We start from the raw sequence: 72,089 nt of genomic DNA, 5'->3' as shown, positions 1-72,089 counted from the left end.
CCTTAATGATAAAAAGGTTTTGATTCAATGTTGATTGAAAGACTTGCATTGTGGACTAAAAGATCATGATTTTACCTTGAATTTGTTGATCCCTAATAGGAGTCAAAGTTATTTAACCATGTAGGATTCAGGAGCTTGACTGTGTTGACCGTGAGGCTTGAGCCTTATATATTCTTTCTTGTGTGTGTTTAGTTCCTGATGTAACATTAATCTTAGTTTTGACTTTAGACTCTTAGTAGTGTGTCATAATGCATTGCACGTGCATGTTGAAATGACGAAGGCCATGTTCATTAGGTAACCTCCAGACGAAATTTGAACATCCGTTCCCTTCTTGCTTACCCATGTTGTAGCTTGACTATATTTTTTGTAAACTCCACAAAAATTACCCCTTGGCCCCAATTTAATTACTTTTCCCAAGTCTACCTTGGGGGAGCTATTTTATGCGGTATTTTTGTGTGATTTTGTTTCAAGTTGCAATTGATGTGAAATATTTGAAAGAAAGAAAAAAAAAGTGAGAAAAGGAGGAAATAAGCATGGAGGCTTGTTGAGGAATTTGAAAAAAAAAAGAAAAGAGAAACAAAGAGCAAAGAACAACAAGAAAACAAAAAGAAAGAGTTGAAATCAGAGAAAAAAAAAGGAAGTGTCTTTGTTCTTAAAAAAAATGAATGAAACAATTGTTGGATTGAAAAGGAAAAGTAAGAAAAAAATAATAATAAAAAGAGGTTTGAAGTTGAGAAAGTAGGTGAAAGATATGATGGATACGTTTACATTATAGTCGGGTTTGTGTTTTGTTGATCGAATTTGGTGAATCGAGGTGTGACTCATTGCATTTGATAGCTCCCCGGTTAGACTATTATAGCTCACATTCCCTAAATTATTTTCCTACCCATTCTTATTCCCGGCCTACGTTACAAGCTTGAAAAAGTCCTTCCGATCTTTGTGCATAGCATTGTGTTCATGTGAATTGAGTCTTTTGTCAAAATGCTGGAGTATATGTTGCATTTCGAGTCGACATTGACTAGGTTGAGCGATATTATAACCCTCTAAACACGCGAGTGCTGTGAGATGGGGGGGGATTGCATTGTTGGTGGGGATGGTGAGAGATCGAGCTAATTTTTAGCTTGCCACATAAAAAGTGTGTTGAGTGACCACCAATGTGAGATATTCTAGTCATCGATTCTTGAATTATACATGGTTGGTCTTATTTGACGATTAATTAGGTGGATCGACGGTTTGAGTAATTTGATTGGTTGGCTAGGATGCATGCTTGTTTGATTTCGATTTTGAGTCCGTGTTCTATATTTGCATTATGGGGTGAAGTATGTTGTTTGGTTGTTGATTAATTTTGATTGTCTTGCTTGAGGACAAGCAAGAAATTATCTTGGGGGAATTTGATAGGTCCTATTTTGCACATGTTTTAGGTGGGTATCTAAGCTCATTTGAATAAAAAATTAGAGATCTTTGGTGCATATTTGCATTATTTGCTTAAGTTGTGCTCTACTACTCTTCGTTTGTGTGTTTTGATGAATTTCAGGTGATTTATATGCAAATGGAGTATGGTTGGCTAATATTGAGTATAATAATCATGGAGTATGAAAACATATTGCTTAAGAATATCAAATCATGTGTTCGAGACGAACTTGAGTGAAAATGAAGCAAAACGTTGATGAAATACTTGACAAATATGACACCTGTTCACTATTATGCTCATAACTTTTGGTATACAAATGATAATGGAGTGATTCAAATTGCATTGGAAAGTAGACTTGAAAACCTTTCCAACAATATATTACACATCTCAAACGAAGCTCCGGATATGAAGTTATGACTGATTTAAGATGAGTGATACGCGCAGCAGAGCAGGCACGTCCATGCCCAGAACCAGGCACGTCCGTGCCTGGAAGACAGACTCAACAGCAATTTGCTACGCAGTGAGGCACGTCCGTGCCTCCGTATTAGGCACGTCTGTGCCTCCTGGAATCCTAGTGCGCCAAAGCTTGGAGTTAAATCTTATCTTTTTAGGTTTATTTATATACTCTTTTAGGCTTTGTTTTAATTCATTCATTAATTAATTAAGCATTATGCAGGTTTTAAAAAATGGCAACTAGTGGGGCCTGACTAGGATAGTGAATACGGATCGCGTTCCATTTTGTATTTTTGTAAATCTAAATGTGGACTGTGTGACGTTAAGTATTTTTGTACTTAAATTATTTAGATTAGTCCTAGTTTTTTCTAGTAGTTGCATAATTGGTGGTGATGTCTCGAAGACGACATTTCTAAGAAGATGCAATAAAGGCCCTTGAAGATTTTAAGATTATTCAAGTTTCAAGGGGTCATGCTAGTTGCCAAATGCATCTTTTTTTATGCTTTATATATTTATGCTTATGCTTATATATAATCGCGATGTTAGATGCATGTTTAGGATTTCGAATGTTGAATGATTAGTTTAGTTCACTTAAATCAACCAACATAGAAACCCTAAGTCCCAAAGAATATTGATTTAAATTTGCCATTCCAAAATAACACTTATGGAACTAATGAGAATAGTAATGGGCTATGCCAAAGAAAGACATTACTACTTTCCTAGGGAAGTAAGTTATGTTGATGTGATTGCCGAAGCAAGGCATCAGATACACGTTAGTTTTGGTTAAACTCAACGATATCAGTAAGGAGTCCTTAGATGTCGTGGCAATGGAGATAAACGTCAAGAAAGCATTAGATGCGACATTTTATTGAACCAAGAGTAGCTTAGAGCTATTAACAATTGGATTTCTTATCTTAAAATATTAAGTGTTAAGACAAGCCAAAGCATGCTTAATCACTTTTTGATTTCTGGGGTCTTGGAATCGTTTTATTCTCGCCTAAAAGGGACAATTTTAAATGTGTGGATAAAACGCTTAATAAAATTGAAAGTTTGCATGTATGCTTTAAATTTCAAACTTATTGGTTTTATGAATAATTTTTCATTGAAAATTCTTTCAATTGTAGAAATATGTCTCTAACTAACACCAACAACAACCAGTTTTCACTCCGTTCTATTCTCGATAAAGAGAAGTTGAATGGGACAAACTTCCTTGATTGGCAAAGGAACTTGCATATAGTTCTCATGCAAGAGCAAAAGGAATACGTCCTTGATGAGGAAATTCCCGACGCTCCTAATTAGGAGGTCACTCAGGCTGCCCTAAACCGATGGCACGCTGCTAATCGGGATGTCAAATGCATCATGTTGGCCACAATGTCCTTGGATCTCCAAAAGACCTTCTCTGGAAAGGAGACGACTTTTGAGATCATTTTTGAACTTCAGAGTATGTTCCAAGAGCAGGCCCGAACTGAGCGGTTTACCCATAGACAGATACTTGAGAGCAAGCTCAAGAAAGGAGATCCAGTCAGCCCACATGTACTTAAAATGATTGGATTATTTGAGAACATGGAAAGACTTGATGCTGGGTATTCAACTGAGATGGCAATTGACATTATTCTCCACTTGCTTCACAAAGGCTATGATTAGTTCAAGATGAACTATAATATGCACATCATTGTGAAAACCCTCACCGAGCTTCATGGAATGTTGAAGCAAGATGAGAAAACGCTCAAGGATGAGGGGAAGCATGATATGCTTATGGTCAAGAAGGGCAAACCATTCAAGCGCTCAGGCAAGAAGAAAGGCTTCAAGGGGAAGGGTAAGAAGACCTTTCCGCCTAAGCCAAAAGCTACCAAGGGCAACAAGGAAAAGAAGGTAGCCTCTTCTCAATCCGATTCCGAATGTTTCTAATGTAAGAAGAAGGGACATTGGAAATGGGATTGCCTCCAGTTCAAGAAGGATAAGAAGAACGACACCGTTGCTTCTGGATCAGGTATATATGTTATAGACCTTAACTTTACTAGCAAAGCTTCATGGGTATTAGATACCGGATGTGGATCACACCTTTATTCCAATGCTCAGGGACTAAGGAAAAGTAGAAGGCTAGTGAAGGGAGAAGTGGAACTCCGGGTCGGCAATGGAGCTAGGATTGCGGCCGTATCCGTTGGGACACTTATTTTGTCTTTTCCCTTTGGGCTTGTATTAGAACTTGAAAATTGTTATCATGTTCTAAACATTAACAAAAACATTATTTCAATTTCGGCGTTGGACGCCAAGGGTTTTGAATTTCGGATAAAAGACAATAGTTTTTCATTTTATCTTGATAATGTTTTATATGGTACGTCACATTCAGAAAATGGTCTTTATGTGCTTTCTCTAGACAAACAGGTTTATAATGTTAATGATACCACCAAAAGAGCTAAGACCGTTGAGTCGAATCAAACCTACTTGTGGCATTGTCGTCTTGGCCACATTAACATCAAACGTATCAAGAAACTTCTTCATGAAGAGATTCTTGATCCATTCGACTTAGAGTTGTTTGAAAACTGTGAAGGATACTTACTTGGCAAGATGATAAAACAACCATTCTCCAAGTTGGGAGAAAGGGCTAGTGACTTATTAGGTCTTATATACACGGATGTATGTGGACCAATGAGCACAACCGCAAGAAATGGTTACCGCCATTTTATCACATTCATGGACAACTTTAGTAGATATGGCTATGTCTTCCTTTTGTCGCACAAATCTAAATCTTTTGATAAATTCAAAGAATTTCAAAGTGAAGAGGAAAATCAGCTTGGCAAGAAAATCAAAGCACTTCGATCGGATCAAGGTGGCGAGTATTTCAGCTACGAATTTGACGATCATCTAAAAGAACATGGAGTTCTCTCAGAACTGACATCTCCAGGAACTCCACAATGGAATGGAACGTCCGAGAGGAGAAATCGAACTCTTTTAGACATGGTTCGATTAATGATGGGTCTTAGCGATCCTCCTATCTCCTTCTAGGGACACGCACTTCTAACCGCGGCACTTACTCTGAATCGCGCTCCGTCAAAGGCTGTCAAAAAGACTCCATATGAATTATGGACGAAGAAACCTCCACGGTTGTCTTTTCTAAAGATCTGGGGTAGTGAAGCATATGTCAAAAGACTCATATCTGACAAGCTTGCACCAAAATCTGACAAATGTTTCTTTGTGGGATATCCAAAAGAAACAAAGGGGTATTATTTCTACAACCAATCTGAGAACAAAGTATTTGTTGCTTGAGATGGTGTCTTTTTGGAAAAGAAGCATCTTTCCAAAATGACAAGTGGGAGAAAAATCGAACTTGATGAAGTTCGAGAAGGTAAGCAACAAAGTCAACTTGAAAAAATTGACAATCAAAGTGCTTTAGAAGCAGCTGTTGACAATGGTCAATGTTCAAGATGACAAAGCAAATGTTCAAATGTTCAAGATGACAAAGCAAATGCTGTTGACAATGGTCGTAAAGGCGAAGATCTCAACCAGGCAGTACCTCGGTGTTGTCTTAACCGAGAATCGAGACATCCTAGTTATGGATGAAGATGAGCCAGCGACATACAAACAAGCACTAGTGGAAAAAACGTCAATTGCAGCGCGCCCAAACCCCACCTTTTGCAACGTTTTTGTGCGTTGCATATGTGGGCGATGCAATTACTAGATATTATTTGCAGCGCGCGTAAAACGCTGTAAAAAATGATTATTTGCAGCGTGCCTAACCTTGGGCGCTACAAAAAAGTAGGATTATTTGCAACGCGCACAAGCTGGGTGCGTTGCACATAGTCCACTATTTGCAACATACCTTACCTAGGCGCGCTGCAAATAATTGGATTATTTGCAGCACACTCTACCTACGCGCGCTGCAAATAATAATTTTTTTTGTCTTTCTCCCTCTATTTAAATAGAAATAACATAAACAAAAGTAACACAAAACAAATAGAAACAACTTTGATGATTTTATTAAACAAAGCCAAAAATCAAGGTCATTACAAATACCCCTAGTAAATCATGAGGTACCTCTAAACAAATATGAAAACCATTAAAATTACAACTCTACTTTGCTAAAGCCTATGACCAACTTAATTTCCTGATCTTTTGACAACCAAGATTGAAAAGCGTTGACATTCTTCAGCGAGCTTGAGGTGTGCACCTGGAGAGACAGTAAGCATCACATATTTTCAGCAAGAAGTTCAGTTTCATCAGGCAGCAAGGACTCCTTTGGTTTATATGTTGCATTTCCCATTGATGTCCGAATTTTAGGATTTGTAGCATCAGGTGGAATAGGCACGTCAATTTCAACATGGTTGGCGTAGCTCATGATAGATAACAAAAAAAAAAAAAAAAACTGGATTGTCCTGAATTCTAACTTGCAAATAAAACGTTTCATATCAATATTTAATTTAGTATAAAGAAATGGCAAAATAGATTTCCAGAGATGTACCTTTGGTCCTTGAACTGACTCTTCACTTTGATCATGATCTCAACATGACTTTTTGAATACTTTTCCACTTGAGCTTCAATCCAAATAAGTGGCTTCACCTAATAGTCGAAAAATGCTTTATCTTAGAATTTATACTTATTATCAGACTGAACAGAAACCACAAAAAGGAACTTGAAGTTCCAAAGAGTTCAAAATCTACATCTCATGTAAGAGAACTTCTAAAGAATGACCAATTACGGAATTGACTCATAAATACCATTACAAAAGAAAGCAAGAAAAAAAAAACCTGAGTGTTTAGTCGGCATGCCATCAAGTCAAAGGACCCATCAGGAGGTATGAAGGATGTTGTTCTGTCATTCTCAAATCTTGCCAATCACACACATCAGAAACTTATAATAGAGTGACTCAAAAAACCAAAGGACATGATCATAACTTCACAATTGAGGTAAAGTTGATAAGGGTAAAGTTGATAAGGACATGATCATCTTCAACAAAAGCTCAAAAGCCGCTTCTATGGAGGACAGGAGAGAGAAAACTGGTGAAGGAAGAGGTTGAAGTCTTGACGGCGAGGAGGAGATGGATGGCAAGGAGGAAGTGACCAGCGAAGGGTTGAACCTTGGATCGGAGGAGTTGGTGAAGAAGTTTGGTTGGGTTTTCTTGTTATTATCGAGAAGATGGAAAAATGAAGTGCTAAGTGATAGGATTAGAGGATAGAACAGTGCGGATGATATTCTTATTAGTTAGGTCATTTCTATATTATTTGCAGCGCCTTAAATGAGAACGTTGCTATTAACCATTATTTGCAGCGTTCTCAACTTAGGGGCGTTTCAATAAACGTAACTTATAGCAGCATGCTGACTTGGGAACGCTGCAAATAAAACTAAAAAAATTTCAGAATTTTTTTTACGGCGTTCTTAGAGAAAAAACGCTGCTATTAACTCATTCAATAGTCGACTAAGGGTATTTTGCAGTGTTCTATAACTAGGTGCGCTGCAAATAGTGTGTTGCAAATGACGTTTTTTCAACTAATGAAGCTATGACGAGCCCCGACTCTGCAAAATGGAAAGAAGCCATGAAATCCAAGATGGACTTCACGTTTGAAAATCAAGTCTGGGACTTGGTTGATTTGCCCGAGGGTTACACACCTATCGGTTGCAAATGGATTTTCAAGTTGAAAACCGAAAAAGATGGAAATGTATATGTATACAAAGCTAAATTGGTGGCAAAAGGTTATAGGCAAATTCAAGGCGTGATTATGATGAAACCTTTTCGCCAGTCGCCATGCTTAAGTTCGTCCGGATTATCCTAGCAATTGCCGCATATTATAATTATGAAATATGGCAAATGGACGTCAAAACCACCTTCCTTAATGACATTTTGGAAGAAACTGTGTACATGACACAACCGGAAGGTTTTGTAGATCCAAACAATGTTGGGAAGGTATGCAAGCTTAAGAAGTCTATTTATGGATTAAAGTAGGCAACCAGAAGTTGGAATCTGCGATTTGATGAAGCCATTAGTGAGTTTAGTTTTATCAAGAATCCAAATGAGTCTTGTGTTTACAAGAAGGACAGTGGGAATGACATCCTATCCTTGTCTTATATGTGGATGACATATTGCTCACTGGACACTGTTAGATATTTAGAGTGTTGATGGTTGCGCGCTCGCGCACCATGAAGAGCGCCCGCGCAAGTTAAGCGCGGTCGTGCAGAGAGCGCGCCTAAACCGCGTACCTATCTGGAATTTGGCAAAATGGAAGGAAGAGATGGCGTAGCCGCGCGACATTTGGCGCGCCCGCGCCACTGGTCGCGCCTAAACCGCGCCCCATTCTGCCTTCATGTGGAAATTTCGCATTTCTGATGAGGAGCCCCCGCTCCTAAAGTAGGAGCGCCCACTCCACCTGCTGGCGCCCCCGCGCCTCCCTGTTTTGCGGTTTTTTCCTGACGATTGAGTCTATTATTATTAGACTTGGGTTTTTTCGAACAAGGAAAGTGATATAACATTTTCTCAAAAATTTATCCCAAAGTATTCTCTATAATTTCTCTCAATTTTCATGCAAAAGAAATACTCGTGATTTTTAGCCTTCTTTGTGAATAATTCATCTTTATTTCGATTCTTTGTGCTAAGAACGAAAGGGTTGTCAATTGTATCTCAAAGAGAATTTTCGGAATAACCCAAGCACCGTGTGGGGGAAATTAATCTCTTTAGGAAAGTGTATGCACGCCTTTGACAGTGTATCAAGGTTGTAGTCTCAAGGGACATCGTAATTCTCATGTTCATGCGTGGTTGTTTCGGCTTGGAGTTAAGGCAAGTTTGATAATCTTCACATTAGTGTAACCTTAGTGATTTTCTGTAATTACTTAGATATATTAATACTTGATTGTAATACTTGTGAAGTATTTGTTTAATTACATTACTTTGTTTTGTAATCATACATTTTAGGTTTTGTTTCCCACACGAAATTAAGAGTTTTCTAGTTTGATTTCACTGTAAAACCTAACAGAAACAACATTCCAATGTAGGAGTCTGTAAAGGCTAGGCTTGGAAAGTGTTTTTCAATGAAGGACTTGGGAGAGGCACGGCCTTGCTCAGATGGATTTTAGAAATCATCTGCTTATTGACAGTCGAACTCAGAAATCGAGAATTACTTCTGGACGTAATAAGGATGACGATGAATCTTACCTTATAGTTCACGAAGAGACATTAAGTGACATAGGACACAGGCTATACACAAACGGCACACTTGTCCGAAAGGACAAGTGGGAGATTGAAAGGAATGGTGTCCTTTGAACAAGTGTATTATTCTGGTAGAGGGTTCGGATTGAATTAGAAAGCTAATTATTAAGTGAGTTAAAGTGATCAGAATGCCTAGCAAGATGCCGCTTCAAGCAAGGTGTACTGGGCCTCGCTGGCATCAGCAACAGCAATACACAACGCATCAGCCCGTATTGCATGCGAGGCTTGCTGGCTGGGCTGTGCGTGTGTGCGGGCTGGCTGGCAAGCCCAGCTGAGCACCAAGCTGCCAGCAAGGCTTGCCTTGGTGCCCAAGGCTGGGCGCCAGGCTGCACCACATGGTTGGTGCCGACCATTTTCTTGGGGAGCAAGGGAAGGTGGTCCTTCCCTTTGTGGTCCTCACCTACTCCCTTGCTCTCCTTGCGCCACTTGTCGTTTGATGATTGTTTTGGATTTTTAATTTAATTTGTAATTATTGGGAATTCTTGGGGACATTTTCCTATAAATACCCGTCATTGGGTATTAAGAATTCACTTGAGTTGGTGAACTTTAAGGGATCTCCAAAAGCGAGAAAACCTTTGTTTGTAAAATCTAAGTTGTTTTGGTCTAACCCCGACTAAGCTTCGAGGTAGGGACCGGTTACGGTTCGGTAATGACTAATGAGGTTCTTGCACTTGCGGAACTTGAAGCTTTCAAGTTCGAGCTCAACGGTTAAGCGAAGCACGTATCTAGGGTGAGCATTATTTCTCTCTCTTCTCTTATGTTTATGTTTATTTGCATGCTTCTATTTATGTTGTAATTATTATGCATGCAATCTGGTTATCGGGTTTTGTTTCCGCGCGGTGTCGGACACCGCAAAACCCAACAACATTAGGTTTAATGCAACAGTTCATTTAACCTAATGCAACGGTCCTATGCTATCAACCATGGATCGTTGCATTAGAGCCTAATGCAACGGTTTATAAAACCTAATGCAACGGTTCTTTAGAAATCCTACGGACCGTTGCAACAGACCTAATGCAATGGTCTTTTAGTTCTAGTGCAACACTTATTACTTTCTATAGAGTCGTTGCAACACTTATTACTTTGTATCTCAAAAACAGACAAAGTCATACAACCTACAATATATTAGTGGGAAGTCGAGATACAATCTGGCCCCCACTCCTCTAACTATAGCAAATCCTATCCTAATGAAAATATGAGCAGCAGCTTGAGCCCCAACTCGTTGAGAACTTCTGAACTCGCTTCAGCAACGCAACAGCCTCCTTGTTTAATTCCCCAAGTGAAGAAAAGGAGAAGGGAAGGAATCCATATACAATTGCTTGACAACTAGATTCATATTTGACCTGCTTTCGATGAGCACATCAACCACAACCTGTCCAGGAACAAAGTCAGATAGCCCAGACTATGTCAAAGGAGAAGACCCTGTCAAATCAACACAGACATCACGACCACGATCCCAGGAATAAAGTAATATATCTGCAAGTCTAAGGGCCTCGTCGTTCCCTCCAGACAACCCAATGTCAACCTCCTTTCTCGCTGAAATCCTAGACCTATAGCAAACATCAACAAAGAGTATCCCAAACAACATTATGCAGATGTTTAGTACCCACAATACCAGCACACGACACCACGTGATCACCGAAAATATCCCCAGTAAAAACCCTTAAACAAGCAGAGCATGACGTCGAGACATTGAACAATGGAATACCCAACCAGTAGCACAACACACATCGGTAAGTCTTTGCGTTCATTGTCTGACCCAACCCCGATATAGGAACCGCCCGAAGCCAACCAGAGGTATGATCTCCCTGCTGCGATTTCCACAATGCTTATTGTCGAGGAGATAAGAAAATGTGGATTCTACAGAAGTGGTAACCTTTGTGAAATATATATGTATATATATATATATATATATATATATATATATATATATATATATATATATATATATATATATATATATATATGCCAATTTCTTCATGAGTTTAGGGGTAGCGACCTCGCTAGGATTACTCAAAATGTCAGACTCCACCGTTCGATTAAACAGACTCAACACATCCTTAAAGGATCGACCAAGACCAACAATGCCAACATGTCGCAGAAGCTTTGTCTGCAACCTAGCAGACTGTAACCGAGAAGCAAGAAATGCATAATGATGGACATCACCAGCGGAATAAACACAAAACCCTGCAAATTAAAATGGTAAGGTGGAAAGCCGCCACTGCCAATCGCCAAACTCAGGCCCCGAAGCAGTAATAATACGCTCCAAGGAAGATCGAAGAGCCTCGTCGAAAATGCGCTGAGCCGCCTCAAAAGTACTTGGAGGACAAGTACGCAAAGAAAAGTAGAGTTTAGAAACTCTGGTTCATGCCCTAAGCAACAACAGCTCGCACTAAGGATCATCGAGCTTAGCAACCCTATCCATAAGCGCAATGGTCTTGGTCACCCTTTGCATCACAAGTTCACCACTAAAACCAAAATCCGAACTAGTGAGACCACTTAGCAACTTAACACCACGCAAAGGTTGAGCAATATTAGGCGGAAAGACAACTACAAGCCTGCTTCAAGGGTCTTCTAAAGGCCAGAAAACTTTAGTTTTTCCCATGTTAAGATGCAACCCAAATCGAGGCCCTTCCTCCATAATCAACTGCAGAACCTTCCCCACCACCAAAGTGTCCCCAATAATAGTGTCGTCATCCAAATACCACGCCTGAAGACATACCTCAAAAGCATCTCTGATTTTACATACCATGGGTTGTAAAACCAAAGAAAAAAGTAGAGGACCATGGGGATCACCCTCTGTACCCCTTAAGACGACCATAAGGTGTGGTCCCCATAATACTATATGGCTGGATTAGAATAGAAGAATTCAACCTATCGCGAAATGGCCGGACAACGACAACGAACTTCACGTAACATTACCGTACGATCAATTAGATTGAAAGCATTTTGAATCCACCAACAACATTGAAAGACCAACATTAGAACCACGATCCTCAATCAATCAATTCACAGCATGAAGAATTATCTCACCACCTGAAGAAACCCCAACACCAAACTGAAGACTATCAAAGTAATTTCCCAAAGACTGACCAACCATTACACTACAAAAAAATAGATATTTAGCAACAAATCTTATTCGTTGCTAGGTTGTACTTTTCTGTCGCTACCTATAGGTAGCGACTGATTTTGAAACGAAATTATTCCGTTGACAAAATTGTTGTCGCTAAATGAGACTAGCGACGTTGTATTTGTTTTCCGTTGCTAAACTTAGCAACGGATTTTTATTTCTGTCGCTGGTTTTAGCAATAGATTTATTTTATCTGCCGCTGGTAATAGCAACGGGAAAAAAAAAATCTGTCGCTCATATCAGCAACGGAAAAAATTATCCTTCTCTAAATTTAGCAAGGGAAAAAAAATCTGTCTCTAAATTTAGTAATGGAAAAAATCATTTTGTGTCTAAAAGTAGATGATATTCGATTCGACCTCACTCGGGTCAACCCGACTTGGCTTGCATGTAAGGCTCCTTGAATCCGCAATCTCAAGAATTGCAATAGGTAGGAGTCAAACCCGTGACCTCAAAGTCACATAGTGAAACTCTTACCAATTATACCAAATATTATTTTTTTACCTCTACGCACATAATTTATAATAAGTGAAAGAAATACTACCTCCATTAACAACTATCTGCAACATAACCAAAAAAAGGGGCTAACTATTATTTGCAACAAACTTATTTCTTTCCTATTTTAGTAACATTTTTCTGTCAAAATGACCAAAATACCCTCACTTAAAAATTATTAGTACATAATACTACACATAATTACAACTCATTATAACCCTAATTTGAATTAATTATTTAAATCTTCCCACCTAAATAATCAGATTATCTTTCTCTCCTTCATCTTTCTCTCTCCTCCTTGATTTTTCTCTCTCCTTCTTCCACCACCACTGCTTCCTCCAATCGCTACCTTTTCACACCTTCAGCCACCCAAACCGAGCACCCTTTTACACCAATTCCCCTGCCTCAAGCCACCATTGCCGCCCACCAACAGCAGTCGTGCAATTCCGGCCTTGTCAATCACCAATTCGCACCATAGCAACCCCTTAATCTCTCACCTCACTGCACCTCATCTTCTTTATCTCTTACCTCCCATTATCAAATTCTACACCATCCTTTAAGTGGATTCAAGATCTGGTTGTTTGTGGGTGGTTTGCGTGATTCGTGGGTGGATTTATAGGTTCGTGGGGGTGGTTTGTGGGTGGGTTTGGTGGTTCGTGGGTTTGGTGGATTTCGGTGGTAGTTCTGGGTTTGGAGATTCTAGGTGTGGTTTTGGTGGTTCGTGGTGGTTCAATTCGTGGGTTTTGGTGGGCGGTGGTTGTGGGTTCTGGTTTTGATGGTTGTGCATTTTAGTGGTTTTGGTGGTGGTTGTGGTTTCTGGTTCTAGTTTGGGTGGTGGTGGTGGTTGTGGGTTCGTGGGTTTTGGTGGTGGTTAGTTGTGGGTGTCGGTGGTTTTGGTGATTCTGGGTTTTGGGTTTGCTTGGTTCGTTGGTGGTTTGTTGGGTTCGTGGTTGGGTTTCGGTGGTGAAGGCTGGGTTCGTGGTTGGGTTTCGGTGGTTTTGGTGGTGTTTTGGGTTTTGAGTGTCGATGGATTTGGTGGTTCTGGTAGTTGGTGGCGGTGGTTTTGGTTTTGGGTTTCGGTGGTGATATGCTTTTGTTTGATTGTTTTTTTTAGGTAGGATTAATATTTAACCAAGTGCCCTTATTTTTCAATAATCATGCCTTAAAAGTTTTGCCTAGGCCTCTGCGAAAAGTACATTTGTTGCAAATAACCGTTGATGGAGGTAGTATTAAAGACGGAATTTAAAATCCGTCTCTAGTTTAGAGACGGAATTTAAAATCCGTCTCTAGTTTAGAGACGGATTTTAGTTTACATATTCGTCTCTAAAGTAATATTTTACATAATTCGTTTCAAAAATAATTTAGAGACGGGATTAAAAATCCGTTGCTGATATAGCAACGAAAAAAAAAAATCAGTCTCTAAATTAAGCACCGGAAAAAAAAAATCCGTTTCTAATTTAGCAACGGAAATAAAAATCCGTTTCTAATTTAGAGACGAATTTTCAATTCCATTTCTAATTTAGAGACAGATTTTTTAATTCCGTCTCTAATTTAGAAATGGATTTTTTAATTTCGTTTCTAAATTAATTTAGAGACGGAATTTCGTCTCTAATTTAGAAACGGATTGAATTATGTCGCTAGAATTCTGTTTCTATATGGACATTTTTTTTGTAGTGTAATAGTACCGACCTTCAAAACCAAATGCCGCCAAATAGTACCCACAACTATAGGACGAATACCACCACCAGGCTTGACAAGTTAATCGCAGCTTAAATTGCGCTGTACCGATGTCGATCTGTTTCTCGAATTTTCGCTAAACAAAACCCTAGATTTTTTTATTTTGAAATTATCTTGAAAATTCTGACTTGAGACAACCCTTCTTTATCTATTTATAACACGCATTTAATGGGTCTAACGGCACAAAGTTATCTTTTCAAAGTGAGTCTATCATTTGCAACGGATTCGAAAATTTGCATTTATCTTCTGATTTTTAATAATTTTCCGTTATTTATCTTAGCTTATCTTTTTGAATAATTAAGCTTGCCTCGTAGAAGTCACTAGAACATCTAATAGTCAAGTTAGGGGCAAACTGTTATGCCTAAATTTTCATCACAGGTTCACTTGTTCGCAGGTTGTTAGATTACAGGTTATAGGTTACCATGTGATCAGCTATCCAGCCCCAGGTTCTAAGCGAAGTCAAGTAAAGACTTTTTCAAGGAATATTCCAAGGGTATCTTAAATTGAACAAGTCAAAGAGTAGTTGCCAAGGATATTGGAACCATGAACATCAGCTAACTGTTGATGAAGACTAGTTCAAACTGCAACGGATAAGTCCTCAAGGATATGGGCGAGGAAGTAGGAACTACCTCAACCCACTATCCCCAGATTCCATGGAATCCGGAATGGAGCCGTTGAAGCTTTTCGCATTAATCCTTGTGCTATAAATAGGAGAATAAGTATTGTACAAAGGCATCACAAATATCCCAGCCTTATTATTCATAGAAACTAAGTATTCTTTAGCAATCCTAAGCATCATTATTATCAAATTGTAAACCTAAGTTGTATCCATTTTAACCTGACAACCTAGTGGATCGGTAGACTCATAGCCACCCGCAGTTTTTACCCTTAGGGTTTTCTGCGTCATCATCCTGTGTCTCTTCTCCCCATTCCCTTTTGCTCGTTCTTTGCATATTTTTTATCTTGACTCCTTGAACCTGTACTGTTATTTGCATCCCGATCAATCTAGTTGTTGTCTTAGTGGGCCTGGTCTTATCTGGCAATAAGATTTTAACCTAAACAAATATTACTCCATCCGTCCCTTTATTAGATGCCTATTTCCAATATTTATTACTCACATAATAAAGAGAAGTAGGCATCTAATTAAGGGACGAAAAGAGTACTAATTTTTACAAGAAGGGAGAGGAGCATTGCAAAGGCCGAGATTATGTGAAAATGCAGAAGCAGGAATACTTGAATTATGGGGAGGAATTTTTCCACTTAGTTGATTCCTTGAGACATCAAACTCTTGCAAGTTCGCCAAATTCAACACCTTCTTAGGAATACTTCCACTCAATCTATGCCTCGATGACAAAATTGTCGTCAATTGCTTGGCATTTCCAAGTTCTTGAGGAATTCTTCCTGTAAGCCGGTTAGAAACCATCTTCAAAACCCACAACTTGTGTAAATTACCTATCGAGCTTGGTATCGATCCTCCTAATGGGTAATTTGACAAGATCAAGGAAGTTATAGAGCGCATAGTAGGGATGTTACCTATGTTTTTGTCAATTTCACCATTGAACTTATTGTAAGACACGTCGATAGAGTTGTAGTGCACACCTTCTTTATTGAAGATTACTTCCAATGGACCATAGAAGTTGTTTGAGTGAAGATCAAGGTTTGAGAGGCCGTAAAGATTCTTGAATTCAACCGGAATGGTTGAGTAGAATCGATTATTAGAGATGTTGAGGAACTCCAAATTCATGTTCCTTATCCATGTAGGCAACTTCCCTGTAAGTTGATTACTCGATAAATCGAGGTAACTTATGAACGAGGATGATAACCACTCTGGCAACTGAATGCTAATTCAACAAGGTTTAACTTGAATATCCAAATTGGTATTCCGATCAACTCGAGTGGATTGAAGGATATATCGAGTTTGTCTAAGGATTCTAGCTTAGCAAGTTGGGGTGGTAGAGGGCCAATGAGCTGATTGTAAGACAATTTTAACGATGTCAGGCACTCGAGATAGCCAAAACTTGAAGGTATTGGTCTTACAAATTGATTGTTTGAGGCCAATATCTCACTTAATTCAATTAGATGTCCTATAGTTTGTGGCAATTCCCCTATAATCATGTTGTTTTCTAAGACTATTTTCTGGATTTTAGTAAGATTGCCTATGGAATTCGGTATAACTCCAGTTAGTCTATTGTGTCCCAAGTTTAAACGTAATAAAGAGGCAAGAACGCCAATAGAAGAAGGAATAGTTCCAACGATCCTTTTATTTTCGAGGTCTAAATTTATCAGTTGAAAGAGTTCACCTGTAGATTTTGGAATGGTTCCATTAATTTCATTATGGTCCAAGTATAAGTGCTTTAATTGGGATAGTTCACCTACAGAATTTTGTATCGGTCCAGTAAGGTTATTATAGCTGAAGATTATGTTTTCTAATAGTGTGAGTTTGCCAATGGAATTTGGTATACTTCCGCCAATATCATTATAGGTCAAAAGTTGAGGTGCTTAAGTTTACCAATTGAAGTCGGAACCTCACCGGACAAAGCATTATTGCTAAGATCAAGCTGCTTAAGTGAAATAAGATGTGTAATCGAATGTGGTATCGAGCCTACTAATTTATTTCTTTGGAGTTCTAGTATCGAGAGTAACTTCATAGATTGAAAAATTGAATAGGTTAGGGTGCCAGAGAGGCTATTTTCGGCGAGGGAGAAATGTTCTAGCTTATGAAGGTTTTCAAGGGATGCGAGTATTGAACCATTTAAGAGGTTTTTAGAAAAAGATGGGTTAAATCTGACAACTTCCCTAGCTGAGGAGGGATTGGACCAGTTAATCCTCGTAGGTTGGCATAAAAAAGATGGGTTAAGATAGGTAAGATTGCCAAGGAAAGGGGAGAGTGTACCTTTCATGAAAATAGGTGCAACAAACTCTTGTGTATAGCCAGCTACATATATTTGAACCACTCTTCCGGTGGCAGCATCACATGTCACACCACCCCAGTCCACGCAACAGTCAGTTCTAGGGACTCATGTGGCTAGGCGTAACAACTTGTCATACTTGATGCCGCGCTTGAATTCAAGCAGCGCCTCTTTATCTATGGCATTGCAGGATTCCACCGGCAAAGGACTCAATATACTAGACAGGATTATAAGGAAAATGAGAGTTAAAGGACTTATTATAAAGGTTTTCATGATTACAGAAAAGTGGACTAACAAACATGAATCTGTTAATGTACCCAGATAATAATTACTTCCTAGCATTGTGTGTTTTTTTTTTTCCCTATGCTACCTGTAATGTAATCTGGCGAACCAATAAATACGCGAAATGGCATGCATTGGCCGCAGAACTAGAAGGGTAGGAAGTGAAGGAAGCATTAGTAGTCTGGAGTTTAAAGCTAATTAGCTAGCGTACACCAGTATAACTGTACAAGGCAAGAAAAAAGGCAAGCTGCAATATTTTGATACTGTCTTAAATTTTGCATAAGTTGACTGCAGATTTGTCTGAATATTTGAGGCAAGTGACAGACTGTAGATCATGTGAAAATTGACAGTACTAATTTAAGTGCACTTGTATTTTAATTGATTAGCTTTAATTTGTTTAAACGATGCTGTTAATCCACTTTTAATGTGCAATTAAAGACTAGCTGCTACTACTGATTGTGTGTTAAATAGTGTAACTTGCTGGTCAAACACAAAATCATGAGTTTGGGTATTAGTACAGATAGTATTGATTTGGAATTGGGACTTTGGGATTGTTTAATAGTGTCTAGTCTTTCTACTGAAATCACATCCTATTTTTGCACCCAAAAAAATCACATCCGATCCCATCCGGATTAAGTTTATAAGAAGGTATTCTTATTTTGACCCTAAGAGGATAAGAACAACGTTTGCTTTTAAAAGTAATAACCACTATTTATTAATACGAGTATGTAACCCAAATTATCAATAAGGATAACCCCATTTGATCACTATAGCGCATGCTCATGCTGTCATACATTGGTTAATATTATTGTCAATAATCTATTTCTATAATAAATGTGAGCGTCAATGCTTGAACTCATAACCTGACCACAAACTATACCCAATAGTTTGTGCAGCGGAGAAGGTAGCGGGAGCGGCAGCGGCAGCGGTAATCCATCCTTCCACCACCCGCAAAATCAAACACATTGAACCACTAGATCTACATCCCCAAAATCCCCAAATAATACTAAGAAAAAACGAAAACCCCAAAATCTATACAAGGGGTTTGTGGGTTCTTGCTTTGCTCTGATTTTGTTCTATTTTTGGGTTCGAATTGCTGCTGCTTGCGCGAACCGTCGATTTGAAGTTGGCCGGAATTGCATGGCTGTTGTAGGTGGACGGAAATGGTTGTTGCGGTTAAGGTGTTGCTGCGGTGGTTGGGGTACCATGAGTTGCGTGTAGGCTGCGATTTTGTGAACGGTGATGGTGGTGGGTTGGGCGGCAATTGGGGAGCAGCGGTGGTGGTTTGATCCCGGTGTTTCTATGATGGAGGTGGTGGTGGCGCCGCCATTGATTCGCCATGGGTACCAACAGAAAAGCTTCAACAACAACACTATTTTCTCTCTCCTCTCTCTGCAACTCTTTCTCAGTGTTTCCCTCTCTAGAAAAGGAGGAAGAAGAAGAAGAAGATGGAGAGATGAGAGAGGAGAGAGAAAGAGGAATGGGGAAAAAATGGAGGAAGGTGAAGAGGAGATCTGTTAATCTTCAAGGTTCCTCTACCTCATTTGAAAGAGATGAAGAGGGGGAAAAAGGAAATTGAAGGAAATGAAAATATTTGTATGTTTAATCATTTTAGTCAACAAGTGACGCATATCATCCATTTAAATATACATATTAGTAAATTGATGTCTCATATCATTAGGGACATATTAGATATTAATAAAAACGTATCACCCAACAAAAGGAATATATCAGCCAATAAAAAGAATATATCAGCCAACAAAAGGAATATTTATTAGCCAACAAATAAAACATATTAGCCAATAAAAAGATGAAATCAGCAAACAAAAGCAACAGGTAAGCCAAGAAAATAAACATATCAGCCAACAAAATGAAACATATAAGCCAACAATTAAAATATACATATCAGCCAACTAAAGAAACATATTAGCCAAGTGATGTTTGCTAGCAGCCAAAAAAAGGAACATTAAAAAAAATACATATAAGCCAACAAAAGGAATATATTAGCCAACAGAAAACCATATCAGCTAACACATGAAACATATCAGCCAACAAGTGAAATATATCAGCCAAGCCTACCGCACGCAAATTTTTTCGTGCGGCAGTCCGGACCCAATACCTTCTCTAACCTCACATACATTCATTAGTGTAATGCTTTAACCAATGTTTCAATATAATATTTATGACTTAGGCCCTGTTCACTTCACCTTAAAAATATATTATTCAGTAAAAATAATTGCAATTTAGTAAAAATAATTCCACTTCAGTAAAAATAAGTTCAATTCAATAAAATTAATTTCAGTTCAGTAAAAATAATTTCAGTTCAATAAAAATCAGTACCTTAAAAGAAGAAATATAATAGAAAATCAGTAAAAAATAATATCAAATTAGTAAAAATAATTTCAGTTCAATTAAAATAAATTTCAGTTGTATAAAAATAATTTAAGTTCAACAAAAATAATTTCAATTCAGCAAAAATAATGTCAAGATAAACAATGTAAAATGAACAGGGCATTATTATTCTTAATAAAAGAGAAAGGCTTTGTTGTGAATTATGAATGTTAAACCTTATATGCTTAACATGTATTTGATTAACAATTTTTAATCACAGAAATTTGCTTAAACATAGTGTTTGGGTGCCAAAGAGGTTGTTCATTTTGGGCCTTATTTTCCAAATGGGTTCTCAAGCCCAATAAGCCGAATAGATGTTATTCGCAAATTCTTAGCTACACACTGGCGCAGCTAGCCATATATATGAACATACAGTGCTTTAAAATGAATATACGTTTTTTTTTTCTTTCCTTATATCTTAACGCTCTCTCTTCTTCTTTCTTTCATCTATTAATTTTCTCTCTTCCCTGTTATCTTCTCATCTTAAAATTTTCTCAACTCCTCTTTTTTTCTTTGCTTATAAGTTAATTTTCTTTGTTACCTCACTTTACTTCAATCATTAAACTTTTTTGTCCTTCTATTTTAGGCAATCTCCACTTCGTCACCATTGTAGGCTTGCAGCAATCTCCATCGTCATCATCTTCGTCACGATCTGAATCGGTAGGTTGAAAGGAATGTTGTCCTTCCAACAAGTGTATTATTCTGATAGAGGGTTCAAAATTATTACAGAGCTAATTCTTCAGAAAGGTCAAGTGATCGGAATGCCTAGGCGGAGGCCGCTTCCGATCAGTAATATTAAGGTATAACTAATATTACAGCTTAACCTTAACTGAACCCTTTGGGTCGAACCCAATCGAACAACCGATCCGAGACGACGAATTAATCCGAGGATTTAATGAGTCGTCGGAGTTTTACGAACACAGACGTCAGATATCGAGCCTAGGGGGTCGAGGCCAAGTGTCGCAAAATCACAAGCAACAAGTACGAGCATAGCCGTAGCATCACATTGGCCTAGCCATGTGAAGTGCTAGGCTAGGCTAGCTCATCGCAAGCCTAGGCGCACCATGGTGTGCTAGGCGAGCCAAGAGTGCTAGGCGCACAAGGCAGCCCATCGCAGCAGCAAGCCTGCGTATGTGCGTGCCTTCACATGGCACAGCACCGCAGCATGCATGCTTGGGTGCCTAGGCACCAGCGTAGGCCCCTCGCACAAGCACAACACTATCGCATGGCTAGGCCAGTGCGTATGTTCGTGTATGTGTAGGGCATCACAGCAGCAGCACTAGCCTCGCTCAGTACGTGTGCATGCATGCCCTCGCAGCATCACTAGCACAACACTAAGCATCGCATGCTTGTGCGTGTGGCTAGCGAGGCGATGCCCAACATGCGTGGCTCGCTAGCAGCACGCATGTTGGGAGTGCGAGGGCCTGGGTGTGCGTGTGCGTGCGAGTGCGAGAGCCAGGCAGCCAGCAGCACCCAGCGCCTAGCAAGCAGCAGCGTTGGCATCACCTAGCACAGCAGCACGCAGCGCGCATGGGATGGATGGGCTGATGCATGCTGGCTGGTGCTGGCAGGCTGGGCTAGCTGGCAGTGCTAGCTGGCATGCTGGCTGACTGCCAGTCTAGCAGCCCTAGGTGCCGGTTTTGTGAGGGGTGGGGACCAACCTTTGGGAAATGCCTTGGGGAGCAAGGCAATGGTCCCCCGCCCACCTATTCTTGGCCCTCACTTAACTCTCTCTCTCCCCTTGACACTTGTTGCATTAAGATTGATTTGATTATTTATTTAATTTAGAATTAAATTTATTGTCAATATTATTCATTCTCTCACATTGGTTGGGGAATGAAAATCAAGGGTTCATTTCCCTATAAATACCAAAGTTTGGGTATTTGGGAAAGAACATACTTGAGTGGAAAAGTAAAGGAAAATCCATTATTGAGTATACCTTGAAATTCGTAAAACTCCAAGTTTATATTTGGTCCGGGCCTTGACTAACCTTCGAGGCTTAGGACGATCGGGTCAGGTTCGAGGGTATGATCCCGTTGGAGGCCTCGCATTATCGAGGTTGAAGTAAGAGCTCGGTGTAAGAGCGAAGCACGTGTCGAGGGTATAATTCTTATCCTTTCTCTTAATTATGTTTTAATTATGTTTTGCTTGTATTAGTTGCATTAATTATGGGGGCGGGTCTTGGGGGGTTTCATTCCGCGTAGTGACGGTCACTACGAAACCCTACAGCGATATCGGAGTCATGCTCCTTTTAATTTTTGCAATTATTTATTAATTAAGGTGTTTTAAAGTAAGATTTAAATTCTGGTTTTGCTTTTCTAATTAGATTAGAAGCTCGTTTTAATTAATTTTAAAACTCGTATTTTTCTCAATTTGGCTGTCGAACCCAGATTTTTGCTCAAAAATGTGATTTTTGGGTGGAACCGACATTCTGAAACAGATTCAATCCTTTTTAAGAGCTGTCCAGAAGCCAAATTCGAACTAGAAACCCAAGTTTTTTGGGGTTTTTTCGTTTTTCAACGAAAATTTTAAATCTTTTTAAGCCTTGATTAATGCAAGCATTACAAGGTTAGATTAAATGCATTATTGCATCCCTAATCTACTGCTATTTTAAATATCCTTAAGCATAATTATGGAGTTTTAATTAGTGCTTGAGTTGATATGCTTTTTATCACACAAACTTGATTTTTTCACAATTATGCAAATAAATTGCATTAATGCGTGAATGTTTGATGTGATTGTGTAATTTAAGTTCCTAAGTATGTTAAAGATCTAATCTTTAAAAGTTTAAATGATTGGAACTTTAACCCTAAATTCCATATTGAGCAAAGTTTGGATTTTTTCATTTTCGGTTAATTAAAATCCATGAAGTTCAAATACTTGTGAGTAAAATTTTGATTAATCTTCATATTGGAAGATGTAATCTTGATATTTTGCACAAGTATGAAAGTTGGAAAATTTTATCATTAGATGGTAAATTTATTTTTCAACTCCCATTTGTCAAATCCATTATTAATTTGCATATGGGCTAAATTAATTATGGACATAGCTCATTCAATTTTAAGCATAAAGGAAAACCTAAATTGTTTCAAAATAAAATTTTGGAGGATTTAGGCTTGTGCACCATCAAATTGAATTTAATCAAGTTAGACTTATTTAATTTTCATTTTGCCCTAAATTAATTCTAAAATAAATTTGGAATTAGTTTTGTGTCACACACAAATCGAGATTAAAATCCCGAGAAATTACACGCAAATCGAGGCAAAACCCCAAGCGTCACCAAGGCCAGCCGGGCTGCCCAACAGCCCGCATGTAGGCTGCCCATGGTGCGCACAGGGGGTAAGCCATGGTGCTACTGTGCGATGCTGTGTGGCGAGGGATGCTAGGGGCTGATGTGCGTGGGGCAGTGGCTGGGAGCTGACTTGCGAGGGGATGCTGCTGGGCAGCATGGCAGCAATCACCAGCCCAGCGCACCACTTGCTGGCAGGCGCCAGCATGCTAGCCAGCATGCGTAGCATGCTAGGCAGGCTGCTGGTGCTAGCAGCGTGGCTTGCTGTGTTGGGCGCTGCATGATAGCACCACGCAACATAGCACAAGGCATGGGCTGCCTAGCAGCCGTGGTGCGCACCCACCAATCAATTGTGTGGGCTATTTTGCTTAATTTTGAGTTATGTATTTTGCAAAATTTTGCCGATTTAAAAATATTTATGTAATTATTTTATCGAGGTTAAAACCTCAATTTTTCGGTTTTTGCAAATTTTTGACAAATAATGGGTTAAGCCGACTTAATTAATCAGATTGATTAAGTATGGATGCGGAATTTAGTGGGAGCTTAGTTAATTACGTGTGCAAAATTTGCATTTTAGAAATAATGGATTAAACAACTTTGACCAGTTTTAATTAGGCGCGTTAATCGGATTAACTACCTAAGTTAGGTACTAGTTTTGCGTGTTTAATTATGTATTTCGTAATGTGCATGGGCCATTCACAAATAGTGAATGGGTGAATGAAAGATTGTTATCAAAACAGGTTTTGAGAAAATGGCAACTAGTGGGACCCGACTAGGATAGAAAATACGGTCTGCGTTCCGTTATGTATTTTTGTAAGTCTAAATACGGTCTGCGAATCGTTAAGTATTTTTGTACTTTAGATTTATCTTAGTCGTAGTAGCTAGTTATTTTATTTTGGCAAAGATGTCTCAAGACGACGTTTCGATGAAGACGAGCCAAGATGAAGACCCTTGAAGATTTGAAGATTTCAAGGGGTCATGCTAGTTGCCAAATGCATCAATTTATGCTTTATATATATTATTATATATGAATATTAGATACATGTCTAGGATTTGATATGTTGCGACGATTAGTTAAGTTCACTTAAATCAACCAACATAGAAACCCTAGGTCCCTTAAAATATTGAGCTAAAATTTGCCGTTCCAAGAACAACACTTACCGAACTAATGCGCGTATGTGATGGGCTACGCCAAAGCGAGGCATCACTACTTCCCTAGGAACGTAAGGTATACTAGGTATACAAGTTGTCTTGGTTAAGCTCAACGATATCAGTAAGGAGTCCTTAGATGTCATGGCAAAAGAGACAAAATGTCAAGAGTGCATTAGATGCAACATTTTATCAAATCGAGAGTAGCTTGGAGCTATTAGCAATTGGATTGTTTACCTTAAGATATTTAATGTTAAGACAAGCCAAAGCATGATTAAATATTTCTTGATCTTTGGGATCTCGGAATCATTTTATTCTCGCCTAAAAGGGACATTTATCAATGCATGGATAAAATGCTCAATAAGATTGAAAATGTGCATGAACGCTTTTAAATTTCAAACTTATTGGTTTATGAGTGGTTTTTCATTTAAAATTCTTTCAATTGTAGAACAATGTCTGCATGTAACTCAAACAACAACCATGTGTGCCCGGAACTCCCTAAAAAGTTTGCATTTTGCCTCAACTTGGTCAACTTTAAGGAGTGGGAGGAGGAACTCAGGAAAATTCTCCGGAATTGTTCCTCAGAGTATACTCTTGATACTCCCATTCCAAGCTTCTTCTCTAAGGGGATCATGACCGATGGGGCTCATGAAGAATGGTCTTCCAATTGCAAGAAAGTCTCACGACTCATGGCTAAATCCATCACGGAAGATTGGAAGGAAAACCTTTCCTCCTACCTTCCGGACATGTTCCTCAAAGCACTTGAGGACGTTGTCAATGTAAGAGTCACCTAGAGTGGCAATGGCAACTATGATGGACTCGTGTTTGATTTGACTAGGTCACTCTCAAACATGAAGATAAAGGCACCAAATGTGGGTTGTCTTGCTAAGGAAAGGCGTCGTCTTTGGACAAAGGTCTACAATGCCAAATTGAGACCCGTCATGCCCCTCCGACCTCATGTGCTTGGAATGACTAGGCTCTTCAAACACATGAAGCTTCTCGGAATCTCATTGGAGGATGAGATGGCGGGGCATATCTTGCTTGCTTCGCTCCACTCAGGCTATGATGCACTTAGAGTTCATATAGCTGCGGGAAAAGAGACACGCTCCTTAATGGAGGTGGTGCAACTACTCAGCCGAGCCACCGCATGTGGAGTGACAGAGAGGCCCTTGAGAGCAAGGAAAAGGGATTTCAAGAAGGTCAAGGCAAAGATGCGTTGCTTCTATTGTGGAGGGCAAGGCCACTACAAGAGAGAATGCAAGCTCTTTTGGGAAGAGGAGGAGAGGAATGGAGCATCTGCCTCATGTATCTTCCTTAAACACTTGTGAATTAAGCTTATTATAGGTATTAGATACCAAGTATGACTCAATTTATGTTGCCTTTTCAGGGACCAAGTGAGAAGCTTATCAAGTGTTGGTGCAAGGACACGTAGACGACGAAGATGGTTTTTCGGTCGTGCTTGCATGCACTATTTTGTCTATGACATGTAATTAAATTAATCTTAGTTTCATCATGCTTTTGAACATACTATGATCTATGGTGTTGGACACCTAGTTATTTTGAATGTAAGACTTTGACAATGGTTGTTTCAAAATTGTCTTGCAAATATATGGATCTTGCTATGTTTTTACATATGATTAGACAAGAGTTGATACCGCTAACTAAGACATCTAAGAATTCAACTTCGTTAACAAACATTAGTAGATATGGCTATATCTACTTAATGTCGAATAAATCTGAATCTTTTGAGAAATTCAAAGAATTTCAGAAAGAATTTGAAAATCAACTTGGCAAGAAAATTAAAGCACTTCGATCGGATCGAGGTGGCGAATATTTGAGCCATGAATTCGACGATCACTTGAAAGAAAATGGTATTCTTTCAGAGTTGACACCTCCTGGAACTCCTCAATGGAACGGAGTATCCGAACGGAGGAATCGAACCTTGTTAGACATGGTTCGATCAATGATGGGTCTTAGTTAACTTCCTATCTCTTTCTGGGGACATGCGCTACAAACCGCGGCACTAACACTAAACCGAGCTCCGTCAAAAGCTGTTGAAAAGACTCCATATGAATTATGGACTAAGAAACCTCCTAGGTTGTCTTTTCTCAAGATTTTGGGATGCGAAGCATATGTCAAATGATTAATTTCGGACAAACTTCACCCCAAATCAGACAAGTGTTTCTTTGTGGGATATCCAAAAGAAACCAAAGGGTATTACTTCTACAATAAATCCGAGAACAAAGTGTTTGTTGCTCGTGATGGTGTCTTTTTGGAGAAGGAACACCTTTCCAAAATGACAAGTTGGAGGAAAATCGAACTCGACGAAGTTCAAGAGGACGAGCAACAATGTCAACCTGATAAAACTGACAATCTAAGAAGATTGGTCAGAATCAAACAGACAATGTAAATGCTCAACCGATTACCCTTCGTAGGTCGCAACGGCAAAGATCTCAACCAGACAAATACCTTGGTATTATCTTAACTGATGATCAAGACATCCTAGTTATGGATGGAGATGAGCCAGCGACATACAAATAAGATATGACGAGTCCCGACTCTGCTAAATGGCAAGAGGCCATGAAATCCGAGATGGACTCCATGTCTGAAAATCAAGTCTGGGACTTGGTGAATTTGCCCGAGGGTTACACACCCATTGGTTGCAAATGGATCTTCAAATTGAAGACAGACGAGGATGGAATGTATCAATATACAAAGCTAGACTGGTGGCGAAAGGTTATAGACAAATCCACGGGATTGACTATGATGAAACCTTTTCACCGGTTGCAATGCTAAAGTCTGTCCGGATTATTCTAGCGATTGCTGCATATTACGATTATGAAATATGGCAGATGGATGTCAAAATCGCCTTCCTAAATGGGATTTTGGAAGAAACAATGTACATGACAAAACCAGAAGGTTTTGTTGATCCGAGTAACGCTGGAAAGGTTTGCAAGCTTAAGAAGTCCATTTATGGACTAAAGCAAGCCTGTAGGAGTTGGAATCTGCGATTTGATGAAGCCAACAACAAGTTTGGTTTTATCAAGAATCCAAATGAATCTTGTGTATACAATAAGGTTAGTGGGAGTGACATCGCATTCCTAGTCATATATGTCGATGACATACTGCTCATTGGAAACAACACAAAATTACTGGAGTCCGTAAAGGGCTGGTTGGGAAAGTGTTTTTCAATGAAGGACTTAGGAGAGGCACAGTACATATTGGGCATCAAGATCTACAGGGATAGATCTAAGAGGATGATTGGATTGAGCCAGAGTACTTACATTGATAAGGTACTGGCACGATTCCACATGGAGGGTGGAAAATGCCAAGAGAGGGCATCTACCCATGTCCCATGGCGTAACTCTTAGCAAGAAATAGTGTCCACAGACACCTGTTGAGCAAGAGAGAATGGATCAGATTCCATATGCTTCGCTAATTGGGTCGATCATGTATGCCATGATTTGTACCAGGCCAGATGTATCGTATGCTTTAAGCGCTACAAGCCGATACCAATCAAACCCAAGAGAGGCGCATTGGACTGCGGCCAAGAATATCTTGAAGTACCTGAAAAGGAACAAGGATTAATTCTTGGTTTATGGTGGCCATAAAGACCTAGTTGTTGAAGGTTACACTGACGCTAGCTTCCAGACTGACAGAGACGACTTCAAGTCACAGTCAGGATACATATTTTGTCTGAATGGAGGAGCGTTTAGCTGGAAGAGTGCCAAGCAGAGCACCACTGCAAATTCTACAACTGAAGCCGAATACTTGGCTGCTTCAGAAGCCGCTAAGGGGGCTGTTTGGATTCGCAAGTTCATCAGTAAACTTGGTGTTGTACTCTCCATCAAGGGTCCGATAGATCTCTACTATGACAACAATGGAGTTATCGCTCAAGCTAGAGAGCCAAGAGAGCACCAGAAGGTCAAACATGTCCAAAGGCGATTTCACATGATAAGGAAATGGAAATCCAAAGGTGAAATCAGAATTTGCAAGATTGGCACGGATGATAATGTGGCCAATCCTTTGACTAAACCTCTACCTCAAGTGAAACACAACAAGCACATTGAGGCAATGGGAATCAACCACGTTGGAGACTGGCTTTGAAACTCCTTGTACATGTGTTTTAATTAAACTTGATGTTTTAATGTAAGACATTGTATTGAAACCATTCATTAATGGAGTAATTAATATTTAATGCAAAATTATTTTTCACTCCATTTCTATTTGATTGTGGTTTAGAATTAAATAATGAGTCCATTCGATTTATGAAAATATTCAAAACAGGGTATCAAGACCATGTCTTGGATAAAGAAACACCTGTTAAGTGAACATTGAATATTTAAATCGAAAATTGTCCCTAATCGAGGTCATCTAACTGATGGACGATTGATGACCACCAGATATTAGTGTGTAGTATGATTTACAGCACTGTTTCTTATGTTACAAGGACGTAATGGTCATAAATCATTTGCACAGGTGCCAGTTCGGAACTGCACTGGATAGACCTATGAGAGTACTTTAAGAGATTCAAAATTGTCATAAGTACATTTCTCATTATAGCTATCGAAACTTGTTTCCTCAACCATGAGTGTTTGGAAGTTTTCTTGTTTGAGTACTAGTCTCTTTGATGTCGCCTAACGTCTGCCGTAACTGGGGATCATAACGGGAACACTCAGGAGATTAGGTCCTCTTAGTAAGAGAAACTTACAATGCAAGACTGGGAATGTCCCCCTATTAACAATAGGGAACATGTCTTTGTTGTTTACAAGGCCGCTCGAAGAGCGAGACTGTGAAAATGCATGGTCGTGTTCAGATGGATTTTAGAAATCATCTGCTTATTTACAGTCGAACTCGGAGATCGAGAAACACTTTTGAACGTAATAAGGATGACGATGAATCTTACCTTATAGTTCACGAAGAGACATTAAGCGACATAGAAAATGGGCTATACACTGTATGCACACTTGTCCGGAAGGACAAGTGGGAGATTGAAAGGAATGGTGTCCTTCCAACAAGTTTATTATTCTGATAGAGGGTTCAGAATTATTACAGAGCTAATTCTTCAGTAAGGTCAAGTAATTGGAATGCCTAGGTGGAGGCTGCTTCCGATCAGTAATATTAAGGTATAATTAATATTACAACTTAATCTTAACTGAACCCTTCGGGTCGAACCCAATCGAACAACCGATCCAAGACGACGAATTAATCCGAAGGATTTAATGAGTCGTCGGAGTTTTACGAACACAGACGTCGGATATCGAGCCTAGGGCGTCGAGACCGAGCGTCGCAAAATCACAAGCAACAAGTACGAGCATAGCCGTAGCATCACATTGGCCTAGCCATGTGAAGTGCTAGGCTAGGCTAGCTCATCGCAAGCCTAGGCGCACCATGGTGTGCTAGGCGAGCCAAGAGTGCTTGCGTATGTGTGTGCCTTCGCATGGCAGATCACCGCAGCATGCATGCTTGGGTGCCCAGGCACCATCGCAGGCCCCTCGCACAAGCACATCACTATCGCATGGCTAGGCCAGTGCGTATGTGCGTGTGCCTGTAGGGCATCGCAGCAGCAGCACTAGCCTCGCTAAGTGCGTGTACATGCATGCCATCGCAGCATCACTAGCACAGCACCAAGCATCGCATGCTTGTGCGTGTGGCTAGCGAGGCGATGCCCAACATGCGTGGCTCGCTAGCAGTACGCATGTTGGGAGTGCGAGGGCCTGAGTGTGTGTGTGCGTGCGAGTGCGAGAGCCAGGCAGCCAGCAGCACTTGCTATCAGCGCCCAACGCCTAGAAAGCAGCATCATAGGCATCACCCAGCACATCAGCACACAACACGCATGGGTTGGCTGGGCTGATGCATGCTGGCTGGTGCTGGCTGGCAGTGCTAGCTGGTATGGTGGCTGACCGCCAGCCCAGCAGCCCTAAGTGTCGGTTTTATGAGGGGTGGGGACCAACCTTTGGGAAATGCCTTGGGGAGCAAGGCAATGGTCCCCCCCCCCCCCACTTATTCTTGGTCCTCACTTAACTCTCTCTATCCCCTTGACACTTGTTGCATTGTGATTGATTTGATTATTTATTTAATTTAGAATTAAATTAATTATCAATATTATTCATTCTCCCACATTGGTTGGGGAATGAAAATCAAGGGTTCATTTCCCTATAAATACCAAAGTTTGGGTATTTGGGAAAGTACACACTTGAGTGGAAAAGTAAAGGAAACTCCATTATTGAGTATACCTTGAAATTCGTAAAACTCCAAGATTATATTTTGTCCGAGCCTTGACTAACCTTCGAGACTTAGGACGATCGGGTCGGGTTCGAGAGTACGATCCCATTGGAGGCCTCGCATTATCGAGGTTGAAGTAAGAGCTCGGTGTAAGAGCGAAGCACGCGTCGAAGGTATAATTCTTATCCTTTCTCTTAATTATGTTTTTCTTGTATTAGTTGCATTAATTATAGGGGCGGGGCTTGGGGGGTTTCATTCCGCGTAGTGTGGGTCACTACGAAACCCTACATAGGTAATTTTGAGTGTTTTTTAATATTATATATATATATATATATATATATATATATATATATGTAGTGAATGTTATAAAATTGTTGATTTCTATCAATTTTGTATTTGTAATTCCTAATTTATCATGTTATAGATTGATATTTATTGTCTTTATGATGAATCAAGATTAGATTTAAGGCGGATATCAAAAATTATAGAGTTAAAATAAATTACAATCGAACTTGTGTATAATTTCTGTAAAAAAAAAAATGAACATGTAGTACTTTAAAATTGAACATTTAGTACAAAATGAACATTTAATACACTAAAAATGAACATTTTGTACATAAAAAATGAACATATTTTAACAATTTATTTTATATTTATTTTTCATTATTGAATTTACACAATGAAATTAAACCTATACGAATGTATGGAAATCATGTTCATTTTTAATATATTAAATGTTCATAATTTTTTTTGACGTGTTCATTTTTTACTTGTTCATTTTTTTAATGTGTTCATATATTTTTATGAAATGTTCATTTTATTAGGTATGGTCTAGTTATTTTATAATTGTATGATAAATGTTCATTTTTAATATACTAAGTGCTCATATATTTTAACGTGTTCACTTTTTATTACTAAATGTTCATTTTTTCTTACGTGTTCAATTTTTATTACTAAATGTTTACTTTTTTACGTGTTCATAATTTTTTTTTTACTAAATGATCATTTTAAAGGTCGTGGTCTAGTAATTATATGATTATATGATAATTATATTCATTTTTAATATACTACATGATCATTTTTTTAATAAACATTTTCACTTTTTATTACTAAATATTCTTTTTTTAAGTGTTCATTTTTTATCATCGAATGTTCATTTTTTTTTCTTGCGTGGCTGCACTAGGATGCAGCCAAGACCTATTGTGGAACCAAATGCAAGAATTATCCCAAAAGGCATGTCAGGCCTCTCTAAAAGCCCAGGCGCTTAAAGCTTGACATGTGTCCTAAGAGTCCCACATTATTTATTACCTCATGGGTAAAAATAGTCTAGTTTACGCCATTTTTAGATATTCATTATGAGATATCTTGCATAACATTAATAATCTCCTTTTGTTTTAAAAGTTTTAACTTAGGCATTCGTCTGTAAACCCCCAAGGCCAGTTAACGTGCTTTGCTATACAAGAAATCCTCGGCCAAAAGACTTTTTGACCGAGCCCGTCTTCAGCCCATCTGACTGAGGACTTTCTTTAGTCCACATTGTTTTTACCTTGAACACATAGTTACTTAACTCATACATAAAAGTGATAGAACTATGAAAAATGGGTAGCTAAAAACCTAGAAGTTGTTTTTTTTTTTTTTGTTTTTTTTTTTGCACATTTTTAACTAAATAACATGTGCAAGACTTTATTTTTCTCCAAATATTGTATAAATCTACTTTATTACTGAAGTTATATGTTTCGGGGTTGTTTGATGTCCTTCGGGAGAGTTACAATTCCAAGACTGACCTCTGGACGCCTGTACCTGCAAAACAACGGAGACTCCGGTGGGTGGGAGCTCCGCCTCCGACGATCAAGTTAGAACGTGTATGAGGAGTAAAGTGCAGAAAGTAAAGGATCTCTCTCGGATTCCAAGAGAGGATCTGCAATGTATAATTGCTCAATTCGGGGTGTCAGGTGTTTGACTTTCTCTGATGGAGAGTTAATATGTATTGAATATTTCTGAATAGATGTTCCTAGGAGGGAAACATCTCCCTTTTATAGGGTGTAGGAAAACGTGCCCAATACTAGGTTTTAGTAAACCTAGGGCTGATTGGGCTTTGCCTGGGCCGTAGGAGGCCACTTGCTCAGTTGGCAATTCTGCTTGCCACGTGTCGTGACCTGATTGGTCCACATTGGACCTCTCACGAGGTGACATGTGGCGAACTCTGATTGGTCCACATGGATGACACGTGGCAGGATATCATTGGTCCACATGGCGGGGAAAAATCCCCTAATCAGTATAATTTTTAGCTTAATTTTTTATTTTACAAGGAAGTGATGGCCACTTAATTAGCTTGGATGAACATACATTACTTTGTAACTGCACTCAAGTATAATATTTATAGGGATTTTTTGTCAGAAACTACCTAATAAAACTTAGAATTTGTGAAAAACTACATTAAAAAAAATAATGTTGTAAGAAACTACCTATTAAAAGGTAAAATGTTGTAAAAAAATACCTTTGACCAGATTCTCATTGTTGACCTAATTTTCCGGAGCTAACCCACCAGAAAACACCCCCAAAAACACTCACTTTCATCCCCAAAACCAACAAAATTCGCTTGAAATTGCCTCCACCAAGTCAAAACCACTCTCTGTACCCCAAAGGCGGGTGGTTTCGGGAGTGTTTTATGGTGGATCAACGCCGGAAAAATTGGTCAACAATGGAAATCCGGCTAGCGGTAGCCTTTTACAATATTTTACCTTTTATTAGGTAGTTTCTTACAACATTTTTTATATTAGGTAGTTTCTCACAACTTCTAGGTTTTATTAGGTAGTTTCTGACAAAAAATCCTATTTCTAGCTATATTGCATAAACTTAACAATTATTGGTTTATGTTACTGTAGGCGTCGTTCGAAGCGCGCCTACGTAAGTTTAAGGCAAGTGGGAATTGACATTATACGATTAGGGACAAGTAAAGTAGGGAGTCGCCAACAAGTTTTTAAGGAACCTGTAAATCATTCACGGATCATTTAAGGCAACCATGAATAAGGGACAACAATAGGCAACAACGATTGACCCGTGAAGGTCACACCCCATTCATAATCCATGAGATTACTAACTCCATAAGGTTTCGAACCACGAAAGGAGGATCGGGGATGATGGTACAAAGTGAGTCATGGAGTCACATTCGCCCGTATTGGCCTTTACTCGGTTCTTATAATGAAAAGTATTTCCTGCAATCTCAAAGGCATACAAACAAAGATTCAATTTTCTCCAAATATTAAGCTAAATTGGTTGAATGTTAATGCAACATATAATTCTAAAATATTGTGATCACTTGATTAAACAACAAGATTAAAAAGGAACCTAAACCGGTCGTCCAAATTATCTTATTAGGCGTTGTATTCAATTACATATTCCCTTTAAACATGTAATATGGTGATCATAAATATAATAAAACCAACATCAACGTTGGAAGGAATTTAACAATAAACGTTAGTCAAATCAAATAAAAATAAACCTAATCATGATACTAGCAACAAGAATAATAAAAAGAGTAATTAAGTGAACTAATTACCCACGTTCCGCGTTTCTTTGAATATCCATCATGAATAAATTGTTAATAACTTCAATAAAAATGTAAAATCAAATTGAAATGAAATGAAATAAAGTAGAGTTGATTTGGGGCTAAACCCTCAGTCGGTTCTACCTTTCACGCCTTGGTTTAAGTATAGAACTTAGGATGTTGTATGGACTCCGGGGAGTGCTTAGGGAAGGAATGGTGTATTTAGGAAAATAGGTGTAAAGCTTAGAATGTGTGTGAGAGAGAGAGAGAAGAGAATGTGTGTTGGTTCCCCGAGACTGAGAAATCAGCCTCGTATTTATAGAAGAAATGAACAGGGTGATGCACGAAACCCTAGAAATGAAATGCGTCGAGGAGGAAAACCTAAAAATTGTCGCGTCATGGCAGGATTTGCCGTGACACGGCAAATCTGTTTTCCAGATTTCCGTCCAAATTCATTTTAACCCTATTACTTTATCATTAAGTACGTGATATTTTGGCGCCGTTTCAGAGTTCCGAACCTATTTAGGGTTTTATTATTTTTTTAATCAGGCTTAATTAATAAATAACAAAATGGATTAAAAAGGGTTTGGGCTATAATAAGAGTTGGACAATGTTCGAATAAATGTTTGGACTGATTTGTTGACTGATGTGTTTGACTGTACATGGATTTTAAGCACTCCCGAGATTAAATACTCGACCCGACCAATAATGGCGGTGAAAGGTTGTTCATCATCGGGTTTGGTTTTGGGGAGACATTTTTAGGTGTCTACAAAAGCCCCCACTTTGACTGAGTTTTTAGAAACGTAAGTTTCGAATACGATAGTCGAAGTAGTCGATTGGAACGGAGAATGATTTAAGACGTTATGCGATCCAAAATCACTCTATATACATCGATATTTGCAGAAAAGAGTTAGTTTCACAGATAAAAGAGTAAGGGTATAGAATGCGTATCTGACACCAATGCATGGAAACAAACACATTTTGGTAGTCTTCTACGCCTCGAGAATTTTGTTAGATGATATTTTTCCACGCCTCGGGAATTTTGTTAGATGATATTTTTCCACGCCTCGGGAATTCTCTTAGATGATGTTTTTCCACGCCTCGGGAATTCTGTTAGATGATGTTTTACTACGCCTCAGGAATTTCTGTTAGATGATGTTTTTCCACGCCTCGGGAATTATGTTAGATGATACAATCGCTGACTTCTACGTCTTGAGAAGTGTGCAACGACCGACAATTTTCTATGCCTCGGGAAAAGCTTGTCTGATATGAGATAGTTTCCTCCCCTCAAGAACTCTACCGTGAACCACTACGCCTTAAGCGATCCGCTAGAAGGTAATAAAATTGCTGACTTCTACGCCTCGAGAAGTGTGCAATGACCGACAATTCTCCACGCCTCGAGAAAAGCTTGTCTGATTTGAGTTAGTTTCCTTGCCTCGGGAACTCTTTCGTGAGCCACTCCGCCTCGTGTAGCACACAAGTGAAATTCCATACTCCGGGAATAACACTAAATATCCCTGCCTTGGGACATTATCGTTGACTCCTACGCCTCGAGAAGTGTGCAACGACCGACAATTTTTCACGCCTAGAAAAAAATTTGTTTGATAATGAAAAATTACAAGTATCTGTTTATCGAGAACCTTGCAACGTGAATCGTCCTTGCCTTGGGAGATAGTCACCAGATGTTTGATAAATGTTTCATGGTGGTTCGATTATACCCCGAACATGGGCTGCAGATGATGATTGTTTGATTATCCTCGAACGTGGGATGTAGAGATGTTGATGTGTTCGATTTTCCCCGAACAGAGGCTGTAACTGAGACTTGCAAAATAAATCTTTCCAAGGGACTCGTATAGACTGTGATTGTCTTGACTAATTGACTTGATCAAGCTTGACTTGACATGACATGACACGTGTATCACTTGTGATTGTGTGTGTGTGTATGATTTGACTCTGTGTGCAGACACAAGCAAATGAAAACGCAAAAGCAAAAAAATTCCGTCATTTTTTTTTTGTCATGAGTGGAGGGTACCGACTTTCTCCCGAAATAGAAAGACATGAAAGTTTTTTTTTCGAACTTCCCTCGATGAGAAAACTTTTGAAAAAGTATTTGAACTTCCCCAAAAGAAAAAAGATGGAAAAAAAGGAGGAAGTTTTGTACTTCCACGCCGAGAAAATTTTGAAAAAGTTTTTGAACTTCTCCAAAAGAAAAGACATGAAAAAGGAAGAAGTTTTGAAGTTCATCGTTAAGGAAAGCGAGAAGAATCGCATGGATTTTCTTCTTGTCAGATTGACTCGCTCGTCTTAAAAATAATGATGCATTATTAATGTTCTTAGGCCAGGAGGCTAAGGACAATTACATCATGTGACACGATCAATGAATGCACTTAGGTCATGAAGCTAAGAACAGTATAGTCGTAGTTTATTCGTCGATGTATATTGCTTAGGTCAAGGAGCTAAGCATCATATAGTGTATAAAAAACAATCTTGATGAACGTTGCTTAGGTCTAGAATCTAAGCACGTATACAATGGTGATTGCTCAGTGTTGCTTAGGTCAAGTGACTAAGCACGATATGCAATTTTTGCAATAGTGAATGTTGCTTAGGTCAGGGAGCTAAGCACATCTTGCATGAATTTTGATAAGTGTACCTAGGTTAGGAAGCCGAGTCCATTTGTGATAATGCTATCGAATGATGATGACTTTGCTGGAAGTTGTTGTGAATAATAATGAAGCATATGTGGTGTTGCAACAAGATTTCATGATAAGGGGTTCCTATGAGAAGGAGGGTATGGCAATGTACGTGTGGATGAAGTGTGTGAATGAAGTGTGTGAAAGTGATACTAATTAAGGCGGGCTGCAAAGGCTATGGTGATGGAAATAGATGTGAGAAGAGTCAAAGATGATAACACTTTAGGCTAGGTAAGCTAAGTGATGTGGGTTGAAGCCCCCAAGTCTAGCTCTATATGGATAGGGATGAGCATTGGAAATCTCTTGACACGATCATATGTGAATGTGGCCGCACCTTGATGTGAGGTTGCCTACGTATCCATTAGGAATCAGGCCGAACGTAGCTCTAGCCGAACTTTGCACAAGTGTATGTACACCTCAAAGAGGTCTTTCAAGGGTTGTAACATGATTAAGCTAATGGTATGAAGAAGAAAAGGGTAAAAGACTCAAGACCCAAGAGAAGCCCCAAGATGTGTAATTGTGTGTTTGAAATTTAAATCTGCAAGTTTTATTTTTCACATTTTTTATTTTTATTTTTTCACATTTTTTGCTTTGAATTTTTGCTTTTCTTTTAAATCAATATGGGCAATCTCGGATCATGCGGTCCATCACTCACTTAGCATTCATGTTTCTTAGGCACGGTACTAAGCACTCGATGAGAGACGCAATTTGAGACGTGTTCATATCAAAGACATTAGAACACTTGCCCTTAAACATTGTTTTATTATTGCGCTTTTTTTTTAATGCGAAAAAGACATGATCAGGATGTAAGGGAAAATGCTCATTTTATTAATGGGAAAAAAAGGGTGAACAAACTATCAAAATGCTCAAATAAAGGCGAAAATGGAAATCTATGCTAGACTTGGATGGGGAAAAGGGAAGTAAATAAATAAAAAGAACAAAAAACATCATGAAATCTTGTGCGGAGGCTTCATCTAGCGCTTTGTCTTCATCGCTGTCTATCACTTCTTACCACCTAGAGGAACAGGAAGTTCGTTTGCATCTACTAGATCTCGAATAACGACCTTCAAATACTAACATTGTTCAGTGGTGTGGCCTTTTCCTTGATGGAACTTGCAGTGAGCCTCAACCTTCCTCTTGGGATTCCTTTGCTCAGGTTTTGCTTCTGGAAATGGTCCAATGGGTGTAATCAGACCTTCATTGTAAAGGTAATCAAAGGCAGCATCACAAGTCATTCCCAAAGGAGTGTAAATTCTCTTTTTCCTCGAGAGAGAAGTGTTAGAGCTGGTACTTCATTGAGATCGCACTGGCCTATATTGTTGGTGTTGTTGTTAGGCTTGGAAGACGAAGAAGAAGAAATGACGTTCTTCTTGTTTTTCCAAGTGTTTTTGTTATTTCCACGCTTGTTCTTCTTAGCAAAAGCAGTGGAAGGTTGTACTATGCAGGTGAAACCTTTAGAGATTTTGCTCACTTCTTCTTTAGCTTGTCAACTGTAGCATTGTTTTGTTCTAGGTTAGTGACCTTAGTATCAAGACCTTGTATCATGGTGATGAGTGTCTCGATTAACTTGTTGAGTTGCTCGATATCTTCCTTACTTTCCATTGGAGCAAAGCAAAAGTGGACGATGTGACGGTGGTGGACTCGATATCTACACCTGCTTCTTGACCAAGTGCTGCGATATAAACCAAATTCACTTAATGGTTTGACTCACTGTTCAAAATAGGGAAGGAAGGGGGAAAGATAGACATTTTAAAATAGGTAACAAAAACTCCATTCATTTTTGTGACGAAAAAAGGAGACACATGCATGACCCTAGTGTACAATCATAAACGATATGGGGCACGACTCGAGTCAAAAAACACTACTAGAAAACACCTATTTACGACGGAAAAAATCCGTCGGAACACCATGAAAATCCGTCGGAAAAGGCACTTTCCGACGGAATTCCGTCGGAAGACGTCGTCAGATTTCACTTTGTAGGAATTTTGGCCTTTTTCAAGGGATTTTCCGTCAGAAACATCCATACCGACGGATTATTACTTGTCGGAGCCTAAGTTTGACCAAAATGGGAAGTCCGTCGCAAGCGTCCGACGGACTTTATTCCTTTGGAAGTGGCTGAGTTTTCGACGGAATATTCCGTCGGAATATGTATATATATACATATACATATATGTGTGTGTGTGTGTGTATATATATGTATATATATATGTATATATATATGTATATATATATATATATATATATATATATATATATATATATATATATATATATATATATATACTATTTCCAATATTTACAGCCAAATAATGTAATTTAAAATTAGTACTAATAAACACTACGTAAATTAAAGCTAAGAAACTGCGGGAGTGCCCTGGCCTGCTCCACCACTACCCGGGTCGTCGTCCATGGGATCTCGAAATGGAGGTCACACGGTGGAACATATGTCATTGGGGAAATGACTCATCATCCTCTGTTCCCACCTCCTCTCCATTTCTTCCATTTGGGCCTTTACTGAGCTTGAACTCGAGCTTCCATCTCGAGTTCCATTTCTTCCCGAAGAGCCTGCACCCTGGTTTCCATCTGATCCTACATCTGAGAAACAAGGGAGGGCGTGTACTGCATGGAAGATGTGGAAAGTCGACCCATCTGGCTGCCATAGTAAAGGTCAGCACTTCCACCAAGTCCCTTCACACGTCCTTTTTTATTCCGACCACCCATTGTCTCCCAGTACAGCTCATTCGGACTCTTCTGAATCCTTTTGAGTGCTAGCCTCCTCAACCCCCTTTTGATAGGCCTCCTACAAGATAAACATTTGAAAAGGAACAAACGAGTTAGTAAGTTATATAAATAAGCTTTGGGTACCATGTTCATGAAAAATAAACCAAGTACCATGACGTAGGTGACTTCTACTTAGGCCAATTACTTCATTTCTTAGAAAATGAGCTCTTTTTTTCTCATTCCATATCAATTAAACATATTTTTAGGTGTCTAGGGCTTAAAATGACAAAAAAAAAAACAAAGTAACAAAGTTTTAGGTATAATATTCATGAAAAATAACCAAATAAGGCCTAAGTGACTTCTATGTTGCCCATTTTCTCTATTTCTTAACTAATGTTCTCATTTCTTATCCAAACATGTCAAATGTACATAGTTTTATGTGTCTAGGGCTTGAAATACCAAAAAAAACAACACATTAAGTTTTGGGAGCCATATTGATGAAATCCGCACCAAGAATGGCCTAAGTGACTTCTATGTTGCCCATTTTCTCTATTTATTAGCTAATGTTCTCATTTCTCATCCAAAAATGTCAAATGTACATATTTTTAGTAGTCTAGGGCTTGAAATGCCAAGAAAAACCAACACATTAAGTTTTGGGAGCCTTAATGATGAAAAACGCACCAAGTATGGCCTAACTGACGTCTATGTTGTCCATTTTCTCTATTTCTTAAATAATGTTATCATTTTTAATCCAAACATGTCAAATGTACATAATTTTAGGAGTCTAGGGCTTGAAATGTCAAAAAAAAAAAACAACACATTAAGTTTTGGGAGCCATATTGATGAAAACCGTACCAAGAATGGCCTAAGTGACTTCTATGTTGCCCATTTTCTCTATTTCTTAACTAATGTTCTCATTTCTCATCCAAACATGTCAAATGTACATAGTTTTAGGACTCTAGGGCTTGAAATGCCAAGAAAAACCAAGACATTAAGTTTTAGGAGCCTTAATGATGAAAAACGCACCAAGTATGGCCTCGGTGAATTCTATGTTGCCCATAGTTTAAGGGGTACATGCCTTGAAATCACAAATGTACATATTTTAATGGGTACATGCCTTGAAATCATAAAAAACAACAAGTCCCTAAGGTTTGGGACGCATTTGGAGCCAAATTGAACCAACTATGGCCTATAAGACCTATTCTTTGCCCATTTTCTTCATTTTCAACCAAATGAACTATTTATTTCTCTAAACATGTCAATTATAGGTATTATAAGGGGTACATGCCTTGAAATAACAAAAAACAACAAGTCCTTAAGGTTTGGGACGCATTTGGAGCGAAATTGAACCAACTATTGCCTAGATGCCCTATTCTTTGCCCATTTTCTTCATTTTCGACCAAATGAACTATTTCTTTCCCTAAACATGTAAATTATAGGTATTCTAAGGGTTAAATGCCTTGAAATCATAAAAAACAACAAGTCCCTAAGGTTTGGGACGCATTTGGAGCCAAATTGAACCAACTATGGCCTATAAGACCTATTCTTTGCCCATTTTCTTCATTTTCGACCAAATGAACTATTTCTTTCTCTAAACATGTCAATTATAGGTATCCTAAGGGGTACATGCCTTGAAATCACAACAAACAACAAGTCCCTAAGGTTTGGGACGCATTTGGAGCCAAATTGAACCAACTATTGCCTATAAGACCTATTCTTTGCCCATTTTATTCATTTTCGACCAAATGAACTATTTCTTTCTCTAAACATGTCAATTATAGGTATTCTAAGGGGTACATGCCTTAAAATCACAAAAAACAACAAGCCCCTAAGTTTTCAGTACCATATTCATGAATAATGAACCAATGAACTAAGTTTAGGGAATTTGTTACCGCAATTTCCTGAGCTGTGGGGTTTACTGCCATTGTGCCTTTCCAAGGAAGCTCCTTGAAGTGTGTCTTCAGAAACAGCTCAGGAGCTGTTGGCAGCTGGCCCTTGTTCTTCGCCACTTTTGATAAAAAAAAATAAGAATAAACGTTAACCATGTCACACCCTTGTTACATTGAAATACACAAAAATGCCTTTTAATATAAGATCTTTTTAAATAAACTTATAATCCTTTTTGCATGTTGGCCATCTGACAACGAACCCTAAAAGTGGGTCCCTCGAACGGGATTTTCCATAGAACCGCCCCTTCTGTTCTTCTTGTTTTGCGCCGACCTCTCCTTGTAAGTTGGATCCGAGGCAACAATGTCCATCATCTCCTTGTGGATCTCCTCACTCAGCCAACTTGGCTTGGCGCCATTCATCTTGTGCATGATGGTGTGGAACATGTCACGCAGGCGTGTTGCTACCCTCCTCCGAAATGTGAGCTTCACTAGCTCGTTCATCTGGGGTGCCCTTCTGAATTGTGCCAGCAAATGATAAAATACAAAAGTTATACACAAAACTAAATCAATACAATAGCTAAAACATGTATTAACTAAGACCCAAAAATATCATACGCTGAACAAGTTCCACCAGTGTTCCTTCGTAGCTGCAGGAACTTCTCCAAAGTTCCTCTAAGGGGCTCGGTAGTATCCAGTAATCGTACAGGATACCACACTCCGAACCTTAGGATCATCAAACCTATAACAAACGGGAAACAACAATGTTAAACAAGTTCAAAAATAGTAATATAAGCCTTATATCTCATCATCCATATCATGATATGTACGTACCACAACGTAGTAAGGTCCAAAAACGGGAGTTGTGACTCATCCTGTGACTCATCCCGTGGCCCATCTTTTGGAGGAGTGGATGAGGTCGTCTGATCGTCACCCAAATCGTGTGCCTCTGCATCGAACATCTCCTCATCCTGGTCGTCGTTGAAAAGGGCGCGGGCGGTCATTTTCTCTTTCCCCTTTGCTTTGTTCGACGATTGCCCACTTTTTCCACTCTCCATGACTACCTGAATCAGATGTTAGAAAAATGACAAGATATTATAAATAAAAAATGCAGTGAAACGTAATATGGCTTTTATACAAACACTAAAATTTTTTACATAAGCCTAATTAATATTTTGATTTTACAATAAGAAGCATACTTGTAAAGGAGATTAACATATTCTCCTACTCAGTACTCTCATCACTACTTTCACTACTAGAGTCATCACTACTATCATCTAATACTACATCGATGTCATCATCATTGTCACTATCACTAAAGCCGATACTAGATTCATCGTCTTCATCGCTTGAGATCACAAAGCCATCGTCATCGTCTTCATCATCATCATCCCTGGCGTAGTCTGGAATGTCATTCAGTGGGCAAAGCGTTGCATGTATAGTTGGGGATGGTGATTGTAGAAACTCTAAGTCCACTAGAGCATCAACCACTGACCTTGCTTGTGTTTTAAACACAGACCACCATTGAACTCGGTCCCGTTTCAGGCTAGGGTATGATGCGTAGTACACTTGAGCCACTTGGTAAGATAAGACAAATGGATCATATTTGGGGTATTTCTTAGTATGATTTACTTCGATTAGCTTGTATTGTTCATGTATGTTCATTCCCCTACCATAATCCATCCAATTGCACTTAAACAAAATTGTCTTGTACTGTCTCTTAGGTCCCATGTAGACAAGTTCAATTATATCGTCTAAAATGCCGAAGTACTCTCTGCCATCCTTACTTGATACACACACACCATAATTCATGGTGGATTTGTGCTTGCCAGGGGCATGTGTATGGAAATTAAATCCACCTACAAAAATCTGGCCCCAAGTACGAACTCGCCTAAAGGGACGCATGCACAACGCTCGCAGGACATCCGAATTTGGCTTCTCTTTGACCACCTATAAAGTGGTTGAATATCAACATCACGGTTCCTGAATTCAATGAATTGAAATGCAAGATGTAAAATTCATAATTATTTCACGGTTACACCGCGTATATCACCTTGTGATGAAACCAATCAGCGAATTCAGCTTTGAAATTCTCCATGACTTCTTCTCTACGCAGGAAAGGTCGAGTACTAAGAATGTAGTCCTCAAACTTCCTACGAGGCCAAACACACAATGTAAATCTACAAAGTCATCATTGTAAATGATCGTAAATACGAATACACTGAATACGTGGGCCTAATATACCTTTCGTATTCGCTAAGAATGCCGATGTTTCGTAACACGAACAAATGTGCACACTCGAGTTCTTTGTCATCTAAGAACCGAGTTCTACCCTCATTTGACACACGACCACTGTCCTCTTTGAACAACTCTGGTATTTCAGCGTCATCCAATGTGGACTCAACGTCAGCATTCACATTTCGATCAAGATCTCGAGTTTTAGTGTCAACTGTCGACTGAAAGTAATTGGAGCAGAAGTTTGCTATCTCTTCAGTGAGATAAGAATTGCATATGGACCCTTTAACTCGAGCCTTGTTCCCAATTTTCCGTTTCAAATGATTGAGGAACCTACAATTACAGTTGTTATGTAACTGTATGAACAAGTGATTAGGATGTAAAACAAAGGATGTGAAATAAGGGTATTTCATTTACCTTTCGAAGGGATACATTCATCTGTATTATACAGGACCACATAACTTCCCATCGTATGGCAAATGTATAGGCAAATGTTGCATGGAGTTAAATAATGCAGGAGGGAAGATCTTCTCAAGCTTGCAGAGGATCTCAGGTTTGTTTTTCTTCAATCGCTCCATGTCACTAACTGATGTTGTACAGCAACACAAGTCGCGGAAGAATTGGCTGATCTCTGTAATTGCATTCCAAATATGGCCAGGGAGCAATTCCCTTAAAGCTGTGGGAAACATCCTCTCCATGAACACGTGACAGTCATGGATTTTCATTCCATGGAGCTTACACGCTTGCAAATCTACGCATCTTCTCAAATTGGAGGCGTAACCATCAGGGAACCGCAGCTGCTTAACCCACTCACTCAAAACTTTTCTCTGAGCCTTTGGCATGACCTTTTTTCCTCTATCATCCTCTTGAAGATGAACTAGGGACGTTTACAATATCTGGCAATGTCATTCCGAGTTGATGGCGTGTCACACGTATGCTTTTTCACATCCATTACAGTGTGAATTAACTGATAAAAGAAGTTCTTCTCAATGTGCATGACATCTAAGTTGTGACGAATGAGGAGATGCTTCCAATATGGGAGCTCACACAAGGTGCTTTGCTTGAACCAACCCTTCTTTTCATTTTTCAGCCTTTTAATTGAATCGGGTCCATCTGTAGCCTTTGGGAGGTCCTTCACACCTTCCCACAGCTCCTCTCCTGACATGATGTGTGGAGGGGCACCTTTCTGTACTTTGTTTTTACAGAATGCAGTTTTACTGTTCCGAAAAGGGTGATCTGTCGGAAGGTATTGCAGATGGCAATCAAACTAAGAAACTTTACCACCATGTTCAAGCCAAAATGCTTTGCTCTTCTCCATGCAATGTGGACAAGCTTTCTTACCAGCCGTGGCCCAACCAGACAACATGCCATCAGCCGGGAAGTCACTAACGGTCCATAGGATGGCTGCTCGAAGATTGAAATTATGTTTCTTCGAAATATCATAAGTTGTCGCGCCAACTTCCCACAACAATTTCAACTCCTCTATCAATGGTTGCATGTAAACATCCAAGTTGCCCTTAGGGTTTTTAGGACCAGGAACGAGTAACAAAAGGAACATGAATTGTAATTTCATACACATTGAGGGAGGCAAGTTATAAGGGGTCAAAATGACAGGCCAACAAGAATATTGTCCCCCAAACTTAGCATGAGGAGCAAAACCATCTGTATACAATCCAAGTCTCACATTACGAGGCTCGGAAGCAAACTCTGGAAACCGACTATCGAGGTGTTTCTAAGCTTCACTGTCACTAGGGTGTGCCATTTTGCCTTGAACTCGGGGATTTTTCGAATGCCATGTCATTTCCTCCGAAATGTTCTTGGTGGCAAACAGTCTTTGCAACCTGGGTGTGATCGGGAAATAAAACAGAACATTCAAAGGCACTAGGCTACCTTTGGAAGTCTGCTTATATCGATCGCTGCCACACACCCTACATGCAGACAACTGAGCATCATCCTTCCAAAACAACATACACCCTTTTGGGCATGCATATATCTTTTGATAGGATAGTTCCAACCCCTTCACAATCTTTTTTACCTCGTAGAAAGTGTCGGCCATATGACCGTTGTTCGGGATCGCCTCACTTAGCAAAGAAGCAAACCCATCAACACATCTGTGAGGCAAATTATACTCACACTTTAGACTAGTGATTCTAGCGACCATTTCTAACACAGAGAAAGAACTCCCTTCGTATAATGGCCTTTCAGAAGCCTTCAACAAATCCAAGAAATGCTTAGTTGTTGCATTAGGCTCCTCCTCTGATGAAACATTAGCCTCATCTGAGGGCCCCTGATCTTCAGTATGACCAAAAGCATCGAGAACCATGTCACGATATTCATTGGACCGCCATTCGGGAACTCCCGGATACCCTTCCCCGTGACACATCCACTTATAGTAGTTAGGTATGAAACCCTTGCCATACAGACGAATTTTAACCGTATCCGCATTCCAAAGGCGTTTGTTCTTACATTTAACACATGGACACCTAACCTCATTCGGGTTACTACTCTCGGGATGATCTGTGACGTACTGAATGAATTCATCAACTCCTTTCACAAAATTAGGATTAATACTTTGCCCAATCATCCTTTCATACATCCAGCTACGTTCTCTTCGTTTCATGATTACAACTTCTACACAGCTCACGCATATGTACAATCACATTAGTCATAAATCGTATTTCGCAGTCATTATCCACTAAAGCGTTATGGAAATGCAAATGAGATTTGAAATGCTTCCAAAGGGTCCTTATCACTCCAACCTAACCTATCCTTGTACGTTTATTCTCACTAGTGAATGTAACCCAGGTTTTCAATTCTATGGAAAATCCGCCAGCATTTCCCTACAGTTCTCCAAGTACACGATGTAGGCGATTAAACAAACCTACATATGTACCCAGAGAACACGGTAGAGAAATGCATGAAAAGGATGGATTTTCCCTAGAAAAAAAACAAGGCTTACATTCACCACCTAAGTGAGAATAAGCGTACAAGGACAGTCCCAACCGGGGACTATTCAAGACATACTCCTAATGTGTATGCCTTGAACGAGTATCTAGGCATATGATTATGCAAATGATTCATTTATTATATATATATATATAAAAAAAGTGAATAACACACGCATTTTACTAAACAGAGATATATCATAATTAAACTAAACTAAGCAAATAAATAAGCACGCTTATTAAATATTATATTAAACATTATATCAAACAAAAATATTAAACTAAATACACTAACATACACTTTATTAAACTAAACTAAACCAAATTTAACTAAACTAAACTTTATTAAAATAAACTAAACCAAACTATACTAAAATAGACTAAACTAACATACATAATTACCCTAAACTAAACCAAACTAAACTAACATGTTATAATACAATAATTACAAACTAAACTTAAATAAACTAAACTAATCTAACATATCATAACACAATCACATTCATTTCAAATATCTCAACAAATTAAAATATAAATACAACAAATTGTAAATACAATAACTAAAAACAATAATAAACTAACATATATCTACACACCATTAGGATCTAACATGCCAAGTATAAACTACATTTATAAATTTAGCTTTTAAATACTCTCTAACCTGTAGATCTGAAGTTGTTGTTGCCAAAGAACCAATTCAATCTACAAATCCTACAAATATTCAAATTCCAAACAAAAAATAAAAGTATAAACTAAATTTATAATTTCAGCTTTTTAAGTTTATGCTTGCATTTTGTATAAAATAATGAATAAATGATAAATGTGAACTTATATTAAAAAATAAAAATAAAAAAAAAATTTATAAAACCCGAACAGTACCTGCTGGCGGCGGCGGCGGCTGGTGGGCGTGGTGGTTGCAGACCGGTGGGGGGTTGGTGGTTGTTAGTAAAAACTCCGGTAAGCCCTATGTGACATGGAAGTGGTTAGGGTTTTCCGGAAAAAAAAATTATACCAAAATAGCTCACTTACCGGCGGCGGTACAGCAGTGGAGGGGTGGTCCGGCGGCGGTCTGCTTCTCCCTCTCTCTTCCTCTTCCTCCTTCTCCCTTTCACTCTCTTCCTCTTCCTCTTTCTCACTCTCCCTTTCTCTCTCTACGTTATGTTTTTCTTGCTGTTCTGTTTTTGAAACTCGACTTCTTTTTTTTTCTTAATTGTTTTTGCGTTCCGACGGAAATTATTCCCTATGAAAATTCCGTCGGAAAGATCCCTACCGACGGAATATTCCGTCGAAACCGGAATATTCCGAGGGAAATAAAATCCGTCGGAACATTTCCGACGGAATATTCCGTCCGTAGAGACCTTTTGCGATGGATTTTTCCTACAGATTCATTTTCCGCCAAAAATTTTGAATTTTTCGACGGAATTAAATTCAATCGGAACATTTTCCTCGGAAATAAGCCTATTTTTAGTAGTGGAATAAAGAAAGTGTGTGGAATATACTTGACTCGTGAGTGATTAGGTGATGTTATAAGACTCGTGGTATGATTGCATGGCTAGACATGTAAACAGTGTCAAAACGACTGACGCGTGGACCAAAATAGCACGGAAGACTAAAACAGGGATTGACTAGACTTAAACCTAGGCACCGTGGCACAGCACTACTGTTGTGACACGACAACTTTCACCGTGGTGTGGTAAAATATGCCATGACACGGCGCTGATTGCCGCGTCGCGGTAATACTGCCGTGGCACGGTAATCAGCTCCAGGTTCTGTTTTGCGCATTTTTCCAGTTTTTTTATTTTATTTTAGTGTTTGCGCTAATTACTAAGTGATTACGGTCCATTGGAATTAGTTAGTTGTAAAATAAACCACCACAAACAAAGAACGATCATTAAGGTTAGGAACAAAACAATATACAACCATAGGGCACGTAGGCACAATGATGCAAAGAAGAGTTCGAAACCTAAGGTCAAGTTCTGTGTTCCACTATGGTCAAGTTTATTTGGTGTCAAAAGGGTACCATGGTTAAGAGTTTGGATGCGTTAGCAAGGCAGCCTCCCTTGAGGGTGTATTCCAACTGGCGACACCTCAAGTTCGTGATTAAATCGAACTCGACTCCATGGTTTGGGTGGATTTAATAACTTGGATGAACCCTTATTATCATGAACGTTTTTGGGTTGATAGAGCTTAAATCCCCCGGGGCTAAAACGTATGTAGAACACATACGGTTTTTCAGAAAAATCGAAGGAAGCTGACTATGAGAAAAAATAAAGCCACTAGAAAGATTTCAAGATTGTCGTGACACGATAGGAATAACCGTGTCACGGTATAGACTGTCACGACATGGCTGGAATTACCGTGTCACGGTACAGATTACCGCGTTACAGTAATCTGTGCCGTGACGCGGCAATCAGGAAATCTGACTGGTACCACTGTTTTTTTTTTCGTTTGCGATCAGGTTATTCAATTTCACCTACGAGGCGAACCTAAATATGACGTTAAAACGTCGATGCATATGTGAAAAAATGCCAAATTAATCACAGGAATACGATTCAAGAATCTTTCAAGTCTCATCCACTCATCTCAATTAAATGCCTATCACTCAAATCAATAAATAACCAGAATCCTCCCCATTGGAGTCGCCAAATTGTAGGCGTCGTTCGAAGCGCGCCTACGTAAGCATTGTGCTGAATATGCTTGGCACTAATAGGAAGTGGGAATTGACAATACGATTAGGGATAAGGAAAGTAGGGAGCCGTCAACAAGTTTTTAAGGAACTTGTAAACCGTTCACGGATCATTTAAGGCTACCATGAATAAGGGACAACGATAGGCAACAATGATAGACCCATGAAGGTTACACCCCATTCATAATCCATGAGATTACTAACTACATATGGTTCGGAATCACGAAAGGAGGATCGGGGATGATGATACGAAGTGAGTCATGGAGTCACATTCGCCCGTACTGGCCTTTACTCGATTCTTATAATGAAAAGTATTTCCTGTGATCTCAAAGTCATACAAACAAAGATTCAATTTGCTCCAAACTATTATTAAGTTAAATTGGTTGAATGTTAATGCAACATATAATTCTAAAATATTGTGATCACTTGATTAAACAACAAGATTAAAAAGGAACCTAAACCGGTCGTCCAAATTATCTTATTAGGGGTTGTATTCAATTACACATTCCCTTTAAACATGCAATATGGTGATCATAAATATAATAAAACCAACATCAACATTGGAAGCAATTTAACAATATACGTTAGTCAAATCAAATAAAAATAAACCTAATCATGATACTAGCAACAAGAATAATAAAAAGAGTAACACATCATGAATAAATTGTTAGTAACTTTAATAAAAATATAAAATCAAATTGAAATTAAATGAAATAAAAGTAGAGTTGATTTGGGGCCAAACCCTCAGTCGGTTCTACCTTTCACACCTTGGTTTAAGTATAGAACTTCGGGTGTTGTATGGACTTCAGGGAGTGCTTAGGGAAAGAATGGTGTATTTAGGAAAATAGGTTTAAAGCTTGGAATGTGTTAGAGAGAGAGAGATAGAAGAGAATGTGTGTTCGTGCCCCGAGACTGAGAAATCAGCCTCTTATTTATAGAATAAATGAACAGGGTGATGCATGAAACCCTAGAAATGAAATGCGCCGCGGAGGAAAACCTAAAAATTGCAGCGTCTATAGTTACTCTTAAAGAATTAGCAAAAAGGTTTATAGGTTATACATTGAATATGAAAAAGAGAGTTTTGTACCATTCAAATAAACCCTTCAATTTCTCGATCAAAATTTTAGTTTAGTACTCCCTCCGTCCCCAAAAGAATAACCCTTATGGCCTACATATAGTCCTAAAATGATCATCCCATTTGCATTACAATACTCTCTAATTTGCAACAATTTTTGTGCAAAGTTAGCTTTCCCATGTAAATATTTCTTTTCCATGTACTTTTATTACCTTTTCTCTCTATATTTTTGCAAACCCCATGTGGATTTCACTTTTCAATTACTTTTAATACTATCTTTTTTACTTTCTTAATACTCGTGAATTTTGCCCATAAGGGTCATTCTTTTAAGGACGGAGGGAGTTATTGTTAGTTAATCAATTTTAATTCTCAAACTACCTATAATGAGTTTTACTACTAAATTAAGAATAACCTCTGGCGCATAGTTCTTATATTTTTCTTCATCTATAAGATGGCAAAAGCGTGAATAAGTTGAAGTTTATGCTGGGGCCCTGTACAGCTGGCAGTGAAAAGCATAACGGTGCATGAAAAGTGTAACAGGGATAGGTTGTTGAAAGCAGAAAAATGAAAATTTCATTAAAAGTAAGTTATTAACCAAAATAAAAGATAAATTGATTTGGGGAAAAGTTACTGTACCACTATTTCTTCTTTTCCAAAATCAAATCACCATGCATCTGAACTCGGTTTAACCTCCTAAATGCAGTCGTAGGTCTGTTATGTGAAGGATGAGGACCTTCTCGGAGTTGTTGGGCGTGGATTTAGCTGAAGCGTTGAGTGAAGGGTCCGATTTAGGTTGCGCAAAAGAGCTCCAATTCGACATTGACAATGTAAGTAGTTCTCATTAAATCAGTTAATAAATGGTTGTTAAAATGAATGGATTGAAAAATGTACACACCTGATGTCGATTATTTTCGGTCTTGACAATGTTAGTTAATTAAAATCTGAGCAACATATAGTTTAGTATAATTTTGAATTTGTAAATAATTATTTAAAATATATGTTGTTTGGTGTGGAATGTGTCGGTATATAGTCTATAGAATCGCTATTGTTATATAGCTGTTAGAGTTGAAATCAATTCTAATAATGTTCGTCATTGTTTATGGACTGGCACAGATGATTTGATTTGTTTGTGATGTTTTGCCTATTAATTGAAGAATGTGTGTTGTTAAGCAATTGAAGAATGTGTGTTGTTAAGCATCTGTATTGACTGATGATATGTGCTGGGTTGTATTGAATTTGTGTATTGAATTTTTGGTTATTGTAGGGGTATGTATTTGATGATACTATTGTAGGGGTGAATGGATTAAATGAAAGGGATGGGGGAGGTGTTGAATTAGGGCATGATGATATAAGTGATAAAGAAGAGGAAGAGGGTGAGACTGAAGAAAATGAGGAATTCTGCTATGAGGAAGAGGGTGAGGGTGAAGAAAATGGGGAATTCATTTATGAGGAAGAGGTTGAATATGGTATGGAGTATGAAGATGAGGTAGCTATTGGTGGAGATGAAAATGTTAGGGGTTCCTCCTTTATAACCCCCAAGAAGAAGGTATTGGTTCAAACCTTTGTTGGGGAGGAAGAGGAACTGGAACAACCTGACATGGGTATGGTCTTTGGTAGTTGGGATGAAGTTGATAGCTATTTCTGGAGGTATGTTAGGCAGAAGGGTTTTGGAATTGTTAGAGTAGCATCTGGTTGGGCCAAGGTGAAGAGTGACTTAGGAAATGGTAAGTTTTGCAAACAAAAAAGGAATGCAAAGTGGACTTATGAGTGTTATGGTGTATCCTCTAAGAAGCGAAAGGGAGATCCTCTTAAGGAAGGGTTGTTGCAAGATGATGACTCAGTTGTAAAATGGAAAAATAAAAAATGTTCATGCCCTGTCGAGTTGTATGCTAGTGTCAATGCAGAGGGGAATTGGGTTATCCGCAAGGTTATTATGGAACATAAACGTCACATTGTCACTCCAAGAAAGTCAAGGGATGTGTCCATGTTTCATAAGCATGAGTTGGTTGTTAAAAATAAGCATTTGGTAAAACAGGCTTGTAATGCCAAGAAGTCTAGGGTGAAAGTTTCACAAATGTATAGTTGTATTGCTCGGGTGAAAGTTGATGAGATGACCTTTGCGCAAAAAGAGTTGGAGAATACAGTTGCTGAGCAAAAGAAATTGGAGTTGATAGAGGGTGATGCTAATGGTATGATTGAGTATTTCCAAAAAATGAGTGTTGACAATCAGAATTTTTTCCACCTATGTAGGTTTGGGAAGGATGGTGCATTGCAGGATGTTGTATAGGTAGTTGTTAAGAGTAGGGCTGCGTATAAAGTATTTGGTGACGTATGCTTTGACAGTTCGTATTTGACAAACAAATTCCATCTCCCATTTGCTGTCTTTATTGGGGTTAACCATCATGGGTAGAGTATATTGTTAGGATGTGCGTTGATTTCTCGGGAGACTGCCGAGACGTATACGTGGGTGTTCAAGACTTGGTTGAATTGCATGGGTGGTAGAGCTCCAATATCCATACTTACAAATCAAATTCGGACAGTTGTTCATTTGATCTTGAATGAAACATGTCACAGGTGGTGCATATGGCACATACTTCAGAAGTTTGGTAAGTACCTTGGGAAGTTGGATAAATACGAAGCTGTGAAGGCTGAATTGGAAAATATCATTTATGGGAGTTTAGTGCCCGCAAAATTTGATGATTGATGGATGGATGTTGTTGAGCACTTATAGTTGCAAAACAACAGTTGGCTTGAAGGTATGATAGTTAATTTCTACTAAAATTCAAATGTGAAATATGGATGACTTATAATTAATAGATTATAGAAAGTGTTTAAGTTAGTTTTTGTTATAGAAAGTGAAATATGGATGACTTATAATTAATACATTCAGCTTATACAAGGTACTTGGTGTTAGGTGTGCAGGTTTCCCACTATCCTTGTTATTTTCCCATCATACTTGATAAATTTGTGAAGATGTCATCATATCTGTGCAGGTGTTGGCCATTTTGTTATGAACAAATAGCAACATGAGTCTGAACTAGTAGTTTATGGTATTTTCAACTTGTTGTTGTGCTGATAAAACATTTTTGCTACACCTGTTATTACCTCCCTCCCCCCTGGTATAGTAAATATTTGTGGTTTCTTCTATGGTGTATGTGGTATGGTTTTAAAATGATGAATCCTTTGTGAGAAATTTTGTTACATTGTTAGGATATCTTATGAGCAGGTTTATACTCGGAGAGACATATGTAAGTGCCAACATACTTGAAACATCTGTTTTGGGCAGGGATAAGAACAACACAAAGGTCTGAGAGTTTTAATCATTTTTTTAAAGGCTATGTGGACAAGATCACCACTTTATCAAAGTTTGTGTTGCGTTATTGTGATGCCATGCAGATTCGAGCCGAATCGGAAAGAGTTGCTGACTCTAATACTTTGATATGTTCGGGAATTAGCAACAGACTTCCTTACTGAGGAGGTCTTCCAAAAGTGCTATACGGACACAAAATTCAAAGAAGTGCAATGGGAGTGTAAAAAATGTTTGTATGTGCATTGTATTGATCAAATTGAAATTTCTAACAAGCTTGTTGAGTTCATTCTTGAAGATCGTGTTTGGATCAAGCCCAAGCATGCGAAGAAGGAGAGTGTAACGAAAATTTGTAGATGTTACAGGATTATGTATGATATAAGAGTTCATTTGAGGCGACATGTGAATGTAAGCATTTTGAGTGCCATGGAATCATTTACCGGCATATGATCATTGTGTACGACCTATCTGGCATAGGTATTGTACTGGAGAAATACATTCTTCATCGTTGGAGGAAGGATATCTAGAAGAAGCATACAAGAGTGAAAGTGGCATACCACGATCCTCTTAAGACGAATGAGGTTCGGCAGTACCACAACCTTATGGGGGAATACGAACCAATTTGTTCTAAAGATTCTTCCTATAAGGAAGCTGTGGATGTTGTGAATGAGTTATTACAGTTAATGGACCGTAGAGTGGACGAGGTAATTGCAATGATTGAAAAAAAGCGACAAGAGCAAATGGATACCAATGCTAATGAACAACAACAGCACAAGGGAGGTGAAAATTTGGTACTTACCCCTTCCTCTGTGACACAGAACAAGGTATCACAGAACATGACCACTCCGAGCATGCATGTACGTGGTATCCTAGGTACCACAACTCCTGTTACTCCAAGTAGTGCTTTTCAGGGTAGTTGTGAAGGGTCTGTTGCTAATCCTTCAAGTAACATTCCTGATCCACCATTACCTAGAAAAAGAATCACCGAACTACAAATAATAAATATCCATCATGCATAGAAAAAAAGGGAAAAGAAAAAGGCGCAAGAGCCAAAAACGCTGCAAAGAAGCAAGCTGCGGAAAACAACAGCACCACTGTGTCATTATCCATTCATAAGTATATCCGGTCCGTTGGAATGCAAATGACAGACCTTGATGGTTCCATAGCAAACTTCACTTGTACCGGGCATGGTTTTTCATATGATGTGTAAGGATGGTGTATGATTTGTGTCTATAATTGTATAACATAGTGACTGATTTATGGTTGGAATGGAACCTCGCATATGTACTGGATTTTGACATGATTAGTGGTGCTAAGTAATAATTCTTGTAATGGTAATTATAAGTGTGAGGAGGGTGTGCCCATCGTAGGGGATCCTTCTCCTCTATGCCCATGGCCCTTTAAAAGCCTAGGACTTCACACTTTTTAAGGTGTGTTAGGATTTGAATTCCTGACTGTTTGGGGGACCTTGAATTAGAGTTGATCCTATCATTACGCTTTTCTGTAAGAAACCAATAGGGAGTCGCCAATGAGTTTTAGGTTAACTCATAAAACTTTCCTTCGAACGAATTTTACCAAAAATCGAACCGTTTTGGTTTATTTAAACAAGGTTACGTTTAGGATTTCGATCATCTTACACTCATTCGTTACCAAGAATTAGTATTACTCAAAAGGATTCTTATTATTCTCTCTCTTTTCTTTAATTATTACAATGGTCAAAACTTTTGAGCAACGAATGAAACAATGGGTCACCTCGCTTTCTAGTGAGGATAAACTAGCTTTCAAAATATACCATCTAGATCCCCTATTAAGTTATATGCAACTCAATATTAACTTTGATTTTCTCCATGTTGCCGTTAACCATTGGGACTCTAAATTGTCGGATATTTGTGCTTGTAATGCTCTGTGGCGGAACAAAGGAGTGCGCAAAGGTACAATCCTAAAAAGTGAGATTGGTTATATCTTTTCCTCTTCAAAGGGGATGAGATAATCCCATTACCCGACGAGTTTGAGGCTCTACTAGGCTTCCCTGCAAATACTCTTCCTGTGACGTATGCCCCTAACTTGTCAGATTCCAAACCTGCTTTTCAGAGAATTTTTTGGCTTGAATGACAATGATATGGCCACAATTGATACGGAGCATGGCGTGAATTTAATTCAATTCATCGAACATTTTGTAACTCCTCGAAACAATTTGACTAAACAACGTTTTAAAATTCGTGCTTTATATTTTTGTCTTGTTGTCAATTGTTTACTTAGGACAGACAAAGAATATGGAGATTATTCAATGGTGTCCATAATAGAGCAAATAGAGGGGTGTTATTCACCCGCTCCACTAGCCTTGGTGGAAACTGTACTTTGCTTGAATCGACTTAGAGGAGATCCAACCGAGAACGGTTTCACTGGAAGTCCACTCCTTTTACATGTACGTTTTTTTTCTTTTTTTTATTTTTTTTAAAGATTTGGCTCATGGAGCGCTTGCGAATTGTTGATCAGCCGCAAATTTTTGAGGCTAATGGAGTGAGATCGTTCCCTGGTCATCGTATTCCTTACAAGCATAAGAATGAAGAAGAATGGATGGCTTTCTTCTGTCGTGGGGTTCCTAACACACGCTTGGTGATTCATTGGTGGAACATAAGTAGTATGGTTGGGAATAGTTCTAATGTCCCTACATTCGCCTTTTAGGCCTTTATAGTACTACTTATATATTTCCTTGTAGGGTTATGAGACAATATGGGATGAAATAACTTATCCCTCCACAAGATTGTGATGCTTCCAAGGATGTGAATTTTAAGGCCGAAAGAATTCCCCGTTGGATTGAGTATTGGTCTAGCCTCCCTAAGTGGGTAGTGCAAAATCCCACGGCAAGCATAGTTTTATCTTCCTTATACAAGGCTTGGATGAATGCGGTTGACAAGGGAGAATTAAATAAAGCTCGTCAACAAAATCAAGCCGCTTTGGCTTGCAATCCACCTAAGCCTTTAGTGCAATCGGCCGTCACTACTCCTACTAATGGCCAAAATAAAGGAGTGAGGAGAAAATTAGATTTTTCCACATCTCCTAAGGCTCGTCCAAGAGAACCTAAGAGGAAGGTTGCTCCTAAACCTGAGCAAGAAGGAATAAAAAATAAAGAGCCATCCTCAAATCCTCGAAAAAAAGCTCCTTCAAACTCCAAAGAGAAGGGAAAAAAGGTAGAAAGGGCTCCTATTCCCAGATTGAAAAATAATGTGTGGGATACTACTCCTCCTTCGACTATCACGATCGAGGATATAGTAGAACCTTAGGGTATTACACAATATTAGTAGTACTTTTTTTTTTAAATAAAGTGTAGTCACAACTAGAAGTTTTTATTATTTTTCTTTACAACTATCTAAGTTCTATGATGTACTTTTGAATGCTTTTGGAATAAAGAGAGCTCTTTTATTTAATTTTTTTTTTATTTGACCAGAACAAAGATTGCCTAGGTATTCGTATCACAAAATCAGGTCTCGTGTAGTTCTTGAGAAAATTTATTTTTATATTTTTTTTATTTTTCTTTAATCCTACTTGTAGGAAATAAATGAGAAATTAACCAGATTTTTGTTTAATAATTAAAATCAAAGTGTAATTTTCTTTTCCGGATATATATAAGAATTGAATACCCCTTTGTTTTTATCGCTAGTAAAAATCGTAATCAATCTTCTTCAAGCGTAAAACTTTAAGTTCGCAGTTCGTCATCGGCAACTAATTCAGTTGTGCGCGGCAGCCTGGCACAACCTTGTGAGTTCCGCGCGGCACCTGTGCTGCGAGTGTTATTCTTGTTTCGACCAAGATTTGAAACGAGTGAATTTTTATTTTTTTTATCTTTTTTAACCCCCCAAGTGTGAGGAATTTTTTCGTGGAGTTCGAAAAAATCCGAACACTTGAATGGTTCGTTTCTATTGCCACATTTTTTTGGTCTACCCTCCCCCCCAAAGTATTATGAATTTAACCGTGGAGTTTGGTAAAATTTAAAACATTAAGTGAGAATTTTTTTTTTTTGGTCTACCCCTCCAAGTGTTATGAATTTTACCGTGGAGTTCGGTAAAATTTATAACACTTAGAATCTTTTATTTGAATGCTATAAAATTTGATTTAGAATATTTGTATGAACGAGTTTATCCGAAATTTATATGTAATATTTTTTAAGGCGATCGATGTTTATTAGTTGACAGATTCGGTCACCACCAATATCCATTAATCTAACTTCGTCCCATCCTGATAGATTTTCAATTACGTTGTACGGTCCTATCCAATTGGGCTTGAATTTCCCTCTTAGATCAGTTGGAGGACCTCTAACCTCTTTTAGTACAAAGTCACCTTCTTTAATATTACGGGGTCGTACCCGTTTGTTAAAATGTCGCGCAATGCGTTGTTGGTAGACTTGTAAATGATGCAAAGCTTTTAACCGTCGTTCATCGAGGAATAAAAGCTCTTCATACCCGCACCCATTTAGCTTCCGGTAGCTTACTTTCGAGTACGATGCGTAGGGATGGTATTTCCAATTCAATTGGTTGAACCGCGTCCATGAAGAAAAGTAAGGAGTATGGGGTTACCCCTATTGATGTTTGGATGGACGTTCTATAACCCCAAAGAGCAAAGTGTAGTTTATTCAGCCAGTCTTTATAATGTTCTGCCATTTTCTTAATGATGACTGTTATGTTCTTGTTTGTCAATTCTACTGCTCCATTCATTTGAGGTCGATATGGGGAAGAATGGTGATGTTTTACTTTGTAACGAGCGAAGAGGGATTCAATTTTTGCTTTGAATTGAGATCCCTGGTCACTAATTAATTCGTGTGGAACCCCATAACTATAAAATATGTTTCGTTCGAGAAACTTTGTGACATGTTTAGAAGTGATATTAACATAAGAGGTGGCCTCGATCCACTTAGTGAAGTAGTTGATGGCTACTAATATGTGCTCGTGTCCTCCCGTTCCTGTAGGAGAAATTTTACCAATAATGTCAATTCCCCAAATTGAGAATGGCCAAGGGGAAGTGAGATTATATAGTTCGGATGGTGGAAGGTGTTGTAAGTTAGCAAAAACATTTGGCACTCTGGACATTTCTTGACATATTGGATGCAATCATGATCCATTGTGAACAAAAAGTACCCTAAACGTGAGATTATTTTGGCGAGCATTTTTCCATTCATGTGAGGTCCACAAACACCTTCGTGAGTATCCTCCATAAGGCGTGTGGTCTCGGGTTGGTCTATACATAATTAGCTTTGACCATTCAGCCCTTTTTTACATAATCGACCATTAACCATCCCATAATGCATGGCCTGTGAGCGTTCTCAAGGCGCGCTGGTCTTTAGATGAAGTATTTTCAGGAAATGTGTCATGAGTAATATATTGGAGAATATGATCATACCAGGGGCTTTCCCCTTTGATGTCATTTAATTCCTTTATTGCGTTGCAATAAGCTGGTTCTTCTCTTCTTTCAACGCATAATGGCATCATATTTAAATGATCAGGAATGTTAATCATTGAGGCTAATTTTGCTAGCGCATCGGAAAATTGATTTTCGTCCCTTGGGAGATATTAAAAATTGATATAACCAAATCGCTCGATGAGTTGCTCTAGGTGTGCTTGGTATAATATCATTGTGGAGTTTTTTATTTTTCATTTTTTGAGTATATGATTTATTACTAAACTTAAATCTCCATATACCTCTAATTTCTACACACCTATGCTAGCTACTGCTTCTAATCCAACAATGCACGCTTTACATTCCACGACATTATTAGTAGCCTCAAAGTCTAATTTGGCAGAGATTGAAGTATGTGCTCCCTCTAGACTTATGAGTAACACTCCTACGCCACACCCTTTTTGGTTGGATGCGCCATCGAAGTACATTACCCACTTGTCGTCTTGTGTCATGAAAATTTCTTCATCCGAAAGATGAGTGATTTCTTCACGACTTGTTTGAATGGGATGTTAGGCCAGAAAATCGGATATTACTTTTCCTTTTATTGATTTTTCAGGAATATATTTGAAGTCGAATTTGGCCAACATCACTAACCACTTGGATATTATTCCTTGTATGGGTGGTTGTTCAAACATATACTTTATTGGATTGTGTTGAGAAATCACATGAGTGGTGTGGGAAGCATATAATGACGTAATTTTTTAGTTGCTCACACTAATGTTAAACACGTTTTTTCTAAAGTGCTACATCTTATTTCATATTGAATAAACTTTTTACTTATATAGTATATTATACGTTCTATTTTATCTACCTATTCTGTTAGCATGGCTCCTGTGGCCGTGTCCGTGACAGTGATATAAAGTCTAAAAGGTAGTTTGGGTACTGGTGGTGCTAAAACTGGAGGACTTTTGAGATAGTTTTTTACTTTCTCAAAGGCCTCTTGGCAAGTCGTCCCATTCATGTTTTTCTTCTTTTTTCAATTTTTTGAATATTGGCTCACAAGTCATTGTCAACTTACTAATGAATCGACTAATGTAATTTGCCAAGAAACCCCCTAATTTGTTTTTCTATTTGTGGGGGAGGCATGTCAATAATTGCCTTTATTTTCGAGGGATCGATCTTAATGCCACGTGTGCTTACTACGTATCCGAGTAACTTGCCGGAAGTTACTCCGAAAGCGCATTTTTGTGGGTTCAATCTCATCTTGTACTTTTTTATTCGAGTAAAGAATTTGTGTAAAGCTTTTACATGACCGATTCTATCTTTGGATTTTACTATCATATCATCCACATATACCTCTATTTATTTGTGCATCATATCATGCAAGAAAGTCGTAGTCTTTCTTTGGTACGTAGCTCTTGCATTTTTAAGACTAAATGGCATGACTGTGTAGCATGTCTTTTCTTCATCTTCTTTTGCCATTAGAATTTGGTTGTAACCTGCCTATCCATCCTCAGCAGTATATCCACCAATATATTAATATGTTGAGGTCCCTAAAGTTGACACACATGCGAACTCGTCAATCCTTTTTAGGGACTGGGACGATGATCGCTACCCATTCTGGGTAATTACATACGCGAATGAAACCTGCGTCCAACTGTTTTTGTAGTCCTTTTATTTTTAAAGCAACGTCGGGTTTCATCCGTCGAAGTTTTTATTTTACTGGTTTTGACATAGGGTTCAAGGGGATGGTATGTTCCGCAATTTCCCTATCTATTCCAGGCATGTCCTTGTATGACCAACCAAACACGTCTTCGAATTCTTTAAGCGTCGATATGAGATTCGATCGCTCTTTCGGATTTAAGGTTAAGCCAATTTTGACTTCTTTCCTATTTTCATTTGTTCCTATATTGATCGTTTCAGTTTCTTCGATCACAGGATGTTTTTGTTCTCATTCATTCATTAATTCAATCAATTTATTAATGTCATCATTCTCGTTAGATTGATTATTGTATCATTCAAAAGATTCAAGAAAAGGCATATACTCAGAAATAGAGCTCATATTATTGAAAGCAAAAGAAAGTACATCAAGAGAGGAATCCTTTTTGGGATCCTCGTCCCTAGAACTAGAAAGTAAAGACTCGTAATGGCCACAAGGCCTAAATTCTCAGCTTCCTTAAAATCTAAACTAGACTCGTCGTCGGATTCTTCAAACATTTGTCCTTCGCCTGTGGTGATTTCCAGCTTGTCACCCTTGTGGTTAGTCCACTTGAAGGTCTTTCTCCATCCATGTTCAAAAGTATTATTGAGAGGGGTGATCAATGAGGTTGGGTCGAAAGCTTCATCTTGAATGGCATTTTGATTGGTTATGATAGCAACATGGTTTTGCTCTAGTCCAAATAGCAAGTTAAAGGCTTGCCTATCATAGCACCCTAAAGTTGGGTGTTTTGATTGAGTGATGTCTAAGTCATAATTTAAGAAGTAGCAATCGTGAAAAATTTCGAATCCAGGCTTCTTCATACCATCAAGAACTAGTGGTTCTGGAAAGTCGTAGCATAGGTAATTCTCCCCCTCCCTAATGAATTGCCCAATAAGGGTTTGATTGTAAGATGGAAGTAAGGAAATTATCCCTTTCCTATTGTTGCTCCTACATGCCCTTACTTTGGCATCATGAGCTTCGAGTTGTTCCTTGGTTGGTTTGTATCCCAATCCAAAAGAGAAGCTTTTGTTTAGGATAGGAAGTAAGATAGATTTCTTCATTCCTATTCCCAAAGGCATCCTAGGAAAGTAACTACTCTTGAATAAGATGTTGTTTACTATTGGGGTGGAATATGGATCAAGTTAGAAAGGTACTTCAAGATCTTCACCATTTCTAGTGTGCAGATAGCTTCTGCGGCGAATCCCCACATATCTTCTTCATCATTGTCATGATTTATCTCTAAAAGAGATTGATCGTTTATTGCAACTTTTAGAGGAGAAGCATGTATAGTCATATGAAAAGCAGTTCAACCTAATCATTTGATGGAGCGAAGACGGTATTGCTCCAAGTTCATGTATCCAAGGACGTCCAAGAAGAAGGTTAAATGTAGGTTTTCTGTCCATTACATGGAATTCAACCATCTTTTGTATTGGGCATGTGGTAATTGGTAGCTTAACAATTCCACACACCGATCTCCTTGAATTATCATAGGCCCTAATGCTTTCTGTTGTTGCATGAAAATCTTTTTCTGGGTCTAGGCCTAAATATTTTGCGGTTCGTAATGGGCACAAATTAACGACAAACCCATTATCAACTAAAGTAAGAGGGATATTATATCCCTTGCACCCCACAATTAGATATAATGCATTATTGTGAGGGGTGTCTTTTGATGGCAAATCATCACTAGTAAAGATGATTGATTTGTCGGATTTTTTGCTAGTAAGAAAGCTAACGAGATCCTAGGGAGTTGTGTCCGTACATACAGACAAAGCAGTTAGAGCATATATTAGAGAATTCCTATGCTCCTTAGAGGTACTTAGGAGTTCCCAAATGATAACATTCGCCTTAGATTGACGAAGTTGTTTGACCAATGGATCTTCTACCTCAGGTGGAGGCAGTATTGGATTTTGAGTTTGACCTTTATTTGTTGAAGATCCATTCGGTTGTGTTTGATAGACTCGCCCATAATGAGTTAGGTGATCAATCTCGTTTGAATTAGTCCTAGTACCCGTGAACCAATTTTCTTCTAGAGGCGTTGAATGTGCCTCCATTTCTAAATGTTCCATGAGTTGTGCTTGATGCCATTGTACTGTTCATCTAGGGAAAGGTTGGACAAATCTTGCGATTTTCCCAAAAAGTGATCTCAATCAAGCGCTCCACTTGTTTCAACTTGGAGACAATGTGGAGTTGGGATGGCAGCATATTTTGAGACATATAGGTCTTTAAAGTCGTCGTCCCATAATCCACACACTTCATTAATTTCCTCTATAAGTGTTGTGGTTAGAGGTTTCCCCATGGGAGTGATGTAATCCAAAGGATTGAACTCATCACTCCTCACATGGTCCTCATCGATATACAATATTCCTAATGGGGAAACATTATTATTAGGCTTAGGCGTGGGAATTTTTCCATCGTCTACTAGATCTTGAATCTTGTGTTACAAAACAAAGCAAGGTTCGGTATCATTCCCAACACCCCTATGATAAGTACAATAAGCGTTGTCATCCCATTGAGGATTTCTTTTTCTATGGGAGGAGGACGCATTGGCCCAGTTGGTGAGAGTAATCCCTTTTCATTTAATTTTTCTAACAATTCTTTATAAGCTAAAGGGAATTGCGTGAATTTTTTTTCTCTTGTCCACCTTTTTCAAGGATCGTTATTATTATATTGTGTGGACGTTGCAAAAACATCAATAGAGGATGAAGTGTTATCATTCCCCTTCTTGTAGTTGTTCTTAGGTTGATGATGATGAGGCTTGCTTGCCTTTTCTTTGGCAAGATCATCTTCAATCCTAGTGGCCACGGAATAGACCTTTTCAAAAATGTCTGGACCAAGGTAGCGTAGATGCTTGTTGTACTTTTCATAACAATTGTCAATGAATTTTTGTACTAACTCGAGTTCGAGCGACCTTTGGGCAAGGTGAGCCGCCTTTTCTTGCCATCTACCATAGAAAGCTAGGAAACCTTCATCGTCGCCTTGCTTAAGCATTTTAAGTTCAAGAAAAGTTAATTTGAACTCTACATTACTCTCATATTGGGTGATGAAAACCAAAACTACATCTTCCCATGTGTTTTTGAATTTGGCTTCTAGCCCGTAGTACCACCCTCTTGCGGCTGGGTCTAGAGATAAAGGGAATGTCAAAGCATAGAACTTAGGATCAGCTCCCTTTAGAGCCATGGTGCCAGTAAAAATCATTAGATGATTTTTTTGGGTTATTGGTCACCTTAAATATTGGTAAGTCTGTAGCTGTAAACTTTTCAGGTAAAATAAGTTCCACAGGAGGAGCAAACTTTTCTGCGACAAAGTACTTGTTCCCCATAGTAGAGTGAAGGACAAGTTTCTCCAACGTCTTTTCTCGTTCGACTAAAGCATCCATTTTTTGTTTTATGGCTAAAGCCTCGACCTCTTTCCTTTCGGCCTTTTCAATTTTTTTGATTCTTCTAGCCTCGACTTCTTGAGCCTTTTCCTCTCTCATGCGAATAATCTCTTCTTGGAATTGTTCGATGGTTGACATTGTTGGACTAGGATGAGTTGACAAATGGAGATGGTTCGAAAGGGGTGGATTATTGGATGGTAAACGTAGAATGCGAGTGCCCAGGTGTCTTCGTTCCCAAGCTTGGTAATCAGCCCTTGCTTTGAGAAGTTAAGAAAATAGACACACTTTCTTCGAGAAGTTAACAAAAAAGACGCAAATTACGTTCAAAGAGACATCATCGCCTTTCAACAATTCATAAATAAAGATATTGTTTGGACGATCCAATAGTTCACGAAGAATCAAAATGGTCTCGCAATAGAAGGCGCGCGCAAGCTACTGGGTCGCGCAGGTAGGCCCGCGCAGCCCCAGAATTTACGCTGGGCGTGGTCGCGCAACTCAATGAGTTGCGCGCGCCACCTGTTCGAGCAGGATTTTTTTTCGAACGATAGTTTTTTTTTAACGTTTTTTTCTAATCATATGATATCTCTTGAACGTGAATCAAAACTACAAAGGGACAACTTCATAGTTGGGAACCTAAGTTAAGACTAAAAAAGAGGAAAAAATTATCCTATACATGTCGCAAATAGTCATGTAATCACATAAACATACGGGAGAACCATCAAATAACATAATGCCATTCTAAGGTAAAGGTTTTTGGTGTCCAAGGGTACCATATCTTAAGAGACGATGCACGAATCAATCACTCAACGTGTTAACCCATGACATAGCTCTCCCAACATTTTGTTGGCGATATGGTTGGGATGATTGTTATTGATTTTGGGATAGAAGCCTGGTGTTGGCGACCCCTAGTCAATGAGCTTATCCCCAATGGTTAGAAGGTTATTATTATGCATGATGCAATGTTTCTTGTTTAGCTTTTACTTTCGTGAAAAAGGAAGATATTATGCGTTCAAGTCTCGCTCTCTAACTAGAGATTATCCAAGTTAGCCCTCGTTACAACTCATAGGTAACCTAAGTTGGAAACCTTGAACCATAACTAAGAATTAATCTTGTAACCTCTAAGTCCCCAGTGGAGTCGCCACTGTGAGGAGGGTGTGCCTATCGTAGGGGATCCTTCTCCTCTATGCCCATGGCCCTTTAAAAGCCTAGGACTTTACACTTTTTAAGGTGTGTTAGGATTTGAATTCCTGACTGTTTAGGGGACCTTGAATTAGAGTTGATCCTATCATTACGCTTTTTTGTAAGAAACTAATACGCTTTCTCCCAAGCAGAGTTTAAGGGATATTTAGCATGAATCATAAGTTTACCCATGCCCAAATTGGTCTGCTTGTACCAGAAATGAGTTCGGGAGCGAGGGTACTAAAATAACGTTCCCTTTAGGGGGAAATCGCTATCCTAGCCCAAGTGCGGCCTCTTCTAACTCTTCCTTTTTCACAATTTCATTACCAAATAATGTATGCAACGTGATACCTAAAACTAAGTTAGTTGATTTTATTTACATGCGTCAATCACATAAAGATTACATTACAACGAATGTCATTATTCTTTGTTATTCAAACTCGTGAAAAAAATTCGCCTTAACTTAAGTGGTAAAACAACAATTAGTTATTCAAATTCTAGTCTTTAATTAACGCAACATACTATGTGAAATTGATTGATTAAAGTTTATTTTAGGTGATCAAGCAACACTAATTAGTTGATTAAAAGTTGTTTAAGCAAGAAAAGAAAGGTGGTTTATCAAAGTGCTCGGGATTTTACCACTTTTCCTTGCTAGATCTTCGCTTAGAACACTTACGGACTCCTTCTTATTCGGGAACCTCCACTGTAAGAACAAATAATAAAAAAAGGGTGAGTGTTTGGGACAAGGGGATGATTAGTGAATAAGCTAACAAGTTTCTGCTGACTTCTTAGGTTAATTTATGTGTCTTTCAAAGCTCGTATTGAACCCCTAATTATAGAGAATGGGTGAGTTTAGGGTTTTGAACATTCTGCCGCAACCGATGGCGCGCGCAACTCAACAGGTTGTGCAAGGCTGTTGCACGCAAGTGATTTAGCTGCGCTGATCAAGGTAGCGCAACCTATGGTCTTTTGCATGGATTTATGGTAAGATTCGATTAAGTATATTTATGAAATTCCGAATCTTCCGTAAGCGCACCACTGGAGGTTGTGTTGGGTGTCACGCGCAACATTCTGAGTTGCACGCGCCAGGCAAGCGCAACTCCTTGAGTTGCGTGCGGTTTTCTTGCGACAACCCTAGATTTTAACCTAGGCGCTTCTAAATCCGTCAAAATTAGGTTTAATCTCGGGATTAGGCCTAATTGTTGATCGGGCTTAATATTAACAAGCTTTAGTTCATTTCGTTTTGGGTCAAGCTAGTTGGGTTATGTGTTTAGGCTTTAATCAGTAGTCCATAAGCATTCTTCACTCCAATCCAACACAAAGATGAAATTATTTATCGTCATAGCACTTTCGGTCGGGACATGGGACCAAAAGTAGATGTCTACAACAGGCATAAATACGCCTAATCAAATGGCACTTAGCCCTACATAAGTGGTACTTATATGTACCATTATGACTTCTTAATGTACTACTATTCTAAAATGATACTTTTCATTATTCCTTGAAATACAGTACTCTAATAAGTTCATTTAACATAAGTGGTGCTTATATGTACCATTATGACTGCATAATGTACTACTATTCTACAATGGTACTTTTCACTATTCCTTGAGATACAGTACGATAAGTTCATTAAATTTTAAAAGTCCAGTTCCTTTAAGATGTGGGTGAAGTTACTAGTCCATAAAAATGGGACTTTGCCCTGCATAAGTGGTACTTATTAATGTACCATTATGAATTCGTAATGTACTAATATTCTAAAATGGTACTTTTTTTATTACTCTGTGAAATAAATAATAATTATTGCTATGGTAATTACAGGATTAAATACGCCCAATTAAAGTATTGTTTGGATTATAGTCAACGACACAACCCGAGTATCATGGTTTCCTTCTTTTTTTTTTTAACAAGTACCATGGTTTCTTTGTATATGAACAGTGTAGACTTATTTCCCCTAATGTGTTTACACTAGTTGGGCATTTCTGTACAAGTGTGTTCAACGTCAACTAATGGGTTGGGTATTAGTTTGGTTTCTAGAGAATTTAGATTTGTGTTTGTTTCATTTGGAACACGCCAATATTTTGATTAAGGGCTATGTAATTCATCAATTGAAGTATAGTTTGGATTAAATTCATGTAGGGTAACAAAATTAACATGACTACTGTTGTACCATGAACAATAGAGTAGCATAATTCAATACTAAAATGGTATTAAAATGTACTAATGGGAAGCTCAATTGTACCATTTTTCCGTGAAATTCGATGCAGTAGGGTACCACTATCGGAGAATAAAATGATGTAGGGTACCATTCGGAAAATGTGAGCATTGAGACAATGATTTGGCCATTAAAGTAAGTGTCAAAAATTAGCAAAGCCTCAAATTAATTTCTTATTACGCATTAAATGTAATGAAAACAACAAATGGGTAATTACTCGTAACCGACTCATAAGTCGTAACTGTTATTGTACTTAATAATGGTTATTTAATGAGGGTTATAGGTAATAATTAACTCAGTAGTTGTAATTCGATAACTCATATGTAACTGTAAAGATTTGTAGTTGGATTTACAACTCATAGGTTTGGTCTAAAAGAACTTTTTATCTATATTCTTCTTTGGTAAGATTACATGTTTCATCTTTACACGTACTACTAATTTAGAAATATATTTAATGTAAACAAAATAGTTTGTTCTACACAAACATCAACATGACCTAATACTACCACCACAAAGGTAAATATATCTATTAACCGATATATTGGTATAAATATTGTACTACTGGTCCTAATTAGTTTCTACAATGTAAATGTACTATTGCTCCCCTGTTCTTCTTGAGTGGTACTTAATTTGTACCATTAGGCACTTATATGTCCTTAAATGGTACAATTAATGCACCGATGAAATTGTTAAAAATACCATAACCTTTTACTGTTGTGTAGATTAAAAGTCTTGGGTCCCACTGTTCATTTGGCGCGGAATGAAAAGTAATTTTGCCGCCCTTTTCACATACCCTATATCTTATTTATAATATAATACAATGCCTTTTAGTTATGGTAAATGAAAAGTTAGAGTGAGTTACCAAAAATTCAACTACTTAAACCAAACACTTTGTAGATGGATTCAAACACATCCTCCTCCTCAGCAAGACGATCTATTCGGCGTCCGATTGCCTCTGTATACACGTCTTGGATTTAGGCAAAGAGTTGTTCGTATTCGGGTGCCGGACCAAACCTTGTGAGTTTCGTATATCAATGTCTGAGTTGAATCCAATGCGGCCTTACTACAAATGTCGCCTATGCGGGAACTGGGAATAGGCTGTAGATGGTGACCTCGTTAAAGATGGTCCTCCAGCCAACATTGCTTCAATTAGTTAAAATTAGGTTGACTCTGTTTCTCATAGCAGTTGTTTTATATTTAAAGAATTAGGCCTTCTTCTTCGTTAATATAATCTGCGGTAATCGATGCTAGTATTGTGAATGTACTTGAAATTTCAGTTATGCTTTAACAATAAGAATTTATGAGTAATGCATTTGTTGTAGTAGTTATTAGCTCAATCAAATTTCTCATTCATGATATACAGCCACAATTCCATTTACACAAAATAATTGAATGAGCTTACCTATTCTCCCATCCTAAAATTATGATCCTTCAAAATAATAACACCAGACCCCCTAGACTAATTTTACGATTAATATAATACTACTCCCCTACAATATAATTTACAACGATTAAGCCTTTAAAATTTCAAAATAATTAAAAGGGGAAATTCTTAAAAATTAAAATAAATGATAAACATATTGACCTCCCTCAATATGAATCATTCAATCCCAATTAAATACAAGCCAAGGTTATTCATTCCACTGTTCTTTGTTGCTAGATTCATACCCACCTTCATAACAGTCCGCTGAGTCAGGGGACGACTTGTTCTCAAAACGAGTAGTTTCATCCTTAAGCCGTTCCACATACCATCTCGGGTAATCGTCATAGTCAAATGGCTCAGCTGTGATTAGATGTAAGTGTTTCATCTCGTCGTACCCATTTTCTGCCAACAATTTACTCCTAAAATACATACATTGCTCTTCATCTTGCTGGATCATCTCGTAAGGGTCCTCCTTGGACAAATTAAGCCACTCTATTGTGACGTGAACACGACCTCTCTCTTGGTCACCGCTGAAGTTGCAGCCAAGCAAGAGCAAACCGTACTGGTCTGTCTTATTGCAGTGTGTTTTCAGCATGTACTCAACATCCTTATACCAAAGCTCAATAGGTAGGAACAACTCCCAAAACTTTATTAAGTGAGTGCAATAGTAGAGATATTGCAAGCACTCTTTAAAAGAGTCTAATAACTCTCGAAAGTTCACAGAAATAGCAATTTTTTATGCATCTACGAGGTAGTGCATGTAACAAAATGCTTCCTTCCTAAAGAACTGTGGACCTCCAATTTTAAAGGGGGTTAAAAAAGGGTACTCGGGATGGAAATCTATCCCGAGTATTGGTTCCACCAATCCACCACGATCTATTATAGCGGATTGATGGCATAATAGCATCTCCTACTTCTTCTAAGAAGGTACAAGTCACGAACCACACCATTTGGATCATGGAAGCCACTGAGTTTAATCTTTTCCAGTTTTTCCATAACACCCGTAGTTGTGTTCACGAATTTCTTTTTCTTGTGTTTTTTGTTTTCCATAATTGTAAAGAATTATGATTTTGAAGACCTTATCCTTTTTTTAATTGCATCCACTAAAGACTAATAAGGTTAGAGAAGAAGAGGAGGAGTGTTAGAAAGTTATTTAAATTCCATGCATGGAATAAGGGTATTTACTTAGTAACACAACTACTTCACTAAATATAATTTCCCCTTTTTTAATAAAAAACCATACAATTTCCCTTTCAGAGGCAGTGGTACTTATTACGTGTTAGATGGTACAATAAACATAGTTACACAAATTTGTGATTTTCAAATAATTCCTTAACAAAAAAACAACTACGTCACTTACGAATTAATTTAAAACAACAAGTCCCCATTAAATATTTACTGCGGGTAGTTCCTTGTCAAGTTACTTCTTAAATGTAGTAATTTCACTTGTACACATTCCCGTTCTTCTATTTTCAGTGATGGTATAAATGAGTACAATGGTGGTACTTTGATAAGCACCATTTTCTTACCAAAGGTATTGTTGTTCCTTTCTTTTGTGTTTTCACTGAGTGGGGAAATTGTGTAGTAGTACATAACCCCTCTTCTGCAGTACATATTACACGTAAAATGGTACAGTATTGTCAGGTTTCCGTATTTACACAACTAACGTAGCTGACTATACATATTGACTTGTCAAGTCAATTCACTTTATAGGTTCATAGACCATCCATCACCCTAGTACACTAGCTACAACCATTAATTTTAATTTGTTTTTCCAAATAGAATCAATTAATATTTAACGTACCATTGAGGGCATTCGTATTGGTGAATGGTAAGAATATGGACTACGGAGGAACAAATTAGTACCACAAACGTTATAATATTTTTTTTACCTACCATTTTTCCTTAATAATCCGTTTTAAAATAACACACTAGTGAAGGGCTGGGTAAAATTAGTTTGATTTAGAAATGGTCACGTATTTAATTTTTTACCACCCTATTTTAATGTTTATTATTGAAAGAGAGTAATTGAGATTTCATTTTCAAATTTTGGGTAAAATCGCTTCTTTCGCTCTCTCTCAAAACTTCGTATTTAATCTACCTCATTTCTCATCTTTCATGTGCCCCCTTTCGCCCTCTCTGTTCGCCAAGCCCCTTTCATTTGTTTAACGTTTGAACCCCAGAAAATTAATCACCTCCTCCACAATAAATCAACACCCATTGTTAACCAACCAGCTTGAACCACGGAAACGTACTCCACCCAAAAAAAACATGTTATGTACTTTCAAAAAGTTCAAAGGGAAGACAATGAAATTAACATTAACTTTGTTAATTATTTCAAGGGCAACGACCAACTACTGAATGGGGTTAACCACCCGTGAAAAGCTTAAAATCATACCTTCTACAGTCAATGTGCTCCCCTACCGTTTTCATGGTTCTTGCCGATGGCAGCCCTGTTCTGGGAAATCTTCCACTTTTAGAGGACTTGGTAGGTTACTACAGTGAAGGAGCTTGTGTCATGTTGTATTGGATGCTTCAAGGGTTCTATCCTCATCTTCATGGTTAACAAAACCAACCGAGTTGGCTGAAGGAATTGACATGAAACCCATTCTCAACATCAATACCACTCCAATTTATAGCTTTCCTATGAATTAGCGCCACATTTTTGTTGGTTCATTCACAGATACGCTCTACGTGATGAGGGTCGACACCACTAATACCCACATGAGGCTACAAGTTTAGGGTTCCACAATCAAGCCGAGGGTCGACCAGTATATGTCCTTTCATAAACGCTACCATCGTGTTAGTTATAGAGGAGAAATCTAACCTCAACTTGTGAGTACAGTGTAGTGGATCATGGGTCGGTGGTTCTCTGTTGAAATACCCGAGGATGCACCAGACCCTCATTTGTTCAGCACTTCACAACTCTACATGAGAAGTTCAACCCATTGTTGGTCATCATATTAGAAGCTCGTATTTTAAGCCATTATTCAAAGAATTGGCTAGTCCGTGATCTCCTTGGTCAATATGAAGTAGAGCATTGTGGTCTGG

The 72,089-nt window shown here is 38.5% G+C and overlaps 1 protein-coding gene across 1 annotated transcript; it reads right to left on the bottom strand.

Annotated features, from left to right (window-relative positions):
* Positions 1–15,580: 15,580 nt before the first annotated feature.
* Positions 15,581–42,565, bottom strand: LOC110698213 (MDIS1-interacting receptor like kinase 2-like). Its single transcript, XM_021875611.1, has 5 exons — positions 42,342–42,565; positions 42,215–42,249; positions 41,514–41,629; positions 39,384–39,553; positions 15,581–16,259 (listed from the first exon to the last, which is right to left on the bottom strand). Exons 1-5 carry the CDS (start codon positions 42,563–42,565, stop codon positions 15,581–15,583), a joined length of 1,224 nt encoding a protein of 407 aa, XP_021731303.1.
* Positions 42,566–72,089: the final 29,524 nt, after the last annotated feature.

Source organism: Chenopodium quinoa, unplaced genomic scaffold (genome assembly GCF_001683475.1).
Source record: "Chenopodium quinoa cultivar QQ74 unplaced genomic scaffold, ASM168347v1, whole genome shotgun sequence".
NCBI lineage: Eukaryota > Viridiplantae > Streptophyta > Magnoliopsida > Caryophyllales > Amaranthaceae > Chenopodium > Chenopodium quinoa.
The sequence above is the reverse complement of the archived record's forward strand: the minus strand, read 5'-3'. Positions and strand labels throughout refer to the sequence as shown.

Excerpts from the sequence above, each read along its gene's own strand:
- LOC110698213 (XM_021875611.1), bottom strand. The coding sequence starts at position 42,565 with ATGGAGAGTGGAAAAAGTGGGCAATCGTCGAACAAAGCAAAGGGGAAA. Across the intron at positions 42,250-42,341 it reads TTGGACCTTACTACGTTGTG|GTTTGATGATCCTAAGGTTC; the intron begins GTACGTACATAT and ends CGTTTGTTATAG. Across the intron at positions 16,260-39,383 it reads ATGGAAGAAATGGAGAGGAG|CATTCAGTTGCCAGAGTGGT; the intron begins GTGGGAACAGAG and ends TTGTTGAATTAG.